Raw genomic sequence first — 72089 nt, 5'->3', positions numbered from 1 at the left:
GGACCAGTTGCCGTGATGTGGGAAAACACCACAGAGGGAAAGCTTGCCCTGAGGTTTCATCAACTGCCACTGCCCATGCATGGTCATTTTAATAATATTTCCCATTTAACTTTCCATCCACAAAACACTTCACCGCCATTAACTAATTACTCTTTTCTGCTCAGAGTCAGTAGCTGTCCAGTGTGCTGCCTTTAAATATTTAACTGTGTTCAGAAAAGGACAAAAAGAAAACCCACTAATTGTCCAGGCGAGTGCATGACATCATCAAATACCAGACAGCACTTTCCATTTTCCTCTAACCAGGATTGTGTTGCTTTGCAGAGCAAAGCCCAGGGACGACAGGAAATGCTATAGAAAGCAGAGAAAGCTGACCACATGGCCATTGTATTCCCAGCTTAAAACCACTCAGTGGTGTTCCTTTGCTTTTAAAAAGTATACCTTTCTCACCAAAGCTTGCAAGATTTTAAGTTACCTGGTCTCTGCCTCCTATACCCCACTTTTCCTGTGCTGACCACGCCATTGTTTTCTATACTGTGGTCATGTTGGTCTTTTCTGGCTCCCCACATTCTCCTTGTCCCTTCCCACATACAGGCCCTTTCCCAGGCATGTCCTTCTTCCTTGTCCTTCCCTTCTTACCACCTTCTCAGATTCCAGCTATAATACCAAGTTGTCAGAAAATACCTTCCTGATCCATCCTGGGCTAAATTAGGATACTCTATTTTACACCCTCAGAGTACTTGGTAATTCTTTTCTAGCCATTATCCTACATGTATTTAAACAAAATGATTTATATAATTCACTGTTTATTGTCCGTCTTCTTCTCTATTCTGTAGGCTCCACAAAATTCCGTGGCACTAGTACAAATGAATATTTGCTGAAAAAATGAATCAGTGAATGAATCAACAAGTTAATATCATGGATTAAGAAAGAGGGTGGGAGGAGGTGGGTAATAACCTCTAAAGCAATACCTCATGCCTCCTCTTAAGCTATGGAGTCAGCTACCCACAGAGACATTGAAAGGCTTCCCCAGAATCTTTACCAGCGATAAAGGCCATGAAAACAGTAGATGTCTTGTGCTATTATAGATTGCTGGAGATGAAGTTAACCTAAATTTTTTTTTTTTTTTTTTTTTTGAGACGGAGTCTCACTGTCGCCCAGGCTGGAGTGCAGTGGCACGATCTCAGCTCACTGCAGGCTCCACCCCCCGGGGTTCATGCCATTCTCCTGCCTCAGCCTCCCGAGGAACTGGGACTACAGGTGCCCGCCACCTCGCCTGGCTAATTTTTTGTATTTTTAGTAGAGACGGGGCTTCACTGTGTTAGCCAGGATGGTCTCGATCTCCTGACCTCGTGATCCGCCCGCCTAGGCCTCCCAAAGTGCTGGGATTACAGGCGTGAGCCACCACGCCCGGCCAAGTTAACCTAAAATTTTAAGGGAGAATGAAGAAAAGGAAAATGCAAGCTATCATTTTAAGCCACCTCTTCATGATTCCAGAGCTCCTAGCCTGAGTTAAATGGGGTGACCAATATTCTTACTTTTAGTTCCCTACTCAGCAAAAGAAAAATCTCAGATGTAGGAATATAACTTTTTGATGTGAGTTTAATAGAGTTATTTGCACTTTGAGTGAAAAAATATAATGCTTATCATATATACAATATAAAGTATATTTTTCTTGAACTGGCACTTACATAAAAAAATTATTCACTAAACTCCATAGCCTGATATTTTTGTTTCTTCCTGACGTCACTTGCCTTCTTTCAAGCCTCATTTTGCATCTTAGAAATCCTGCACTGAGTTCTGTACAAGGTCACCTGTGTCACAGAGGGCCTCGTTTTTAAAAAAAAAAAACTTCTAGGTGTTTTATCTTCCCAAGTCTCAAAAATCCAGTTTTGCTCCCACAGAGGATTTTTCTGACAAGAGTGGGTTCTGTCTCATGTTTATGCCAGCTTTTCTTTCTGAATGCCTCATATGAAGTGTAAAAATATAAATAGAAGCATGAATAATAATATTAACATACATGAATGTCTTAGCCTGTTCAGGCTACCATAACAAAATGCCATAGACTGGGTGGCTTAAAGAACAGAAATTTATTTTCTCACAGTGCCAGAGGCTGGAAGTCCAAGATCAGGGTGCCAGCATGGTCAGGTTCTGGTGAACACTCTCTTCCTGGCTTCCAGACATTCACCTTCTCACTGTGTGCTCACCCAGCGTTTCCCTGGTGTGTGTGTGTGTGTGTGTGTGTGTGTGTGTGTGCACGCACATGCAAACATAGCAAGAAATCTCTCTCTCTCCTTCTAAGGCTACCACCCCATCAGGTTAGGACTTCGCCCTTATGACTTTATTTAACCTCCTAATTAACTTCCTAAAAGCCCTATCTGCAAATACAATCACAGTGAGTTAGGACTTTAACATATGAATTTGGGGGTGGGGACAAATTTGATCCATAGCAATGGATAAGCATTTGAAGTTCAATAACAAATTCTCATTACATTCTATTTTTATTTGTTTGAGATGGAATCTTACTCTGTCACCCAGGCTGGAGTGCAGTGGCGCCATCTTGGCTCACTGCAAGCTCTGCTGCCCAGGTTCAAGCAATTCTCTTGCCTCAGCCTCCCAAGTAGCTGGGATTACAGGCGCCAGCCACCACGCCTGGCTAATTTTTGTATTTTTAGTAGAGATGGGGTTTCGCCATATTGGCCAAGCTGGTGTCGAACTCCTGTCCTCAAGTGATCTGCCTGCCTCAACCTCCCAAAGTGCTGGGATTACAGTCATGAGCCACTTTGCCTGGCCTCACTACATTCTTTATGTGGTTTTACTCCATTATATATTTCCAAAGGATTCAAATATGCTATTTTATTTGATTAGAGATTGATGTTTATGTATTTCAGATTTCAAAACACTTAGAATTAAAAGAGATAAAGTGACTTCAACGTCATAAGGCAAAGAAGTTGCAAGGCAGGGACTTGTATTAGTCCGTTTTCACACTGCTGTGAAGACATACCTAAGACTGGGTAATTTATAAAGAAAAGAAGTTTAATTGGCTCACAGTTCCACATGGCTGGGGAGGCCTCAGGAAACTTACAATCATGGCGAAAGTTGAGAGAGAAGCAAAGGCATGTCTTACATGGTGGCAGGTGAGAGAGAGTGAATGAGCAAAGGGGGACAAGCCCCTTATAAAACCATCAGATCTCATGAGAACTCACTCCATATTGAGAACAGCATGGGGGAAGCCGCCCCCATGATCCAATCACCGCCCACCAGATCCCACCCTCAGTATGTGGGGATTATGGGGATTACAATTTGAGATGAGATTTGGATGGGGACACAGGCAAACTATGTCAGAACTAGAGCTCTGATTTCCTGATTCCCTATCCAGAGCTCTTTTCAGGGAGACTCTGATTCCCAATCTTATTTGACCATTGCACCACTTTTCTCAGAATACCAATACTTTTAGGAATACCTTTAGGATAATCTATATCTGATTTCATAGCTGTGAGACTTGTGGGAAAAGGCTAAACTGGAATTCCCTCAGGAAACTGAACAAGAAACAATGGGAATCATTGGTGGTTCAGGGAGCCCTGTTGTTTATGAGAAATAGGCAAAGCTGTTTTTAAGATCTCAGGTTGTATATTAGGGTTGGCATTACTAGTAGGAAGGTGTGATTTGTGGCACTGAGAAGGCCCTTCTTTGTTCAAAACTGTCTTCGTTTTATCTAGCCATGCTGCCAGATAGTCCACCAGTAAAAAAGATTCTGTTCTATTCCAGACCTTTGTACACAAGGGTCTCTACTTTAATCTCTTCTCATTCAATAAGAACCTGTATCCTTTTCCTGAAATTCTGCTGCTTCCCTTCATTATTCCCCCTCTTAACCAAGGCTCCTGATCACCTACCACATCTGCCTTAATGGCCTTCTACAGATGGATGCACTATTTCTTTCCAACTTTAATTTTTGCCATTTCTCAGCACATCCAGGGAACATTCTGAGTTGCATACCTTTGCCCAGGGCAGAGATGTGCCTATGACTAGCACTTGGTAATTTCATTGATATCTAAATCTCCCTCTCCTCCCAGTACATCGTCCCCACCTCAGCAGCTTTTGTCACCCCCTCCCCTCCTGTGCCACATGCGTTGCTCAGTGCTCGGAAAATGAGGCCTTTTGTCATTTCAATGGGCATTGGTTGACTTGACCCAATAAATCCTTTCCTACAGTCAGAATGAGACCACAGTAGAGTCCTGGCAATCCAAGCAACACTCATCTGATAACTGGTGGCATTGAATTCAGCTTTCTCTGCATATAGGTATGAGGTTCTATAAACTGAATTTACCTATTCACCAAAAAATTACTGAGTACAGCTATGCCCCAGGCATGTTGACTTTCACTTGGGATATAAAGAAAAATAAAACACAGTCCCTGTGCTCATAGAGCCTGTGGGCCTAGTGGGAGAGACGGACGTTTAGACAGCTAATTACAATTCTTATGATTCACTATGCTGTGTGCAGAATTAGGGTTCTTCCTTTATAAATGAGTGTTGTTGATGGTGCAAGCTGGCCAGTACCTGTTTCATCCATTTACCAAATGCATAATGGGCATGTGTTTTATGCCAGGTATTTGGTTAGACCATAAGAATACAGAGATAAGTAGAATGAGGGCTCCATCTTTGCAGCTCAGTGTCTTTTTTGAGGCGTGGATGAGCCTTGGTTACATGGCACATGAATCTCTGAATGCAAAAATTTCTAATCTAGAGACTTGGGTTATGAATGTGAAAGGAACAGATTTAGTATAGTTTTCAGATCTTGCCCAAAGATTCAATGTTACTTATATATCTCACAGGAGAACATAATGGTTAAGATCACAAACTCTGCAGTCAGACTGTCTGAGTACCAAGCCTGGCCCTGATTTTGACTGCTGTGTGACCTCAGGCATGTTATATAACCTCTCTGTGCCTCAGTATCTTCATCTATAAAATGAAGACAACAATAGCACCTACTTCACAGCATTGTTGTGAGTGTCAAGTGAATTAATTTATATTAAGTGCTTAGAACAATGCCTGGCCTAAAGAAAGTTCTCAGTAAATTGTAGCTATTGTTATTAGTATCAAATTATGCTTGCACAAAGTTTCCCATTATATAATGGCTCTCCAGTGGAACAGGGGAGATGCCAAAAGCATTATTAGAGCCTTATTCAGACTTGGTATTCACTGGTATTCTTTTCCTTTCCCAATCCCAAAGTGTGTGTGAAATTGGCTGTTAAATTTTGCACTCGTTTGAATATTGGCTTCTTACAAAAGGATTGAGCTCTGAATTCTAGTTTGGTTTTCTCTGAATCTTCTATATCCTGAGACTCTTTAGTTAACCTCTACTAGCCTCAGTTTCCTAAAATGGAGATAAAACAGCTAACCTTCCTCTGAAACCCAAATAATACTAGACACGAAGGTATACCTACCTGCTTCTGAGTCCCTGTCCAGCCTCTGCTTCTTCCTGCTAGGGAGCCAGAGGTGCAGAGAAAGTCCAGTTGGCCTCATGTGGGCGATAGCCTTTCAGGTTCCATGTTGGAAGGGCCCATGCTCATTTGTCCTATCTCAGTTCCTTGAACTGGAAGTGTCCACAAGAGACTGAAAAAGGTAAAAATAAAATAAAATAAAAACTATTTGCAAATAATGTATTTCCTCCTATAAATTACATATTTTCCAGATTGCTAAATAGTTAAATTAACCATTATGACCAGTTACCAGCAGGCTGCCAATCCCTCCTCACCAAGTCAGGGTCTTAGCCTTGTTCCTGTGACTTCTTGATCTTGAGTTTCTTTTCTCTTCTTTTTTCTCCACATGTATAAGAAGGATACTTCTTATCTCCTTCTGGGTTTATCCAGTACGCAGATTTTGCTCTCCTAATTGCCTGTCTTCAGGCGTTCGCTTTCCTTTTACCTGTGTGCTTTCTTATCCCTCCTGTCATTGGCCTTCCCCAGGCTTTGTCCGTCTCCAGCATGCCCTGTGTGTTGCCTTCTTGGTTCAGCTTTGCTTTGCTGCCTTTGATTCCATTTGCCTCCTCATTTCCTTCTGGTCTGCTTTGTGATTCTAGGCTTGATCCCTATGACACAGCTTATTTTCCAACCTTCTCTGAGGTCCTTCTTGGCACAAAGACTGTCTCTTCAGTCGTGATTTGTCCCCCAAGGACAAGACATATATCACTGGCTTCACAGTTAAACCGTGCCCTGGCGACCAAGTCCTTGGGTGACTTCTGTTTGCTGTACTCCTTTGTCTTAACAGGGTGGGGTTATTTTTTGGGATGAAATAAACTAGTTTCCTAGAAATCGTTTCCCAAGTAAACCCTTACCAAAACAAAGCACATACTTTACCTGAGATGCCCATGACGGCCTTACAATGACTCCTTAAAAAAGGCTGACAGAAATCAAAGAATCCAGGCAGGCCAGAAGCAGCAAGAGCATAAAGCCCTCCATACTTATAATCCTTTCTTATCTATTCTGTATGGTTTATGAAACACATTTTGGACACAAAAACGTATATCTGAGTATAGTTGTTTTGTCCACAGAGAACCATATTTTTTTTCCAAGAGTATACCTGGGGTAAGAGGAAGAAACAGAGGTACAGAAAATATTTGAAAGGAAAAATGCAAGCATCCTCCATTTGACTCTTGCTCAAAAACGGAATTTCTCAGCTTTGGAGAAGGTACCCAGTGTTTTGACTTTACATACTTTCAAATAAGAGAAATACATACATACTCTATATTGACCTAAGCCTAGTACTAATAAAGCAAGCGAATTATAATAAAACCTAATAATGTATTGAGCATGTATTATGTACCTGGTACTTACCCCAAATCTATTTATATAGTAATCTAATTTAATATTCACAGAAATTAGAATGAGGGTTAGGGACCTTTATTATTTTTACTTTCAGTTGAGGCAACTGAGGCACAAAGAGGTAAATCAAACACACTTAAATGGACAATGGTCATGGGTGATCAGCGAAGATTCGAATCCAAACATTTGGCTTCCAGAACATGTCTTTCTAACTCCCTGGAAGGCTTGATAGTGTTCCTAGGCTTACACTTTCTGATGTAAGCTTGCATTTTACTTACAAAACTGCTGTCAATCTAGCTGTAAATTCAAATCCTCTCAATTGGCGTTGGCTAAGCAGTAAGGCTTATGGGTACTCACTCTGAAGAGATCTGACAGTGTGCCAGCAGGCAGAGCTTGTCTGCTCAGCTTTGCTTACTTAAAGTTGAAGAAGGGGCTAACTGGGCTGGCCTATGTCATTTTTATTTTGTCTTGTCATGTTGGGGTACCATACCCCACAGTGTGATGCTGTGATGCAGGAATAGACAACCAGTCCCAAGGTCCCCATGTGGAGGTTGCCCAATACACCATCTTCAAGACCTCAGTGAAGAGGAAGTGACTCCGTGATCTGGAGAGACTCCTCTTTGGGTCCTGAGATTGCCACCCATCCAAAGACAGCTGTAGACAGTGATCCTGAACTTGATGCAAATGTGAATCACAGTCTGTCAAGCCTTCTTTGAGTGTGATTGACATATTTACTGTTGACAACACAAGATGAATCTTGCCATCCTCTTAGATATGTGGTCTTTTGCCTGAAGACAACGTTCAGGCTGAGAATGGAATGTGGGATTGCCTTCCAGATGCACATCTGCCTGGGTATTTTTTTTTTAAACCCTCTTGAGAATTCCCCAGGCTTCTCTTGACTGACAGCTAGCACTGAAGTCTTGTCATCTAAACATGTAAATTTTCTGGCAACGGCATATGCATTGTTTATTGAAGGGGCTTAAGATCTTGAATGTGATGGCTCTTTATATTTGTTGGTTCCTTATACCACCATGTGCTTTTTTTGTAAGTTTGGGTTCTTTGACTGATGGGTGCTTTCTGACTGGAGCTGATGAGAAGGGCACCAACTAGAAGTCACATTCCTGAAGTTATGGTAACAAAGTCTGCTCTGGAGAATTTTTTTTTTTCCTACCTTGGCAAGGCCCAATATTCTGGCCAATCTAGAAGTTTCCAAAGTTGTATTCTTCAAGACATTTGGCTTGCAGAATGTTAAGAGGTGCAAAACAAACAACCTCCATAGTCAAATAAACCTGGAGTGTTCTTTTGACCACAATGCCTCACTCTTGGAGTTTCTTGGTATATAATAAGCATTCTGAGAAGCTCTTCAGCCAGGATGCTCGAATAACTTCAGCCACATCACCTCAAGTAATTAATTGTGGGATACTTTTGAATAGCACCTATTCATATCTGTTAATACCTATTGTGGTTATAAAGTTAATTACACAATTTGGGTCATTTTTATCTTACCTAACTAAATCATACTTGAAGGGCTGGGGAAAAAAGCAGTTGGAGCACATAGCACCAGCTCCAAACATTTTTCTACAAGCCCAACTTCTATAACCCTAAAACCAGATTTACCTGGTAACTGCTGCGTCGACCTGCTGTTAACTCAAAGACTAGTTTTATCTACCACTATCCCTCACCAATCAGAGCTTGTTAGCTCCCAAAAGCTTTCTTTACTGTGTCAATGAGTTTTGTTTCAAAACAATATGTAACGTTTCTCTTTCTAATAAAAATGCCAACCTTCTCTTTGTTCTTTGGACTTAGCCTAGACCAACCCTGTTTACGCCTTGAATTGCAATTCCGTGATTCCCAAATAAAATGTTTAATATAGAGATTTATCTCCACATATTATTTTGACTTTGACACTATTCACCTTGTGCAGAACGCATTTTGAAAAAAATTAGCATAGGGAAAAGGCCTTCATTCCCTGAAACATAATTTTTCCAAATGTGACCCAGTAATTTTAATTGTGGAAAGAGAGGAGACAGATGTGGGTTGCCTGAAAATTGCAGGCAGGGCCTTGCGAGCCAGTGAAAGAATAGTCAGTGTTTGAAAGGCCATGCATCCAGTTTGCAAGGCTCAGCTCAGAGTCGTCATGACAATTATATCTTCTCTAGTGACCCCACCACAGAGAACTTCTGCTTCCTGCCCATGCCACTAATTGGCTACGTGACTACACTACACTGAATTATACAATTGTGATGGGTAAGTATTGAAGTGACCTTGAAAAACACAAAATTGGCTGGGCGTGGTGGCTCACGCCTGTAATCGTAGCACTTTGGGAGGCCAAGACAGGTGGATTGCTTGAGGCCAGGAGTTCAAAACCAGCTTGGCCAACATGGTGAAACCCCATCTCTACTAAAAATACAAAATTAGCCAGGCCTGGTGGCGGGTGTCTGTCATCCCAGCTACTCCAGAGGCTAAGGCGGGAGAATTTCTTGAACCTGGGAGGTGGAGGTTGCAGTGAGCTGAGATGGCACCACTGCACTCCAGCCTGGGGACAAGGGCGAAATTCTGTCTCCAAAAAAAAAAAAAAAAAAAAAAGAAAGAAAGGAAGGAAGAAAGAAAGACACAAAATCCAGCCCCTATGTCTTAAGTAGTTGAGGACCAGAGTATATATTTTAAGTTACTTTTTTACATGCATCTATCACTTCACAACTATATTTTTGTCCATATGTGGAATTACTAGGTAAATGGGTATGGGTTTTATGAAGAATTTTGATAACTATTACCCAAATTACCTTTCATAAAAGTTTTATCAATTTATGCTTAACTGGCTGTGTTTGAAAGTGACTCTCAGTGGATGGAGTGTACCCTTACCTACATTATAGTTACTATTATTTTATACTCACTATATGATCATTAGTTCCTGAGAACAAGGGAGGAACAAATAGGTCCTTAACACACACTAGAAGCTTCCACTTCCCAACCCCCAGGTAACTCTGGGGCTTTCAGTGCTGTGGGGCTGTTTGCAATAACAAGATGTCGTCAGCTGGCTTGGGAATAACCCAGTGCAGCATCCAAAAGCTTCTGGCAGTTCCAGAAAACTGTTTTCCTGGCCAATTCCTGCCTTCACACTTTAACCACGTCTGCGCAAGGCAGCTTAACAATAGCCTGATATGTACACGTGCAATCACCTCACCTCGCAATTGCAGGGCATATTATCATAAGAAAAGCATAGCCAACAGCCAGATCTGTCTGATCCTTTCATGGAAGTGAGCAGCCCATTTGTCACAGTCATGCAAGTCTTACTTCTAAAATAGGACTGGGAAGAGGGTTTGAACAGACTCCAGTATCCTGCGGATCCTAGATAGTATTAGACATCCTTGTATCCCCCAGACCCTGTCATGCCAACACTAAAAAAACACAAGGATAATAGCTAACATTTATTGAGGCCATACCATATCCCCAGCCCGGGCTAAGCATGTTATACGCATCATTGAACAGCCTGAAGGATCCTGTTAAAGTATAAATCATGTCACCCTTTTCCTGAAGAGCTTCAATAGCTGCCTGTATCACTGAAAGTAACAGGCGAAAGTCCTTATTCTGAACATCAAAGGACCTACATGACCTTCATCTCTCACCAGCCCTAGCCCCAACCCCACTGTAACTTATATAGACTTATCTCTTACTCTGCTCCAGCCACACTCCTGCCCCAGGACCTTTGCATGTGTTTCTTCCTTTGCCTGGAATGTTTTGACAACAGATATTTATCATTACACACCCAAAAGTCTTTACTCACAAGTCACTTTCTCAGTGAGGTCTTCTCTGGCCAATATCAACCTGTTGCTTTCAATCTTCCTTTCCTGATTTATTTTTTCTTCATAGCACTCATCATGATCATGAAGCTTAATTTATCTAGTGTCCCATCTGTCTCCTCCATTAGAATGTAGCCCCCCTAAGAAGTTTGCCTTTTTTCATCACAGCTGTATTGTCAATACTTGGAAGAGTGCCTGGAAAATAATAGGTGCTCAATAAATACTTGTGCATAAATGAATAAACTTACCTAACTTGCATCAGACCCAGGAGGAAAGAGCTATTGTTTTCTTCATTTTTCAGATGAGGCAACTTAAGCCTGGGAGGGATTAAATAATCTTCCCAGGAAGCAAGGGAGCTAGGGTTTGAGCCCCTGCTCTTGGCCACTCTGCTCTATCCCTCTGAGAGGGCTGTGAGATAACAAATCCTCTGCGCACACCTTGTGAGGTTCAGTCTTTGTAGCCAAACATCTAAGTCCACTGTGAGCTGGCCACAACCTAACTCTCCAAAGTGCCCACCCTCAGCTATCACACCTTGGCCATATCAAAACAGACAGTGATGTTGCCACCTCTGTAACTTTGCTTATACTCTTTCCTTCCTTTTGGATTTGTTCAAATTCGTTCTATATTCCTTTTCTTTTCTTTTCCTTTCTCTCTCTCTCTCTCTTTCTTTCTTTCTTTCTTTTGGTGGAGTCTTGCTCTGTCACCCAGGCTGGAGTGCAGCGATGCGATCTCAGCTCACTGCAACCTCTGCCTCTCAGGTTCAAGCGATTCTCCTGCCTTAGCCTCCTTTATTTTATTTTCCTTTCTCTCTTCCTTTCCTTTCCTTTCCTTTCCTTTCCCTTCCCTTCCCTTCCCCTCCCCTCCCCTCCCCTCCCCTCCCCTCCCCTTCCCTTCCCTTCCCTTCCCTTCCCTTTCCTTTCCGAGTCTTGCTCTGTCGCCCAGGCTGGAGTGCAGCGATGCGATCTCAGCTCACCGCAACCTCTGCCTCTCAGGTTCAAGCGATTCTCCTGCCTTAGCCTCCCAAATAGCTGAGATTACAGGCACCCACCAACACTCTTGGCTAGTTTTTGTATTTTTAGTAGAGACAGGGTTTCATCATGTTGGCCATGCTGGTCTTGAACTCCTAACTTCGAGTGATCCACCTACCTTGGCCTCCCAAAGTGTTGGGATTACAGGCATGAGCCACTGTGCCTGGCGCCTTATTACATTTCTAAACTCAAGTCAAATGCCACATCTCCATGAAGCCCTCTTTCTTGGTCCTTACTTCCGCTGTTAATGATAGTTGCACATAAGGATCATCCTCCTTTCTAGAATTCTTAAAGTGCAGGCCATGTCTGTTTGACTTTGCTCTTTTTCACAATGCTATGTAGAGGCTCTACTAAAAAACAAACAAACAAAAAGCTGCCTAATGAACACATAGATGCCACTTAATACAATGGAGTGACTTATTTCCAACTAAAATATTTCATAATGTGGACATCTTAATAATCAGTGATAATGGGGGTTGATGCTGAACACAAAGCTACTTTTAGGAAAAGGAAGGATTAAGTTGCATGTTTGTTACATGAAAACCACTAGTCTACTCAATCAGCATAATTTAGAAAATCAATCAAACCAGGTGTTTGGTTGTTTGACATATGTAGGCAAAACAAGTAGATTGAATTTCTTCTGCTTTATATGGTGGTATTTATTTATTTATTTATTTATTTATTTATTTTGCTGTTACATAAAATGCCCTTAGACATTTCAGGTACTCTATAGACACTAATTATTTCAGAAATACACAATCACTTGACAGTTTGAGATAGGGGACGAGGAGCAAGATAAAAGGAGGACATATTTAAAGAGGATATACATCTAACAATATTTTATATACTAGCAAATAAGAATGTGGTCACAAGCCAAGTGTACATCTTTAATTCTCATGTGACAACAGAATTCAATATACTGGGTAAGAAGAAATAATTGGGAGGCCCACTCTTCCTGGTGATTCTTTTTGTAGCCTGGGGTGATTGACTCATTGTGCAAACTTTGTGATCTCATTGGTCAAATGAAGGTGCTAACATCCTCATTCAATGGCACAGGCATCTTTTTAGAATATAAGTAATTTTACATATGTATATCTATGTATAAAACACATATAAAACATTTAAAGTTTTTAGCATCAGAAATATCTTAAGAATCCAAATGTAGTATTTTCCCCTCGGAGGTATTGCTTGGCACCTCTAATTAATTAATTTAATTAAGTGATTTAATGACTCTCCTGGGTGAGGTACTTGAGACTGGGAAGCACGTGGAGAGCAGCATAGGAGCTTTAATTCCACCCTTCCTGAGTTGTTTCCACTTGTCCTTCAGTATCTTCGTTTTCCTGCCTTTCCAGCTTTGGCCTGTTGCCTCCTTGCCTCTCTGTCAAAGCCAGGATCACAGACTAAGGAGGATAGCAAATGGGGGTGGAGGAGGTACTAGTTTGGCTGGGAGGTAGGGAGCACCTAAGTTAGACTTAGGCTTCCAGGAAGCCCACCCCAGATTTTGTCTAGGTGACAGAATAAAATCAACGATATGAACTTTCATGAACTCTGTTACAATTTGCATTTTCACCGCTATTAAAATATTGTCTAATCAAGATGTGCATTTAAAAATATCTTAGCAAAATCCTGGACTTTAGACCAGAAAACCATGATGACCAGTCATTTTCCCATCCTGAAACACTTCTGAATAAAGCCAAGGGAATTAATTAAACAAATAGAATCTTATCTTAAGCATAAACACACACACACACCATTAATACATACTAAAAATTGTCTTTCCTCAGCTCTGGACATAAAGGAAGGTCTAGCGTTTGTCTCTGAAGATAGATCCACACTTAGTTCTCCAAGCTGCTGGCTTTGTAGACTGTTAACAGAGGTCTATGAATAAAAGTTTCCTTTCTTTTCTTTTCTTTTTTTTTTTTGAGACAGAGTTTCACTCTTGTTGCCCAGGCTGGAGAGCAATGGCACGACCTCGGCTCACCGCAACCTCCGCCTCCTGGGTTCAAGTGATTCTCCTGCCTCAGCCTCTCGAGTAGATGGAATTACAGGCATGTGCCACGACGCCTGGCTAATTTTGTATTTTTAGTAGAGTTGGGGTTTCTCCATTAGACAAATTGATTCTTTAAATACTGGATGAAAGACAGTTAAACAGGTTTTTTGTTTTGTTTTGTTTTCATTTAAAAAATGTTTTATTTCCGTAGGTTTTTGGGGGAACAGGTGGTGTTTTGTTACATGAATACATTCTTTAGTGGTGACTTATGAGATTTTAGTGCACTCATCACCCAAGCAGTATACACTGTACCCAATTTGTAGTCTTTTATCCTTCACCCCACTTCCGCCCTTTCCCCTGAGTTCCCAAAGTCCATTATATTATTCTTACGCCTTTGCATCCTCATAGCTTAGCTTCCACTTATGAGTGACAACATCCAGTGTTTGATTTTCCATTCCTGAGTTACTTCACTTGGAATAATAGTCTCCAATTCCATCCAGGTTCCTACAAATGTTATTATTTCATTTCTTTTTTATGGCTGAGTAATATTCCATGGTATATCTACCACAATTTCTTTCTTTCTTTTATTTTTTAGTAATTAGAGATATGTAAATTTATTTTTTTTATTTTAATTTTTGTTTTAAGTTCTGGGGTACATGTGTAGGATGTGCAACCTTGTTGCATAGAGAACTCAGAAATAAGACCGCACATCTACAATCATCTGATCTTAAACAAACCTGACAAAAACAAGCAATGAGGAAAGGATTGCCTATTTAATAAATGATGCTGGGAGAACTGTTTAGCCATATGCAGAAAATTGAAACTAGACCCTTTCCTTACACCTCATACAAAAATTAACTCAAGATGGATTAAAAACCTAAATGTAAAACCCCAAACTATAAAAACCCTAGAAGAAAATGTTTTGTTTTCTACATAACTTCTCAGAGTCTTTTGCATGCAGTGTCATGCATTGTGAATCTCAGACTGGAGAATGTCACATCTGATGAACTGATGTTTCCCAAACTTATTTTACCATGGAGCACCCTCCTTTTTTTGGGTGGGGGGGACCTGTAAGACTAGTTTTCTATGGACCACATTTTGGAAAACACTAAAGAGAGGTATACATTAATATGGATTGCAACTGTGTGAGAAACGTGCACATTAAACATGACTTTTGTATGGGAGTAAATCTATGAATAAAAGCTTAAATTTTCCCAAGATCTTTAGGAGACAGATGTACAATGTGAGTCAAGAGAAAGCCAAGTTAAGAAATCCTGATTTTTCTTACAAACTGCAAGAGAGAAGATAGGCTATCATGTACAATTTGTTAATTGGATCATAATTAATGTAGAGTTGGAAAGATTTGACCATGATAAAGAGAAGACATTTGTACTGTTTATACAAGATAGGGATGAAATTAAGCCTTTCAATTTTAATCTTTCTGGCAGAAATTGTTTAACTACCACTCACTTTCTGTTGAAATTCAACTTCATGACAGCTAAAGGACATACAACTTCAGTGTCTACTTAGATACAGTTGTTGTTGAGGCAGGTGCCATATGGTCATCTTTTTGTGTGTGTGCCTCTAGTTGCAAATGGTGACAGCGACTGGTCGGGTGACTGTCTGTTCTGAGTGGCTGCCAGCTTCCTCCATGACAGCTCAGCCAAGTGGGAGATAAGCTCTGATCTGCAGCCCATCCATTCCTAAACCAGTGATTTTATACCTTTAAATCCCCTATAAGTAACTGAACTAACTACTTAAACAGTCTTTTTTGAATATAGGTTCATTTATTGGCTTAATGGCTTAGAATGCATTCTTTGCAAATTCAGCCCTGAGGGTCCAATCAGAAGATGAAATATGTCTGGCTTGGCCACGGCAGGAATTGATTAAAGGAGGCTCTGGCGTGCTTCCTGGTACTCTGCCGAACAGGAATTAAAACATAAACAAGATGCTGTCCTTACCTTCAGTGATTTGGACTGAGAGGTTTTCCTCCCACTAAAGTGGAAGTGGCTGAGGGTAGTTCAAAAGGAGAACCTTAATTAAAAAATAAAAAAATTAAATTAAAAGCTTTTCACAAGGGTGTAACTATGAAACAAATGTGTGTTTCCAATATATCAACTTTTCAGGGAATGAAATGAAAATTTTAATGTGTGAAGACTTCCAGACCAGGTAAACTTGGGAGCTCTGGGTTCTTCTTTCTCCAATCCTCTATAGTCCGAGTAGGATCAGATTATCTAGAGAGCATCCTGGCCACAAGAACTGTGGTAGAAACAATAGGGAGTGAGATTCCCCCCGCCCCCTGCTTGAGGTTTCTATTAGGACAGGAAAAGGTGGAGTCTCTTGACTCCATCTAAAGCAGGGCTCTGGGGAATCTCACTTGTCTCTTCTATATCCTATCCTATCTCCATCTCCCTTGGGATTGTGTCCTCTGCTTCTCGATTTAATCGAACCTATAGTTGTTTGAGTAAACCCAAGTACAGGGACAGTAAGTCAAGACTCTGTGAGTCACAAGTTACAGAAATCCTACTCAAATGGATTTAAAAAGAACAATAATAACAATAAAAAACAACAACACAGAGAGGAAGAGATTGATTTTATTACTCCCTTTACCTAGTAGAATCAAGAGTATGTTTCCTTCAGGCACAGCTGTAACCAGGTGCTCAAATGTCTTCAGGAACCTATCTTTTTTCTCTCGGCTCTTTTGTCCTCTGGTTTGGCTTCATTCTCAAACAGGCGCTCCTTTCATGAGAGTAAAATAAATGGCTGTCAGTAGCTCAAGGCTTTTATTCTATTAGTTGGGCAAGCCCAGTGGAAAGGGAATTTTTTTTCTTAAGTCCCAAATTCATTGAACATTCTTCAAACAGGTGGCAGGAAACAGAGCAGAGAGCAAAGCAGGTGAAGCCTCTGCCCTTTTAAATTGGCACTTCATGGGAGTAACTTAGGTTAAGTGTCTATCACTGAATCAATTGTTGGCTTTAGAAGACTAGGGAATGCTATACTGCCAGGCCTAAGCCTGGAGGGTCTGCTGTTGCCATTCAGTGAAGCTGATATTTTGGAGGAAACTCTCCATCATCCCCAATATCTCACTACCTAAATAATGCTTTCTCTTTTTTTTGTCGTCATCACCTCTTCTCCTTGATGAGAAGGAGCAACAATTGTAATAACAATGTTGCTTGAACAACAATTGTAATAACAATGATAGCAAGTGCTCATTGAATGACTTTGCATACATTAACTCATAGAATCCACACTAAAACCCATACCCCTTGACTATCAGGTCATCAGTTTAAGAGGCTGTTTTCTAGGTAGTTAGAATTCAAGAGTTAGGTCACGTATTACTTATGCTGCCCATTTTAAGGATGAACAAACTGAGCTACAGAGAGTGTATTTCACTTCATGTAATGCCTATGTTTCTGAAATATGTTTGAAAATCTTCCTTGTTCAAATCAACTCCTCTTTTCATTTTGTAGTCTTTGATAAAACACCCAGTGAGGCCTCTGTTCTGTTCCATTCGTCTATATATCTGTTTTGGTACCAGTGTCATGCTCTTTTGGTTACTGTAGCCTTGCAGTACAGTTTGAAGTCAGGTAGTGTGATGCCTCCAACTTTGTTCTTTTTGCGTAGGATTGTCTTGGCTATATAGGCTTTTTTTTTGGTTACATATGAAATTTAAAATAGTTTTTTCTAATTCTGTGAAGAAAGTCAATGGTAGCTTGATGGGGATAGCATTGAATCTATAAATTACTTTGGGCAGTATGGCCATTTTCACAATATTGATTCGTCCTATCCATGATCATGGAATGTTTTTCCATTTGTTTGTGTCCTCTTTTTTTCCTTGAGCTGTGGTTTGTAATTCTCCTTGAAGAGGTACTTCACATCCTTTGTAAGTTGTATTTCTAGGTATTTTATTTTCTTTGAAGTAATTGTGAATGGGAGTTCACTCACGATTTGGCTCTCTTTGTCTATTATTAGTGTATAGGAATGCTTGTGATTTCTGCACATTGATTTTGTACCCTCAGACTTTGCTAAAGTTGCTTATCAGCTTAAGAAGATTTGGGGCTGAGGTGATGGGGTTATAACACCACACATCTACAACCATCTGATCTTTGACAAACCTGACAAAAACAAGCAATGGGGAAAGGATTCCCTATTTAATAAATGGTGATGAGAAAACTAGCTAGCCATATGCAGAAAACTGAAACTGGACCCCTTCCTTACTCCTTATACAAAAATTAAGTCAAAATGGATTAAAGACTTAAACATAAGACCTAAAACCATAAAAATCCTAGAAGAAAACCTAGGCAATACCATTCAGGACATAGGCATGGGCAAAGACTTCATGGCTAAAACACCAAAAGCAATGGCAACAAAAGCCAAAATTGACAAATGGGATCTAATTAAACTAAAGAGCTTTTGCACAGCAAAAGAAACTAGCATCAGTGTGAACAGGCAACCTATAGAATGTAAGAAAATTTTTGCAATCTATCCATCTGACAAAGGGCTAATATCCAGAATCTACAAAGAACTGAAACTAATTTACAAGAAAAAAACAAACAGCTCCATCAAAAAGTGGGTGAAGGATATGAACAGACACTTTTCCAAAGAAGACATTTACATGGCCAACAAACATACGAAAAAAAGCTCACCATCACTGGTCATTAGAGAAATGCAAATCAAAACCACAATGAGATACCATCTCACACAAGTTAGAATGGCAATCATTAAAAAGTCAGGAAACAACAGATGCTGGAGAGGATGTGGAGAAACAGGAATGCTTTTACACTGTTGGTGGAAGTGTAAATCAGTTCAACCATTGTGGAAGACAGTGTGGTGATTCCTCAAGGATCTAGAACCAGAAATACCATTTACCCAGCAACTCCATTACTAGGTATATACCCAAAGGAATATAAATCATTCTGTTTTAAAGACACATGCACATGTATGTTTATTGCAGCACTATTCACAATAGCAAAGACTTGGAACCAACCCAAATGCCCATCAATGATAGACTGGATAAAGAAAATGTGGCACAAATACACTGTGGAATACTTTGCAACCATAAAAAAGGTTGAGTTCATGTCCTTTGCAGGGACATAGTTGAAGCTGGAAACCATCATTCTCAGCAAACTGACACAGAAACAGAAAACCAAACACTGCATATTCTCACTCATAAGTGGGAGTTGAACAATGAGAACACATGGACACAGGGAGGGGAACATCACACACTGGGGCCTCCAGGGGGGTGGGGGGGGGTAGGGAAGGGATATCATTAGGAGAAATATCTAATGTAGATGATGGGTTGATGGGTGCAGCAAACCACCATGACACGTGTATACCTATGTAACAAAGCTGCATGATCTGCACATGTATCCCCAAACTTAAAGTATAATTTAAAAAAAAACCCTCCATGGGTATCATAGGCTCTTTCACTGTCCTGAAATTTTCTTGAATGAATGATGACTTAAAATAATTGGACATGAGTTGGAGCTTGGGAATCTTTTTATGAGATGGTGAGTTCTGTTTTGATGGATGCTTGTTAAAATGGATTATCACCTATAAGCCCTCTAACTCATTCTAATTGAGAAGTTGACACCATCTTGTATCACTACTGTGCTCGTGTTCTTAAAGAATCAGCTGCCCTCTAATTTACTCTAAAGGAAGAATATTGCTTTGCAGCATTTTTTGGTGGATTTTAAAATCATTTTCATTAGCTGGGAAATATTCTGATTTTCTTCCTAGCCTATTTGTAAGGGTAACTTACATTCCTATGTTGCTTTTACTGCAATGAGCTTGAACTGAAGATTGATCAACGTAACGCTATTTCTGAGTAGGTTTTGTGAACTCAGGTGACACCTTTGTCTTGAAGTGGCCAATTACTGAGCCTCTCTACCAGTTAACAATGGAAAAGTGAGGAGAAGTAGATTGTTAGATACCCATTGGCTTTGACCCATTCTTTGAAATAATGCTTACAGGAACTGATTTTCATATGGCTATTATACAATCTACCATTTGGATGTGCAATAAGCCAATCATCACATGTAATGTTCTAATCTAAACAAGTAATCACCTTGTAATGAGTATGTTAAAGTTATTAAGTTATTTTGTCCCTCCTAAGACTTTTAAAGGAAGTAGGCAAAAGGTTTGCAGGAAGAACTTAACATTTGTCAATTGGTTAGAAAAATGGAAGGTGTGTCCGCTCTTCCTTTAATACAGTTGATGTTTCTCAGAGCTCTGGAAACAGAAGACAAAATGTCCTTAACTATCAGGTCATCAATTTAAGAGACTGTTGTTTTCTGGGTAGTTAGAGTTCAAGATTTGTTATGTTTGACGGTCATTTGTAGCTTCCTTCTGAGTAGAATAGATTTTCAAATCACAAATCACAATCCACAAGGCAAGCATCAAACTGAATGTGAAAATCAATGACCCGTCATAGTTACAAGCATGTAGATAACCATGCCATGATTAGCAGACCATTGCAGGGAAGGACATGCCTGATGAAGAACAGGCAAGGGCAGCTTGATTTAGCCACTTCTTCTCTCTGCTTTCTGCTCCCACCACCCCAATTTGCCACTGAAATGCGCCCGTAAATTTAAGTCAAGTAATAATCTGTGACTAATCTATGTGCAGCTCTAAGCCATTTCCCCCATTTCAATTTAGCAGAGGCTTCTGCATTCAACAACTTTCCTCCCTTCACTGAGATCCCACCTGCTATCCTTGTTAACACAGAATATGCCTTACATCCTCATGCCTCAGCTTCTTGTAACCCTGAAGCTCTGTTGGCAAGAAAACGAAATGCTGTTCTTTAAGATCTTCTACTGGGAGCTGGGAGCTGCACAATAGGAAAATCCAAATTTCCTTTATTATTATTTATAATAACAGCTACCATTTCTGTGAACACGTCCTATTTGCAGGCACTGTGGTAGCATTTTTGAACCTTATTTCATATGATTCTCTGGAGGTAGCTGTGAGATTGACATCACTATTCCCATTTTACAGATAAGGAGGCAGAGCCTCAGAGAAATTACCTAACTGTCTAAAGTGATTTAAGACCAGATCTGTACTCTTAGCTACTGCACAAAAATTAGAGACTAACAACTAATTTTCAACTGGAGCCCAATAATTTTCACCTGGATTCAACAATTTTAACCTGGAGTCCAATGTCCCCATCAGAATCAAACTGGAAAATCCTTCTCAATGTGATCTTTTTGAAAAATTTGTTTTTAAAACAAGATTTTAAAAAATTAGCATAGTTTTAGATTTAAAGAAAAGTTGCAAAGAGTACAGAGTTCCCATATACTCTGAGCCCAGTTTCCCCTATTGTTAATATTTTACATTAGTATGATACACTTATCACAATTAATGAAATATTGCTATACTATTACTCACTAAATTTCCATAATTTATTTAGTTTTTGCCTAATGCTTTTTTTAATGTCCCAGGATCCCATCGAGAATATTACATTTCATTGAGTTATCATATCTCCTCAGCATCTGATATGGTTTGGATTTGTGTTCCCTCCCAAATCTCATACTGAAGTGTAATCCCCAATGCTGGAGGTGGAGCTTGGTGGGAGGTGATTATATCATGGGAGTGGTTTCTAATGGCTTAGCACCATCCCCCTAATGCTGTTCCCATGATAGAGTTCTCGTGAGATCTTGTTGTTTAAAAGTGTGTAGCACCTCGTCTCTCTCTTTCTCCTGCTTCAATCTTGTGAAGATGCCTGCTCTGGCTTTGCCTTCCACCATGAGTGAAAGCTCCCTGAGGCCTCCCCAGCCATGCTTCCTGTATAGCCTGTGGAAATGTGAGCCAATAAAAAGTCTTTTCTGTATCAATTACCCAGTCTCAGGTATTTCTTGATAGCAATGCAAGAACAAACCAATACAGCCTCCTCTAGACTGTGACAGTTTCTCAGACTTTCCTCGGTTTTGATGACCTTGACAGTTTTGAGGAGTAATAATCAGATAATTTATAGCATAATCTTCAATGTGGGTCTCTCAGATGGTGTTCTCTGGGATCTGTTTTGACTATTAAACAAATGCATGATGCTTCATCAGGAGAATATCTAGAATAAGCTTTGTATTGCCAGAGCCTAGCCATGCAGATGAGAAGAGCAATTCCTCCATGCTACTCCAGGGTCAGTATTAAATGAGTTACTTAGGAAAAGTGTACATATGTACATCAAGGACAGATATGTTCTTTTGAATGAATGAATAAAAGAACACATTTCTTTAGAAATCCTTCACCACAGAAATATCACAGACACACTCCCCCACTGATCATTATAAGAAAGTTAGAAATTTTCAGAATAATATAGTAGATGAAGCCATGATTTCAGTTAATGATAAAATTGTCATTGTGAATAGCATGTTTGTGGCCAACAAAAACAGATGTCCATATAACCATTTGGAGCCATCTAATGCCTAAAGCAATTTGTAGATAATCTCCTAAACAGATATAGTATCAAAACGTATTCATTTTCAATTAGAGGTACATCCAGACTGTATGTCTAATTGACCAGTTAATTTCCAGGCTGTCTCAGGAGCTACTAAAATGGAGCCCTTGGTACTGCACCTCAGAATGACCTAATGTTGATAAACAAAAGAACAGATTCCTCCGCCTGTGCAAGGAACAGAGAGTTCAATGTGTTGTGTTCTTTATGCAAAATCAGGTGCCCCATCAAGCTGTTGTTGACTCAGTCTGAATTGTTAATGTGATGGTGTAAGAATGTATCATCTCCATTGAAAAGACTGACAGCTAAAATTATTATTTAAAAAAGGATATCTTTCACCAAAATGTGATATTAGAGACATGAACGTGAGGCTAAATAACCAATCATATCAGAGAAAAAAACATTATCTGATTGGAAAGCTCTTTACATAAAGAGAGGAAGCTCTTTATGATGGTTGTTCTGTAAAATACACCTAAGTTTTGGACATTTGGGAGAGTGAAAATGTCTCTTTCTAGCTTCTTCCCGAGCTCCTGGTTGCCAGGAGATTCTGTCTCAACTCTAGTGTCCACATGAATGCTGCTTTCAACCTCACCACTGGGCCATGCCTATCATCCTCTACTTTGATAACTACAAAAAAAAAATCACTAATTTCTTTCCACAAGAGGAAAGAATACTCATTAGAATAAATAGGCAAGATTCATTATACCAGGAAGGTGCTACTTGTAAGCAGCAGTCAAGGTGATCTTCCTAAACATCCTGTGGATAGTCATGGGCTGCTTTGTGCATTTCTCTGCCACGCTGTCTAGCTGAACTTGGCTCCAGGTATATCCATAATCCTGGAATAGAGCCAGAGAAGGAATCAGAAGAAGTGAGTGTTTCTGATGGTTGAGCAACGTGAAGTCTTTATTCTCAGCTAGGGCTTTCACTTTTCTTTATGGGACTTGAATTTTGAAGACCCTCATCATCTGGAAGCTTGCACTACATCAGAAGTTGGAAGCAGACTGTTATTGATTGCAGCTGCATCCTTGTTTGGCAGAGGAAGATGGGTGTAGAAAGCAAATGTAGTCCCATTTGGCAAGGACACATTCCAGGTGAACAACAGTTAGGAAAGATGCCTAGAGGCAAGGTTACCAGCCATGGAGACAGAACTGACAGTCCTAGGATAGATAATAAGTGTCTTGTCTTTTAAAAAAGAACCTCCCTCTCTCATACATAATGGAAACTAACAACTTCCTTGTGCACCCAGCTACCCTTTACTTATTGGGACCTAGGGCAAATGTGTGCATTCGCGTGTGTGTGTGTGTATGTATGTGTGTGTGTGTGTGTGTGGTGTGTTATGTATTGCAAGCCCTCCATAAGCTTCCCAGGGCTTCTCCACATCTAAAGAGGGCCTATAGAATGGTTTGGGATATTAAACCTGGAGGTATTTACCAGTCACACAACCCCTAAAAGTTCCTGATGTTATGATCTGTCTTTTTGCTGAGGCACAAATTTAAATTTTTTCCTGCAAGGTTTGAGCTATTTATATATGGAGTGAACTTTATTGCTAACTCAGCAAGCACATTGCAGTGAAGTTTTGTTACGGAAGAAAAACAACTCTTAAGAGAATAATGATTTTATTTATTTGTTAAAAAATATCCTGGAATGGATGCCATTTCAGGATGCTGGATTGAGAATGACAATGTAAAGATAAATTATTGGATGCATTTGACCACATGGAGAATAGTGTCAGCACAGAGGTGGCAGTGGTGATGGTGGAATAGTGTAGATCTGCCAGAGGTGTAGGAAAGAGTCAGTGATTGGACACAAAAAAATTAATCAAATGAAAAAAAACAAGACACTGTAAACTCTAGGAAAAACAAAAATTTCTATAAGAAAGGATGTTTTGCTCAGCAGAGTATAATATTCCTATAGTCATAAAATATAAACAAACAGTACTATTTAACCAGAAGTGTGAATAGTAATACTCTTAAAGGATACTTATACGGATGACAGTATGTGTGTCAGTGTATGTGAGGAGGAAAGCTAACCTTTATCTAACAAAGTATAAGTGGTCAATGCTATTAAACCAACACATAAAAAATATAAGAATAAATACATTATAAAGTTATGGAGGTACATTCTGAAAGAAACAACTAAGAGAGCCAAAAGTTGTTGATAGTGGGAAATATAACCACTGTTTTCTACCATAAACCTTTTACTGCTATTTGATTTTTCAACAACTTTGTGCATTACTTTGATAAAAATCAAAGTAGGTTTAAAAAATAAGGAGCATGGATAAATTTGTTTAAAAAGATATTGAATAGATCTGTGCAACTGATGACTGGTTCTTATCCAGAAAATAGAAGTCTGGGACAAATTAAAAAGTGAACCATGCTGTATTAAAATAAAAAGCATCTGAAGATGTTGCCTAAATATTCAATTATACTTATACTTATTGAATTTTGGGGGGAGAAGAGAATATGTTATTATCTTTTTGTATTTGGAAATTCTTGAAGATCTTTGATTACATTCCTATGAACATCAAAGATTTATTAAACTAAATACTAACAAAGCAACTAAATTTTGAAGCTATTTCTGACATCGGAAGAAGTCCATACTTCACTGAGATGTTTTGGAGATTGCTTTGGATAGAAGCTTCCTCTGGTCCATTTAAGTGTTTGTAGATATCAACTTCTGGTGAAAAATATCGGGAAGATCAAGAGACAAGGTACCAAAGCCAAAGGGCTAGGTGTCGCTGCCATGTCTTGAGGATTTCTTTTTTTTGTTTTATTTTTAATTGACACATAATAATTGTACATATTTCTGGGGTACAGTGTGATGTTTTGATACATGCATAAAATGATCAAATTAGGGTAATTATCTTCTTGATAATTTCTAAGATGATCAGATAAAGAAGTTCAGGCACTGCAGCGTGAATTAACAGAAAGACTTCTTTCATCAAATATTGCCATCTATGCTACTTTTCCTTTTTTTGAGACAGGGCCTTACTCTGTTGCTCACTCTGGAGTGCAGTGGTGCAATCTCAGCTCACGGCAACCTCTACCTCCTAGATTCAAGTGATTCTCATGCCTCACCCTCCTGAGTAGCTGGGATTACAGGCATGAACCATCACACCTGGCTAATTTTGGTATGTTTAGTAGAGATGGGGTTTCACCATGTTGCCCAGGCTGGTCTCGACCTCCTGGCCTCAAGTGATCCGTCCGCCTCAGCCTCCCAAATTGCTGGGATTATAGGCGTGAGCCACTGTGCCCAGCCTATAAGTATAAGTGGTTAATGCTATTAAATCAATACATTAAAAATATAAGAATAAATACATTATAAAATTATGGAGGTATATTCTCAAAGAAGCAACTAAGAAAGCCAAAAGTTGTTGACAGTGGGAAATATAACTGCTGTTTTCTACTATAAACATTTTACTGCTATTCGTATTAAAATAAAAAGCATCTGAAGATATTGCCAAAATATTCAATTATACTTATTGAATTTTGGGGGGAGAAGAGAATATGTTATCATTATCTTTTTTACATTTGGAAAAGGTAAAAAATGTAAAACGTAAAATGCTACTTTTGAGGAGCATAACCACTATGTTGTTAAGCAAGGTGCATATTTACAACTGCTTAGCGGAATGACTAAATCCACAAACTCTTTCAGCATGAGTTGGAAACTGCTAAAATTAAAAAAACTTCCAAACTACCTAAACATTTAACATTTTTTAAAGAAAGAAAAAAATCAATTTCCTTGAACAAAGTTAAAGGTGAATTTGTGTCACTTTTGAAAAATGTTGACTCTTTTGTTGCAAAAATAATGTAACTGCAACTGTTGCCTTTACTGGCAAGAAAGCAGCAACACACATTCAATCTTGAAGGAGTAAAGATAAAGGGCAGGTCATCCTGCATCCTCGTTAGGCAAAGCTTGCTGACAGTGTCTTCATGGCTCTTTAAATAGATGGTGACATGCCATGGCCCCTTCTCTATCACTTGAAACTGTAATTCACCCCCAAGTTATAAAATGACAGAGCTGGTCAAAGAGCAAGGCTGATGGCAGCTCCCGTTTGGTGCATTTTATCATCTTTGCTGACTTCCAGAAAGCCACCTCCTCCACCTTCAGTAGTTCTACTTTCTCCGAATGACCACTCAAGGTAGCCTCTGCAAGGTGAGATCAGCTGCATCACACTCTCCAGAGTGTTAACAGAAAAGAAGGACAAGGAAATCGAAGCAGCAGTCTCTTTTGTTGACATTTCCAAACAGGGACATTTCAGTCTCCAAGGCATCTCACTGGGGAGAGAAGATACCAGTGCAACAGGACAGAGGTTGACAATGTTCTCCAGTTTCCAGATTTATACAGGACTGGTGAGGAACAGCTGCTGCCAGTGCTGAAATGACACATGAGCCCTGAGCACCAGCTGGACAGCATCTTCTTGCAGGGAACCTAGGGAAAGGCCTTTCTGCCTCTCCTTCATTGTCAACTTAGGCAATGAAGTTTACTCCCCCTTGTTTACTCCAGAGGCCCTGGCGAATGCCTTAGGCTGCTGTGAAACTTCAGAAGAGACGAGCTCAAATAATTTAGGATGCTGATTCCTTCTTTATTGACTGATGGGTATTTTTGTTTGTTTGTTTGTTTGTTTTTGAGATGGAGTCTTGCTCTGTCACCTGGGCTGGAGTGCAGTGGCACAATCTCGGTTCACTGCAACCTCTGCCCCCTGGGTTCAAGTGATTCTCCCACCTCAGCCTCCTGAGTAGCTGGGATTATAGGTGCCCGCCTCTATGCCCAGCTAATTTTTTGTATTTTTAGTAGAGACGGGGTTTCACCATGTTGGTCGGGCTCGTCTTGAACTCCTGACCTCGTGATTCACCTGCCTCGGCCTCCCAGAGTGCTGGGATTACAGGCGTAAGCCACCACGCCTAGCTGACTGATAGGTATTAATACTAGTAACTACTTCATGGTATTGTTATAAAGATTAAATTATTAATTAATCATAACAATTAATTATATTAAGTTATTAATTAAATGTAAGATGATTAGAAGAATCTGTGGCACAACAAATGTTAGCTATCATTATTAGCAATAGTTGTGGCAGGTTGTAAGAAATGAACTCATAGTTCTCCCAAGGAGGCAGCTGGGTGACTGGACTACTTTGTATTATCTGGTTGATATAAAGCATCACAGATCCTCTGAATAAGGATTTCTGTGCTGGAGGAAATGGATCAATGTGCACAGAGCCCTGCAAATGAAGCCTGGAGAGGTTATGGAAACCAAAACTATTAGAAGTTGGATATTGGCTACAGAATCATTGGATGTTGGAGAATAAATGTTATTCATTATCCATTCATTAATATTTTTGAGTCTTTGGTTCAAGCTTTTCTTTTATAGTTGAGAAATCTGAGTGGCCAGGAGGTTAAATCGACTTCTCAAAAGACATGCAGTTAGTGGGAGTCACCAAGAAAGCCTTTGTCCATTATAACACACCGTCTCCTACTATGAAAGGAGGATCTCCGAAATGGAAGACATACTCTTCCTGAGGTTGTACCCAGTTTTGAGCCTTTCCAGGTATACCAATAGGACAAGTCTGAAGTACTTGAGAAGGGGAGCAGGTGGCTCTGGGCACATGGATCAGGGTATCCATGTCATATCACAAATGATAACTAGTCATAGTAGTGATGATGCAGTGAAGTGGTAATGAGCTAGGGCTCTGGTTCAAATCCATGTTTATCTAACTCTTGAATTTTTTTTTGAGACAGTCTCATTCCATCAACCAGGCTGGAGTGCAGTGATGCGATCTCAGCTCACTGCAATCTCTGACTCCCAGGTTCAAGAGGTTCTTGTGCCTCCACCTCCTGAGTAGCTGAAATTACACGTGCGCACCACCACTCCCAGCTAATTTTTGTAATTTTATCAGAGATGGGGTTTTGCCATATTGGCCAGGCTATTTTCAAACTCTGGACCTCAAGTGATCCTCCTGCCTCAGCCTCCCAAAGTTCTGGGATTACAGGCCTGAGCCACCACGCCTGGCCTGATTTTTTAAAAATGTGTAAAACCTGGTTAATTATGGTATCTACCTTATAGAATTCTGAGGATTAAGACAGTTAGAGTGTAGAAGGTGCTTGACCCAGATCTAGGTAACTATTCAATAAGTGTTATCTCCTAAGAGGGATTCCTTCCAGTGTCTGAGAAACATGGATAATAATTGTCAGAGCCATGATTTGAAGACAAGATTCTCGGGAACCAACTAAAGCCTTCTGACATGTATACTTAATTCAGGCAACTGCAGGGCAAAGCAGAACTGAGATGGAAAGAAAGGGAAACGTTTGTAGCCTTGTGTCTCAGATACTGCTCAAAGGTTCACGTTAGACTCCAAACTTAAGAAAGTAAATTTAATTCTATACTTGGCACTATGGTTGGAATGAGACACAAAATATGTTGCCGAGTCTCTTGGTCCCCATATGGACAGGTCCCCTTAATTGCCAGAATTCTCTTGCTCTGTGTACATGGGAGCCCAAGGGAGAAGCTAAGAGTGAGACTTGGCCCAGGCACCTAGGGAAGTGGAAAGCAAGAGCTGGACCCTTACTTTTAACGATGATGCCTCAGGCAGTCACTTAGCATGTGAGAGCCAAGGTCTGCTTGGCTAATGTCTTCCTTGGGTAGGATGAGTGGGAACAACCTCTCTGGAAAGAGGGCAGCTGAAGAATAGAAGAGAAACCAAGGCCAGTAATAATCAGCTGCAGAACTAGGGCACTGAACAGGTAAACAGAACTCCCACGAGCTATCAAGGCAATTTATATCTTAGGAACAAAGTTAGATCCAGAAACTTGTAATATGTGATCTGGAGATCTGGTACGTTTCCCACCAGTGCATAGCCCCCTCTCTCACCATAGCGCAGCCTTTGTTCATTCAACAGGTGGGAGGGATAGCATTAGGAGATATACCTAATGCTAAATGACGAGTTAATGGGTGCAGCACACCAACATGGCACATGTATACATATGTAACAAACCTGCACGTTGTGCACATGTACCCTAAAACTTAAAGTATAATAATAAAAACAAACAAACAAACAAACAAAGAAAACAAATGCTACTACCGGCCAAGTGCTGTTCTAGGTGCTGAGGATGTGATAGTGTTGATGTTGTTGTGGCTGCTGCTGCTGTTGTTTTCTGTTTTGTTTTTGTTTAAAATGTGAACATAGCTTATAGATCTTACATTTTAATGGTGAAGACAGACAACAAACAAGTAAAGAAATATATAACAAAGTGCTGAGCTGTGATGTGAAAAAAATAAGCAGGGTAAAAAATAGAAAATGTTTGGGGTTAGCTATTATAAACTGAGCTGGCAGAGAAGGCTTTCTGATGGATGACATCTGAGCAGAGAATAATAAGAATGAACAGGCAGCTATTTGGGGAAAGAGAATTTCAGGCAGAGGCAGAGAGAGAGAATGGCAAGTTCAAAAGGCCTGAGGCACATACGTGTTTCTGGTCACAAAAGGGATGGAGCAAGAAAATGGGGTGGAGTCAGGGTAGAGGGTACAAGAGGAAAGTGTAGGGGAGGAAGTCAGAAGAGTAGCAGGAAGTGGAGTATATGGGGTCTTGATGGCAGAGAAGCATGATTTGCATTCTGAAATGGGAAGTGTCAGTTCTCATTCATGTTTTAATAGGATTATTTCATCTAAGACAAAAGCCAAAATGTTTGGCTCCTAAGTGTTGTCCAAAGAAGAGTCTGTCAGTTTTGAAAAGGAAAAACTAAAGTGGAGGGTACTTGCAAGGAAGGAGAGGTTGTATTAACATTCCTTCAAATTTCAGATGAACATAATTCCTGCACTTGTAGAGTCTGCTTTAAAGCACAGTGGGATAACCATCTATCAATCCCTCTCTTCTATGGGATGGAGGAAAAGAGCAGGAGGTTGTGATGTAGAAAATTCAAAAATAAGGATGGATTCATTTAAAGAACATCTGAGAAAACCATTTGGAAGCAATGATTATAGAAATTAATTTGTGTTATGGCCAGGCAATGGAAAAAGGAGGCAAGAGCCCAGGGGTTGGCATGTAAAAGCCATCTTAGTATTTGAAACTTTCCAGAAATGGTCTCCAAAGTGAATAACCCACATGTGAGTAACAGGTGACTGAAACACAATAGCAAGACAGCATTTAAGATGGAAGAAACTCCACAACTCACAAAGCGATTTTAAAAAGAACCCAAATGCCCATCAGTGATGGACTGGATAAAGAAAATGTGGCACATATATACCATGGAATACTATGCAGCCATAAAAAAGAATGAGATCATGTCCTTTGCAGGGACATGGATGAGCTGGAAACCATCATTCTCAGCAAACTAACACAGAAACAAAAAACCAAACACCACATGTTCTCAGTCATAAGTGGGAGCTGAACAATGAGAACACATTGACACAGGGAGGGGAACATCACACACTGAGGCCTATTGGGGGGTGGGGGGAAAGGGGAGGTAGAGCATTAGGACAAATATCTAATGTATGTGGAGCTTAAAACCTAGATGATGTGTTGATTGGTGCAGCAAACCACAGTGGCACATGTATACCAATGTAACAAACCTACATGTTCAGCACATGTATCCCAGAACTTAAAGTAAAATTTAAAAAAATTAGCTTAAGCCTCCTCAAAGAGACAAGAGTCTAGAAAACTATCAATATAATGATCTTAGGAAGACAAACATAGCAGTGCTTCAGTCTTTCCTTCCCCATGACTTCACCTGTTATAAAAGCATATCCTCTGGATTGTTGATATAAAACACTTGTCTTTAACACCTCAGAATCCTCTCCCATACTATGTCCTTAATATGGGAATCCCTGGCTTTGTGACATCCTTGGCCCTTTGAATCATGGAATCACCAATATGTGTAATCCCCAAACATGGGCGCTACCATAATAATTCCCAACCCTGAAAGCTGGGCACTGAGCCCAGCTTTGGTCAGCAGTCTATAGAGCTCAGACTCTGCAGTCAGATTCCCCAGGCATTGAATCCTGGCTTCCTATTTGCTCATTGGGCTTAAATGTCCCCAGATTTCCACATTTGTAAAATAAGGGGAAATAATATAGTACTCATGAGGCCTTAATGTAACACACACACACACACACAGTAGTGCAGGATAAAAGACTTCCTCAGTCAATGTCAGTTATTAATATTACTAGTAATATTGGTACATAGTTCTCTTATTTTTCTTTCTTTTCTTCCTTCTTTTCCTTCTTTCTCTTAAGATTTCTTTTTTCTTGTTTCTTTTTTTCTCATGATCATTACTTTTAATGGCAAAAACCACAATTACCTTTGCACCAACCTAATATTATCATAATATTCTGGGAATAGGCTGTAGACCCATGTGATTTTGGTAAATAATGTGGCATGGTGGTGAGTAGGATCCAGGCTGTCAATGTCAGTACTTTATGAGACTGAACACCCCTTCTTACAACTCCTGTCTTAGAAGGCAGGTAGGTGGAGAAAGGGGCAATAGGGAGGGTCTTGTGAACAAAGGAGAAAAGAGGGGGAAGATGGAAAGAGACATGGATAAAAAGGAGCCCCAGAGAATCCTCAGGGTGACATGCCCACAGTGTAAAGAGTATGAACAGGAAGTTATCTCCTTGAGCGCTTTACCATCTTAGGATGGGGAGAACGTATCTTCAATCATAACCACTACTGTGGTTGATAACACCAAACATAACTCTGTGTTTTCGGAAGGCCTGCTTTTGTATGAATAAAATTCTTGTAGGGCACTGGAAAGGATAGGAAGATATAAAAATGCAGTGGAAAAGGAGACCTGGAGAGAAACAGAAGCCTTTAGGGAAAAGAGATGAGCACATATTGATGCAATGTTAGCAAATGGGCTGTCTGCGAAGCAGATTAAAAAGAGCGTAACTCACTTGAGGAAAGTCAGAAGAGGCTCTCCCTGTGGGGAGCAGCCACGTCATCTTCCCCATGACAACTTACCATCTGGCTGGCTGGCAGTTTTTCTTCAAGTGCTAGATGGTATTGAGAAGGAAGAAAATCCTTATTTTTTGTTTTTCAGGTGATACCAGGAACTGCAGAGAGAGGTTTTCATCTGGAACTCAGAAAGGAAAAAGTTGACCCGGAACTGAAGGAATGAGCTAATTGGATGGGGAGGCTTAGGGGCATGGACAACCAGCTTGGAGTCTGAGTCGTTAACCCACTGAGCCATCAGTCTCAGGACAAAAGCGAGTGCCTTCACCTCATTCCCTTAAAGCCTGTAGTCTGACCCACAATAGAAAGAGAGTTTCTGTTCTGCAGCATCTCGCTATGTGTACTCAGGCAATTTATATATCCCCTCAAGGACTTAGTTTCCTAATCTGCAAAATGGGTGACAGAAGAATGATCAGGTTATTGGTGTCCACTGGAAGTCACTCAAGTACAAACAGATGAACGGACTGGGAGCGTGGAAGAGAGCTGTGTTTTTGCTTTCCCTGCATCCACCCACTTTTTCATCCAGAACATTTCTGTTTCCTATGTGGATTATGTGTCTGCATCCCAGGGTGATATTAGGTCTGAACAAAGGACTTCAAAGCTAAGATGAAAAACCCACTGGCTTTGGCAATCTCTAGGGTTGCTTCTACTTATTTTCTGTTTCTGCTTGTCATGAAGTCACAAGAGAGAATGTTGTGCTGAAGACATGATGGGAAAGGGGCCCAGATAGAAGTTAATCTAAAAAACGAGTGTGCCAAGAATAGAAGAGTTTTGGGTGAGGGGACCCTCAGGTCTTGCTTAGAAGGTGGTAGTGGAAAATTCCACACCTCACTGGAAGGGGCTGTTTCTTCCTGCCTCCTTCACTTTGATCTCTCTCAAATGTAAAACCGATCCTTCCCACCCCAGAATTGGGCCAAATCTGGTTTGAAGCATCCATTTCTTGTGAAGAGTCTGTCCTGTGGTGTGTAATTTAATTTAAATATATTATCAAAGACAGTATAATAAAAATAGGTGCTGCTGGTTGCCCTAATTGGGATACATGTTACAGGAAATCGTTCACAGAGTTTAATCAAAGAGCCACACTGCAAGGAAAGTTACTACAAGCATCTACCTGTCTTTATCTACAATTGACCTCAGAAGTTTAGACATTAGCGTGTTTTTATAAATGGGTTTACACTGATAAAATTGCTGGTATTCAAAATATGTGGCTTGGCTAGAACTATGACAAATGTTATAGAAACCCTTCTGCACTTGTTTAAGGCAAAATAATCCAGGGAACTCAGTAGTCCATATTCTTCGCAGTGGTACCAAAGCTTGATTCTGAAACTGTCCTTTGTCTAGCAACTGATTCTGAGATTGCTGGATTCATCTTCAAAGGTTAACAGGGGCTCATGCCTGTAATCCCAGCACTTTGGGAGGCTGACGTGGGCGGATCACCTGAGGTCAGGAGTTTGAAACCAGCCTGGCCAACATGGTGAAACCCCATTTCTACTAAAAATACAAAAATTAGCTGGGTGTGGTGGCAGGTGCCTGTAATCCCAGATACTTTGGAGGCTGAGGCAAGAGAATCGCTTGAACTTGGGAGATGGCTCTTGCAGTGAGCTGAGATTGTGCCACTGAACTCCAGCCTGGGTGATAGAGTGAGACTCGGTCTCAAAAAAAAAAAAAAAGAGGGAAAAGAAACAGATTAACAGAATCCCTGCTTCCAGAACACTGTTACTTTTGCTTTATGCAAAGACATGGTCAGGATAATTAAGAGGGCAAAGATTTGAGATTTATCCAGTTTATAAGGCAGATTGTATGCCTTTTTAAAATTCTATTGCTAATAAACACTTTTATGAATGGCAAGCTTTGTTTTGCTTCCTGCTTCTGATAGAACCTGGGAACAAAGTTTTAGAGGCAGAAACTTACACCTTTTCTACTCAATGGATGGTGCATGCAACCATCAGCAGGGCCACTCTAGACCTACTGAATTAATAAATGTATACTAACAGGATCCCAGGCAATTCATAGCCAAGTTAAAGTTTGAGGAGTTCTGTTACAGACTTCAACTACTAACTCTAGACAGTTATTGATATCTATCTAATAATCCAATAATCATCAAACACAAGATTGGCTTACACTAATTTGCAACAGATAGCAAGAAGAAGAGCTTCCCAGGATTTTATGTTGTGAGCCATCTGAAGGGAACTTGGAAGCAGGGTAAAACAAAACCAAGAAAGAAAATAAAGCTTAGCAGGGGCTGCAAACTCAGATAACTACATAGACAAGGCCAGTTAGGAAAACAAAGTGAGAATGACGGAAACTATCGCAACTGGAGAATTCATGCCTCTTCCATAAACAACTACCATTACTCAGCTCTGGATTGGTGCCACACAGAACGTGGGCCTGAACTTATGATTTTGTTTCAGAAGCTCAGAATATACATTTTAATGAAAAATTCCCTTTTATTCAATGAGGCCCAATAGACTAAGTCTAATTCTATTATCTAAAAACAACTGAACAAACTCAGTCACCAAGTTCTTCAAAGGGCCCACAGCAAGTCACTTCTTTCTGTATTTCTATTTGTATATTCCTTTCATGGGCTATTATTAGAGAACATGTAATTTTCCAAATTCATTAGAATAATAATGATATGCTTGGGAGACCTGAGCCAAGACTCTGAGCCTGCATTGCTGATTTCAATTGGAGATGATATCCTTGGACAGCCAGCAACCTGCAGCTTGCCAATGGGGCTTCAATTTTTTGACAGGAAATCTGAGAGCTTGAAGACCACAGTATTTCATGGCTATCTGAACAGGTAGCTACTATAAGCTTTGCAAGTTGGCAATACACAATTGAGTTCAGAGTTAGTGTGTTTGATTAGTAGAGTGTTATTTCTCTGGGGAGACACAGGGCATTGGGTGGTGGAAGCTCTTAGAACCCCCAGGTAAATGTAATGAGCTGCTTCCCTGTCAATATGCCCGACACTTGAATTTTTTTCAATGCATTGTCTAGAGACTACCAGCATTAGAATTTCTTTATCTTGTAAGATGCAGAATCGCAGGTCTGAATACAAATCTACTAAATAAAAATCCTGGGAGTAAATTTATAAAAGAGCATTTTAACAGACACCCCAGATGGTTGTTATGTATATTAAAATTGTTGAGCTATAGCATTTCCATGAGACGATGTTTGGTAGTAGCCAATTGATCCCCGTTTCTACCAAGGATAGAAAGAAAAGAAATGTACTTTCTCTGTTGCAAGAATTGGAGTGTGGAGGAAGTGACAGTAGTATTAGGATGCTCCTATGATGTTATTATGCCAGGGAGCCAACACCCCTGGTTTATGTTAGGTATGTCTGGGCTATAAGCCAGTTCTTTAGGGGAAAAGAATGTTCTGACTTGTATTTTCCTATTTCAGTGGTGTAAATACTCCTGCCGTGGTTTTCTTGTTACCAACATGGTGTTTCTGAACACAAAGTTGGGAAGGGATGGGCAGAATGGGCTCTCAAGAGCCTGTGCCAGTTTGTTCCAGCTCATCACAGAGGAGGCCCTCTCAAAGCAGACCCAGAAATAGATCTAAGTTCAGGGAACAACGGCAATGTTACAAAACAGGAATAATTTTAACCAACTGGAAATTTATATCAAATCCCAGTGTCATGTTTCAGATGGCTAGGTTGAACTAGGCAGAAACTTCCTTTACTTAAATGAAGTTAGTTTATAGATCTGGGATGGATTTCTTGAAACTGAGTGTCTGAATCTCCTGTGGATCTTGTTAAAATGCAACTTCTGGTTCAGTAGGCTCTGAGGGGTGATCTGAGATTTTGTGTTTCTAAGAAGCTTCCAGGTGAGGCTGATGATGCTGGACCATGGTCCATATTTGGAGAACCTCAGCCTAGACTCAAAGCGACTCACTGTGCCTTTTCCCTGGAATCCTAACCAAAGCCTCAAAAGTTACCACTCTAAGGGGCTAAAAAGCTGTATCCTACCTAATCAGCTTGGGAGGAAATGGAAACAGAGAGCTCTAAACACTAAAAAAACTGTCCTGGCATTTGGCTTTATTAGTTTAACAGTGTTCTTCCCCAAGGATGTAGTAACTGGAATAGGAGGAAAGACTTTGGCATACAGACCAAAATAAAGGGCAATTCCCTATCTGTGTGAGTGACTTAAAAAGGAGATCATGAAAAAAGCTGACTGTGAAATCTGCTTTACTAGAGATGATTATAGACATGATAAAATGATTTACCAGAGATGATTATAGACATGATAAATCAATTGCCCATCACAGACATGATAAATCAATTGCCCGTAGCTGCCACATGGGACATGGGAGCTCTAGGAATGTCCACTGAAATTAGGGGTTCTGCCTGATGTACCACTTTAGAGCTCCTAAAACATTTCTGAAGAGTTTTGAAGAGTTGAGAGCCAAGAAATCCAAATGTGTTACTGACATAATAAATCTCTCCTCTATTTGTCTGAACAATACAGAGTTTGTGAGTGTTTATGGGTAATGCTAAGCATTGTGCTAGATGTTTCATTTACATTTCCTCTAAATTCCTCACCAATTATGAGGAGTGGGTATTATTGTCCCCATTCTCAAATGAGAAATTGAGTCTCAGTGAGATAACAAAATGTGCCTAACACCAAGGTGCAAGTGACAGAGCCAGGATTCCAACCCAAGTCTGCTTCTGATTTTGTGTGTGTGTGTGTGCTTCTTCTTGTATATAAAACTTTTGAGACTATGTATTATGGCTCTCTCTTCTTTATTTCACCATTGACTACCCAGGGATAGGTGTGTGTGTGTACATGCATGTGTGTGCATGTGTTTATATATACAAAAAATGTATACTCAACTTTGTTTATCAGGCTCTCAGAGAATAACTTTGCAAATGGAAATAAAAGTTTTAAATCCTTATTACATACCTATTTATATTATTTATATGTTCATATAGGTGAATGTGATGTAAATAATTCCAATATTATTTTATAATTTTTTTTTTTTTTTGAGATGAAGTCTCACTCTGTCGCCAGTTTGGAGTGCAGTGGCATGATCTTGGCTCACTACAACCTCCGCCTCCCGCATTCAAGTGATTCTTCTGCCTCAGCCTCCCGAGTAGGTGGGACTATAGTCGCCCACCACCACGCCCAGCCAATTTTTGTATTTTTAGTAGAGATGGGGTTTCACCATGTTGGCCAGGCTGGTCTTGATCTCTTGACCTCATGATCCACCAGCCTCAGCCTCCCAAAGTGCTGGGATTACAGGCATGAGCCACTGTGCCTGGCCATTTTATAATTTTTGCATATAATTTTCAATATTATATGCAACTGTTAGAATCTATTAATGATGCACAAGAAAATGTATATGTGGTATGGTATGAGAATGCATCTGGACCACTCAGAGAGAAATCAACAAACCAACAGAAGAATGGAGTTGAAGATGTTTTGTACATTGCAATTGGCACAGGACTGAAGGACATTTAAAGACTTGACAAATGTTTTGACTCAGTGGCAAGTCTGAGTCAAGTTAGGTATAAGAAGCCCTCCTCAAACTCCAGGAGTTTGAGTTCAGTCCACGCAAAATCTGGATGACTTTCTATTCCCCAAAGGGAAGTCAGCTCAGTTCCCTAGAGACCTCAAACTCAAGGACACTCAGGGAAGGGTGTCAGATTCCCCATGCTTTAAAGGGAGCATCTCAGCTCTATCATCACCAACAGTCTCCCTGATAACCTTTCAGCAGCCCTTTCAAGGTCATGGCACTGATATTAAAAGTCATGGGCTGTAACTACCTGAGAAAGGATTTCCCTACCTCTTTTGCTTGGCGTGGGGTAAAAAGTATGTGGGTTTTTGTTTTGTCTTACTTAAAAATATTTATTCAATTTTAATTGACAAAAATTGTACATATTTCTGGTGTGCAACATGTTTTGAGATATACACACATTTTGAAATTATTAAATCAAGTTAACATATCCATCACTTCACATATGGAGAAGATTTAAGATCTACTCTCAGCAATTTTCAAGTGTACATTCCATTATTATTAACTACAGTCACCATGCTGTACAATAGATATCTAGAAGTTATTTGTCTTGTCTAACTGAAGCTTTATACCCTTTCACCAACATCTCCCCACATTCCTCTCCTCATCCCCAACGCCTGGTAACCACTATTCTATTCTCTGCTTTTATGAGTTGAATTGTTTTAGGTTCCACATATAAGTGAGATCATGCAGTATTTATCTTTCTGCAACTGCCTTATTTCACTTAGCATAATGTCCTCCAGGTTCATCCATGTTATCACAAATGACAGGATTTTCTTCATTTTTTATGGCTGAATAGTATTCCCATTGTGTTTATGAAGCATATTTTTTCATTCATATATCCACTGATGGACACCTAGGTTGATTCCGTATATGGGCTATTGTGAATAATGCTGCAGTGAATATAGGGGTGCCAATATCTTCTCAACAAGCTAATTGCATTTCCTGTGCATATAGACCCAGAAGTGGGATTTCTAACAGATCTATTTTTAAATTTTTGACAAACTTCTGCATTGTTTTGAAAAATGGCCGTATTCATCGACAATCCCATTCGTAGTGTGCAAGGGTTGGTTACCTTTTCTCCACGTTCTCACCAACACGTGTTATGTTTTGTCTTTTTGATAATGGCTATTCTAACAATTGAGGTAATATCTCACTGAAATTTTGATTTGCAATTCCCTGATGATTAGTAATGTTAATCGCCTTTTCATATACCTGTTTGGCCATTTGTATATCTTCTTTTGAGAAATTATTTAGGTCATTTGCACATTTTTAAATCAGGTTATTTGTTTTTTTGCTATGAAGTTGTTTGTGTTGGTTCACGCTTTGTGAAAAGAGACTCAGTTCTAGCTATATCAACTTCTAACTTTGATAATATGCCAGATACTGTTGGTGTTGTTTCAGTTACCACTTCTCTCCCCTCCCTCCCTTTCTCTCCTCTTCCTCCCTTTCTTCCTCTATTCCTTCCTTCCTTCCTGACAAAACCATCCTCCAGTAATGGTGAAAATGCTATATACTCACTTTCCCATCATCCCTTACAGCTACAGATGGCCATGTGCCCATTTTGCCAAATTAGATTTAAGGAGAAATCTGTTAGGGGGCCCTGGGTAAATTTTCTGTTACGATGGAAAGGATGTTGCAGGAAGAGAAGCGTTTGCACCCTTTCATTTGGCCTGTGGTCTTAGCTATGTAAACAAGTAATGTCTGGAGCTGCTGCAGCCATCATATAACCATAAAACTAGAAGCTTGCAAACTAAAAGCCAACACACCAAGAAAGGATGCGTGGAAGGATGGGTAGAGCCAGGGTCCTTGGTGTTATCATTAATCGCTGATTCAGCCCTGAGACTAAGACTTTCAAACTCTTTGTTATGGGGGATAACTTGAAATGAATTTTGTTTAAGCCATTGTTAGGTATGGTTACCTGTGGTTTAAAGCACCCTCAGTGATACCCAAGTTATGTAATCTCTCTGAGCCTAAAGTTCCTCATCTAAAAAGTGAGGCTAACATCACCCAGGAGAGTTACTAGTATTAGAGAATTTGGTCCACATAGTGTCACCTGATGTAATGTGTGTACTCAATGCAGGTATTCAGTACATTTTAGCTAAATGTGAAGAAAATTCATAGTATTAAGCAGTTCTTTTGGCCGATATGAATATTGGTACAGCTACTTGATGAACCTTCTGATGGAGAGCATGAATAGACAGTACAATGATTTTTTTTTGCTTTACACTGCTTTATATTATTACTTTTTATATAAATGTCATGTGTACAGCAATATTCATACCTACATTTAAGTATTTTTTTTCAACCATACTTTTCAGTGCTTTGTTAGGGAACTATTTTTCCCTTCTCTGAGAAAGCAGGTTTATCACAATAGAGTTTAAAGGCTCAGAAAATAGTCTGTTTACTTACATTATCTATCCATTTAAAAGATCTCTCTTCATGTGTCTAGGCTAGTTTAAGCCTCATGATATCAGATTTTCCTGGTAACATTTCCCAAGTTTTTACTAGCTTCAGCAGGCCACAGACTTACCAGACCTTGGACAGGATGTTCATTGCTCTAATATGAAAATATTGCGAAACCCATTTTCCTCCCAGATAAGGGAAATGAGCTTGCTGGCAAAGCTGCTTTCTTCTGTCCCTTCAGAAGTGGCTGCTCTCACAGACTCTTGGGTAGTTGCTGAATTCAGCTTTATTTTTCTGCTTCTTAGAAAGCAATCAACTTGTCTATGAAAATCATCTTCCATTGTCAGGCCAACAATGGCCCTTATAGTCTTCTCTCTGTCTTAAGTGGAATTGAAAAGGCATTGGTCTCTTCCAATTCCAAAGGGGAAGAAAGAGCCGAGGCTCTGCTCCTGAAGTGCCTGAGTAAAGTACTCCTGTGCCTTTCTTCCTTTTCCGCAAAGTGTACAAAATTGCCCTCCCTCACTGGATAGTTTTCAAGAGGGGCAGAATTGACAACTTCTTATATAATATTTTCCTCTTATTTATTTTTTGCAGTACACTACACTTCAAGATGCAGAGATATACTTCTACGGTAAAAGTGGCTGTGGCAGCTGGTTTGGCATCAGCTGGTGCTGAATTGACAATCTACTGGGGAAGGGAGCTGGCACACACATCCACACTGGTCATACAGGTTAAGGTCATATGATCGTGGCATCTCGCTGAATTCAGATCCAAAATATTAGTCAAAATACAGCTTTCATAATTCTTATTAACTCCTGGAGGCAGAGATTCAATACTTTTAGAACATTCTGGAACATACCTAGTCAAGCAAGCCACTCCTTCAAGAGTGAAACACAGTACCTATGAGCATAGATTTTACAATAAGAGTGATCTGAATTTGAATCTTGCTTCCGTCACTTACTAGTTACATGTCCTGAAGGCAAATTATTTAACCTCAATTTCCTCATTTGTAAAACAATGGTTTTAATAAAACCTGCCTGTATACCCAAATCCCCAAGTGTAAAAGAATCTGCATGTACCCAAGTACTGAAGTGGGCCCTGCAGATACATGGGTTTCATATCCCATAAATGCTCTATTTTTAATCTGTGTTTTGTTGAGAGAAATCCACATGTAAGTGGACCTGTATAGTTCAAATCTGCATTGTTCAAGGGTCAGTGTTTATTTTTATAAATACTTCATATTTTCCTATGGATCACTCATTCATACAACAAATATTTATTGAGTGCCTGTTATGTGCCAGGTATTGTTCTTGTGCCAGGGAATATTCTCTTCTTGCTAATGTTCAAAATGCTTCATCCACCTTGAAGGGCTCGTGGCTTACAACCCCCATCCCAGTCAGCTGTAGATCTCTATGCAGGTGCTATTTAATCAGCACTTTCCCTTAGAAAGCACTGCCCCACCAAAGGAAGGCAGTCCACCCCGTAGCAGGAAGTCAAACCTCTTCTCACCCAGGTTTTGTGCTCTGTTACCGAACCTGGTTTGTGAGAGGATTTCAATTCCCTGCGAGAGTCCTTGGAGCACAGGTCTTCCTGAATTTACAGCTAACGAGCCTCACGTAGTGAAAGGCTAAAGCATTACTTTGATTTGCTAGCTGCCTTTGGATCCATTGATGGTGAAAAGCCTTGAGTTTGCCTGGTGGCTTCTGAGCAAGTATGTACCTAGAGACAAGGAAAATAGATCAAAGTGCAAAGGACATCTAGGGGTGGGAAATATAAAGGGAGATGATGTTAGCGCCATTCTCAGATATGCTCTTTTTCTTTTCCACGACCTGTTCAGAAAGACCTTTACAACCCTGAAGAAGCAGAAAATAAGATAAAGGGTTCTGTGAGAAAAGACTCCGAGAAAAAAGCAAGATGCTGTTTGTATGTTCCAGGAAGCTATGATTCTTAAGTGGTCTTGGTCATCTAGCCTTAGTAGAAGGGCACATGTGGTGGTAGTGGTGGTGTGGACAGGAGTACTTAACATTTACCAAGTGCTTGCTATGAATCAGGTCCATGCTAAGTCTGCGCAAATATGATTATCTTTTTTGTTGTTGTTTTTTAGTGCAAGGGTTTTGCTGATTGCTGGGAGGAGTTCAAGGTCTGAAGAGTCTAACTCTTCCAGAGACATTGAGATTTCAATACCACACATCTGTCAGTGTTATAACCATGTTTTTGACTTGTGTAGTAAGTTTATTGGTTAAAAACAAGGACTCTTTATTTTTTGTGGAGACGGAGGTCTCACTTATATTGCCCAGGCTGGTCCTGAACTCACGGGCTCAAACAATCCTCCCACCTCGGCCTCCTTGGGATTACAGATGTGAGCTGCTGCACCTGAATAACTGGGGGGCTGAAGTGGGAGGTTTGCTTGAATCTGGGAGGTTGAGGCTGTAGTGAGCCATGATTGTGCCACTGCACTCCAATCTGGGTGACTGAGCAAGACCTTGTCTCAAAAAAAGAAAAAAAAAAAGGCACCAGTACTCTTGGAGCCAGACTGACTGAGATTTGAAGCCAGTTCAGCTACTTTCTAGCTGTGTAGCCTTGGGCAAGTGGTTTAACCTCTCTGGATTTATGTTTTCTGGTCTGTAAAATGGAAGGAATACTATAGTTTTTGTTTTAGGGAGTTGTGTGGATTAAATGAGTTACTACATTTAGAACAGGGTATGGCAGGAAAAAAAAAAAAATCTACCATCTTTGTTGATTCTCTATAACTTCTCCAGGGAAAAACATGTGCCTTGCTTTCAGTCTTCACCCTTTTTTCCAACATGAGCTTGAGGTTCCTGATCTGTAAAAAGGGAATAATTTAATGTCTATCTCATATGATTGTTTTCATGATTTAGTGATATACTGTATATTACTACCTCTTCATAACAGGCTGTCAATCAGTGAGTTTGGACTACTCTTGATATCATAGTATAGAAGCTTAGTCTAAGATTTTGCTTTATATTTAATTTTATGGGTACCACAATGAAAGCATTCATATATAAATTTAATCATTAACATATAATTATTTTGACTTCAAAAGTATTATTTCTTGCATCAAATGTTGTTTTTAAAAAAGAAGTAACTGCTTGAGGCAATGTACAAAGTAAAAAGATTATTTCCTAATCTGTGGAACTTGCAAACTACAATGAATTCTGATTCAAGCAAGCTCAACCACTATAACTGGATATCTGTGAGTGTCATTGCACTGTGCTGGGTGGGGAAAGAGGGAGAATTAATCCCATTCCCAGGAGCTTTTCATTTACTTGGGCAGACAAAGCTTCACACACATGAAACTAAAACATTAGAGCAGAGGGCAGATGTGATGAATCTATGAGCCCTCAGAGTTCAGGGATGACAGAAATCAGTGTGGAAAGATCTCGGGGGCAGCAGTGGGCTTTGAGATGAATCTTGAAGGATGGTTCAGGATTTAGCCAGAAAGAACAAAGAGGGCACGGTAGGGTATGCAAGCTGAAGAAGAGGTCATGCCAAGGCTACCTTTGTCCACACATGTGATTGAGGTGAGAGGTGAAGCATCCTGAAAGGCAGTTATTGCACTTGGTGTGTCCAAGGGAGATACACATTTATAAAACATATTTGAAATAAAGACTGACAGAAATTGGAGATGGATAAGACAAAAATGATAGAAGAAGACAGATAGGATCAAAATAGCTCTGGGCAGGGCAGGGAGTTAGGGCTTTGCTAAAAGAGAAAATGGCAGTGGTGATGCCATTTTCTAACTGAGTTGTTGAAATTCTACTGCTTTGATGAAAGCAGTTGGAGAAAATGCTGGCTTATGGGGAGGGGGAAATAAATGATTATGAATTTATTTTTTAAATCTTTAGTTTTTATCCAAGTAGGGATGATATCTGACATCTACAGCTCCCCTTCCCTTTTCGTGGAGGCACAGTGCTAGCTCCTTATCTCATTTCATCCTTGCAAATGATGGAGTTGTTTGCTAGGTAAGGCATTGGTAGATTTTTAAAGTATTTGGCTCTTGTAAATATAAATGTTCCTCAGAGCTGTTTAAAAATAAAACTCGTGTGAGAACATACTATTTGTCCCTTTTATAGAAGAGAAAATCAAGTCATAAGCAACTAGAAAATTCTGCTCAAAGGAACAGCTGGTAAGCGGCAGAGCTGGGATTCAGGCAGTTTTTCTCCAGGGTCCACATTCTCACCCTCTATTCAGGACTCAGCCATAGGAGAGGGTGAGAATGCTCTAAGATGGTATTACTCTCCACCATCTGAAAGAAAAAGACCCTTCTCCCACCGACTCCTCTCCCTCTCCCCCACAAATACAGAAACAGTTGTAAACAAGCAAGAAAGGACACAAGACTGGTGCAAAACACTTGTTACAAAATCCTTTAGAGGTTAAGGAAAAAAATAATTCCCCAAACAGAGGCCAGTAGCTTTAGGAAATACCCCAAACTCTTTGACCTTACTAGGTCAATGGCTACAACATTGGAAGGATTAGTAAGAACTAGCCACATGTAGGAATAGCCATCAAGATGAGCATTGTAGGAGAAAAACATGCTACTATTTAATTCAAATTCTGCCTCTGAGACTGTTTGATGCTTTAGTTATTTCTCACCTGGACTATTGTTGGTACCTTGGCAAGCCCTTTCTATTCATTTGTCATGCTTTACTATCTATTCAAAACACAGAAACACATTTATTTTTTCCCCACCAGCTGTAACTCTCAAACCACTCTTTACTGAGGCAATTATGCCAGTTTTCTGTTTCATCAGAGAATTCAATTTAAAATTTTAGTGCCAGTGGTTAAAATACTTACTTCATACATAACTTAAAGTTTGTATGCCTTTAATTCACATTTATGTTTCTGTTCACACTTTGCATCCTTTAATTGATTTATTTGTTCGCTATGCCATCTGTAGATTTTAAGTACTGAGCTTTTGCAAATGACTATTTTCCCCCTTCTCAAAGCTGTTTTGAAAATTATTTCCCTCACCTTATTGCAATTAAAGCTGTGCTACATTCTCATCTTCCGGAGTTGAACATTTTTATAGTGTTACCTTCTTGTATCTTTATCCTAAGTTAGATTGTACAGGTCTGGGCATATGTATTAACTTTTAAACCATGTAGATACTCTCTTTGTGTGGTAGCCCATGGGAAGGAGCCCTGTAATGAGCTCTGTGGTCTGCTTTATAGGCACCATGAAAATCTAAGTATCAATGGAGTAAAAGCAGTTCATTGTTTTGGGGTGTTGGTTGATGGATGTCCAATTTCTGAATGTGGAGAGGACCTCTGATCATCCTAGGATTTCCATGTATGAATAGCTCTCTTCTAGCTTATATTCCATAGCCTTTGGGCAAAGGTTTCCAGCATGGTAAGGAAACTGTTTAGAACACGATTTTTCAAAATGTCAGTGACAGATCACCTTGAAAACTATATTACATTCCATAACCTTTGGGCAAAGGTTTCCAGCATGGTAGGCCCAGCTCGAAGCCTAGTGCCTGGAGCCTGTAGGTGATCAGTAAATAGCTGTTTAATGAGTAAATTACAAATACAGGTTAGTTCTATTAGCAGTCTAAAACAAGATGTGGCTGGCCATGTTTAGCATGGAACAGAGAACAAAGAGAAATGTAGTCTTCCTTTTGACTTCACTCTACCTCTGCAATGTCTTCAAAGTGTTATGACCTACAAGGCTGGAGAGCATGCAATGATCCCCTTGTTTGTCTTCACTTATAAGAGTTGCCAGCTGTATGGCATTATCTCTACTGTGTTTTCATTAGTGGTGTGATTGTGGATGACAAGGGTGAGGGTCCTTTGACTCTGATACCCAAGACTGTAAGATTAGTTCTGTATAGGTTTTAGACTTCTGCCCTCTTGAAGAAGTTCTTTGCTCCAGGTATTTAACTATTACTTGAAAACACAATCCTTCAAGATTCTTTCCATGACTATAAATTTATACAGAGCTATGGTTTCTACCTTGGCTTCAGATTGGAGTCAACCGGGAAGCTCAAAACACATTGATGTCTGGATCTCACCTTAGAATTCTGATTTAATTGGTCTGGGGTGTGGTTTTGGCCTAGGGAATTGTAACATTTTTCCAGTTGATTCTAATGTGCTGCCCAGGTTGAGAACTGCTGATATAGAATATTATTGTTAAATACTCAAAAGGCCAGAACTCTAAATATAATGTGTTTTATTTTATATCTGCCATTTTTTGAAATACTCAACAATTCTCACTACACTGTTTAGAACAAGATTTTTCAAAATGTCAGTGACAGATCACCTGGAAAACTTGTTAAATATGTAGATTTTTAGATCCTCACCTTAGAAATTCTGTCTCAGTACATTTGTGGTAAATATCAAAACCGTTCTTTTTAAACACACACCCAAATGATTCTCGTAGACATTAAATCTGGAAGTACTGCCTCAAAAAGACATCTAAAAGCATTAAAACAGCTTTAGGCAATTATAACAAAGAGCATGCCACTTGGTAGTCTTGTGGTTTGGTGTCATGGAAGAATAATAAAGATCTCAAAACAGAGAAAATAGAGTTTTACCCTTTCTTTGTAAATTTTCTAGCAGTGTTTGGAATGCAAATTACATACCAGCAACAGTAAGAATTTTTCAAAAAGAAAGTATTAATTATTTGCATCAGTGCACAATTTCTATTTAATGTAAAAATATAAACTTAAAAAATATTAATTTAAACGACTCTAATAACTTTAATTCTTTAGTTTAAAAAGGCATGAAGTAATTCAAGACTGCTTTTGTGTTTAAACACACCTAGAATATCTTCAAATTTAGGCTTAAAATTAGTCTTTGATGAATGAGTGTTTCAAAGCATTAGACAAAAATTTAAAGCATCTAGTTTTGTTGAACAAATTTAAGAACATTGAGGATAACAGACTCTTTGAGGCTTTAGGACAAGTACACATTTTAGTTTAAAGCTGAAATATCTTCTATCTAGTTTAAACTTCAGTGGGAATTTAGGGAAAGAAAACGAATTACTCAAGCTGAAACTACATCAAAATGTCAAGTTAACACATTTTGGCTTGTAACAGTGCCAAGGGATCTAATGCCTGAATAATCAGGGCTGTAGATTTCTAAATCATTTTAAAGATAATGTCCTTACCAGGATGCTGGATCTTTCATTTTGTTTTTTCTTAGCTGTTTCCTCTCTATGCTTTTACCCAGGCTAACCAAGACCTGACAAGATCACATGGCAATTAATTGAAACAGCTGGCAAGAAACAGCTGCAAATAAAAATGTTAGTACAGAAGTTCACAAATTCAGAAAAAAATATGAAGACTAGTAATTCCCATGATAGTCAATGATGCATTTGATTTTCTGTAAACTTTTCTTGGGCTTCTGAAAGATTGGATAACTAGTATTATATCTGAGATAGTATTATAACCAAGAAAGAACAACAGTGGACTGTGGTTGCCATTGTTTGTGGATTCTTTTTTTTGCAAATTTTCCTGGTTGAATCCTTCTTTTTCTAATATTTGTTCCTTGCACAGTACACTCTTCCATAACTCCCATACCCGATTCCTGGCCACAGGAATGAGCTTATAACCTGGATTAGTCTAATCATACTACCCATTTATACTATCATTGGTCCATGGGTTGGTTATATAACCCAAACTTTTTAAAGTTCATTCTAGGCTTTCTCAATTTAGAGTTGGAGAAGCAACCTAGCTCTGGGCTCAGGATACAGCAAGGTGAAAGGACAGCGGAAGGCCATTTTCCCCACCACTTGGAAAAAACCGATCTGCAATGAGAGAGAATGGAGAAAACAGAGACAGACTAAAATTAGGGGTAGACACAGAATCCTGAGGGCACTGAAACTTGATTCCAATACCTGAAGCCCTGTTTCCTGCCATTTTCTTTTATTCTGTGAGCTCTTCTCTAGCATCTCTTCTCACTACAGGAACTAAGAAATCCCTTTTGGCTTAAGTCATTTAGAATTGGGTTCTAATATTTGCGACCAAAATTCTAACATAGGATATGAGATTATCTGGTCTCACCCATCATTTTACAGAGGAGAAAACAGAGATTTACTTGCCCAAGGGAACACATTACAACTTAATTCACCCTTCTTTACTCCTCAATCTATTAGTATGCTCTCCTTCAAGAAAAAGTTGAAACTTTGAGAATTTGTGACGTTCATGTATTTAATAACCCCTGCCACGTTCATAATTGGTCCCAAGTAGCCTTGTGAATTACTGGGTAAACCCATGTCAGTTCTGAGTTGTGAATCTAACCTTTCAGAACTTGCTACAGCTCCGTAGCAGAGTGTAGCTGCCTTGATTATTGTTCTACAGTAGAAATATTATTTATAGAACTAAGGCCAAAAGAATACAATTTCCACATTCCCTCCAAGAGTTGAGTTTATGGCACCTTGAATAATCGAAGTAGTTGAGTGTGATAATTAAAACAAAAACATTAGGTCAGAACATTTTAGAACTGTCTTAGAAGGCATCAATACAAAAATAAATTGACAAGAGTACCCAACAATAGTGCACTAAATTCATAACAGTGCAAAGAATATACAGTGAAAACCTATAAAAATCCTGCATGTCCAAATAAACTATAATACACTTAGATACTAAGAAGTACCATAGTAGGTTAGACTATTAGTCCTATTTATTCTCCTTGTCACAGCTTCATACACCTTTTCATTCTGCCCTTTAAGAGCTTCCCACTGTAGGCAGAGTCAGCGCTCCATCTAACACTGGGCTTGCTCAGAACTGCCTTGACAAATGTCAAGTTGGAGGGTCTAAAGATGCTAGCATGGTTTGTCTTGTCTTCTTGTACTCTGTCTAGGTGGGAATCTGCATAACTTAAAATGAAAAATATTTTCCTATTTTCTGAATAGCCAGTATTTGCACATGCTGTAAAATTCAAAAGGTACAAAATGATATACAATGAAAAGTCAGCACCTTCTTATTTCTGATCCTCAGCTACCCACTTTCCCTCGCCAGAGGATGCCTATTACAGTTTCTTGTGTCACCTTCCAGAGAAACATTTACAAGAAAAGCCCAAACAATATTTTTCATAGAGTCAGAACTGAGGCCAGATAGGAAGAGCCTTCTGAATCAAGCTGGAAAAGTCCTTTCTGAGAAGACTCCAACTCTTATTTGAGAATATATTATTTGTAAGTTGAGAGATCAGCTCCCACAGGGAGACCTAAACAGGATTGACTATAGGCAAAAAAAGAAAAAACAAATCACCTGTCATATAGAACTATCTCATTTAAAATCCCCACAAATGTACTGTTTCCAAAACACACTTATGATTACTTTAGGGTATACCTAAAAAATTACGTAAGTGATTGCTTCCTAGCTTAAAGCACATAGCAGATAAGCACACAGTTGTGATTTCAATTTGTGCTGTTCTTAGATCATTAGTTTCTCTCCTTTTAGAGACAGATCATTTAAGACCAAACACTTGAAGAATATGTTGAAGTAATTTTCATCTATTCATAGAAATATACATTTTAATTGGCTTGGCAATAACATTGAATTTAAAAACTTGAGCTGATATGGTAATATATCTTTAATTTTGATTTGTGTACAGATTGACTGTATTTGATACTTTTATCTGCAGAAATATTTAAATATTTAATTTTCTTCTAAAAGGGTAATTGGAATGAGTAAATCCATTAATCAAATTTTAAAATTTATTTAAAGAACTTTATTTTGCTTTAAAAAAACAATTATTCAATTCATGAAGATTAACCAAAATACAAACCCCATCAAAGTTTATTACAATAATCTTTCATAAAATTAATAGCATTTAAAAAAGTTAATATTTTAATGTAAAAATCACAATGTAAAAATACAAACTTTAGTTTTAGTGACTAAAATAAAAGCAGATAAATAATCTTCTTCACAGGGAAAAAATACTTAAGGGAAAAAACAATGGTATAACATGTGTAAAGCAGGAAATTTAAATATCAGCTTAGTTCCTCATTGCCAACATGGCATTTATATCCCAGATGAGATTTCGTAATTGATCCATAATTTGCTTCAGCTGTTGATTCTTCTGTTTGAGTTTCTGTAGAAACAAAAGAATTTATCAAAAATGTTTCAGGAAATATAGACCATGAAGTTAGAAGATTAAAATATCATAAGTTAGGACTGTAATGATCCAGACAGAAATTAAGGTAAATAACCCTATAAGGCAGATGGTCTCAACCCTCTTCTGGCCTTAAATATTCGCTGACAGGGATCCTGAATTCTAAAAATCCAGCCGGCAGAGGTCTATGGCTCCAGCCCCGCCCCAGGCCCTGCTTACTCTTCCACTTCTACCATAAATAAATAAATAAATAAATAAATCAGCTAAACATTTATTTGTTATAAAACATAAGCATATAGGTTTTCTAAGGGGCAGCATAACCTAACGGTGAAGAGCCCATACTCTAGAGCCAGATCTCTGGACGTCATTCAGATCCTTCACTATGAATTTTTTTTTTCCCCAGGCTGCAGTGCAGTGGCGCAATCTTGGCTCACTGCAACCTCAGCCTCCTAGGTTTCAGCGATTCTCCTGCTTCAGCTTCCTGAGTAGCTGGAATTATAGGCTCCCGCCACCACACCCATCTAGTTTTTTTGTATTTTTAGTAGAGAGGAGGTTTTGCCATGTTGGCCAGGCTGGTCTCCTGACTTCAAGTGATCTGCCTGTCTTGGCCTCGCAAAGTGCTGGGATTACAGGCATGAGCCATCACACCTGGCCAGATCCTTCACTATGAAACTTACAACACTGACCTAATTATTTAACCTCCCTGTACTTTAGTTTCCACATCAGAAAAATGGAAATAATAATTGAAACTACCTCATAAGAGTTGTTATGAAGATTAAATGGTCTGATTCATGTCAAGTATTAGAATTGTGCCTGACACAAAAGTAAACATTCAACAAATGTTACTGTTAGGCACAAAATGTAAACTGTTGATATAGAAAATAAAATATAATAAAAATACAATGTCTCATGCAATCGGTCTTTCAAAAGTGCAGCAGAAATCACTGTTTGCCTATAGCATGAATTGCAATCTCCTTCTAATTCTAAAAACTGAAGACAAATGGCAGAGTACCCAATGCAATCTTCTCTACTAAGATTTGCTGAATGCCTGAAATGTGCAAGGCATGTGTCTCTGTATCTCTGTACTTGGATTCTACTTGACTAAGATTTGTAGACTTCTTTTTAACCATTCTTTCTTCAAATCCTATGTGGTAAATGTCTGCTAAGATAAAACAAGATAGAAATAGAGAACTTCTGGTCAGAGTGTTTACTAGTTAAAATAACAATAATTATTATTATTCAATAACCCCTTGGAAACATTACACTTGGAGATAATATATTTAATTAATTTTAAGACACTATATTAAACTACCTCCAAATAAATTAGTGTATGCTTATTAAAAAGAGGTCTAACAATCTTACTTTTGATTTCATTAAAAAGCAAACTAAAATGAAGTTGCTTGTATTGCTTCTATTCAGAGTTAGAGAAGTAACGAGAAATAGGTGGCTAAAAGGAAAGACCAAGAAGCTCTTATTAGAAAAGAGAAAATCAATTTACATAGACTTTAATAATCTTTCATAACTAACTAAATTTAATTCACATTTGAAAAGAGAACTAGCACAATGCAGTCAGAGAAAAACATGACCATACAGTACACAGGGCTTGACTCTAACGCTCACTTTAACACAGTCTTCGGGAAACAGAAACTGCTGGTATTTTTAGTTAGTCTCCCTTGCACAAGTTTTCAGATGGCCCATCTTCTATATTCTGTTATCATAAGTAAGTGATAGTCTGTTATTTAAGTGGTTGTATATATCTAACAAAATTGATTCAAATTGCTGGGAAAGATGAAGAATAACCAAGCCTATAAAGTCTTTTTCATCACAGAGACCAAGACACCAACACTTCTGCCAGCAATCAAGAGTAGCAGCAAAACAGAGGAATATAAAAGTGCTATATTGGGAGGCTGGCAATCTCAGTCCCAGTTCCAACTTTGCCTCTAACTTGGTATTTGATCTTAGACAAATTCCTCCTTGGTTTTCTCATTTATGTAATCGGATTATAAAATCTAAGGTCTCTGCCAGTTGTACTTTCTGTATACCCATACATAAGATGACAATTGGTCATCTGGGTGGTTAAAAACAGACTTTATAATCAGTATCAACTCAGGGCTTGCAGCTGACTATCACAATGGTCTCACCATTGAAATAAATGCATAACCTACCGATAAGACTACTTTCAAGAATCCTCATTTGGAAATACACATTCTAGTACTCTTTTTTATTTAAGCCTCATAATTGTTTTTTAAAAAAGTAAGAACTAAAATGTGTAAGGTATTTTCAAGATAATATTCAACACTAGGGAACAGAAAATTTTTAAATAATTAATATATTATAAGGCTCTTGGGATAGCGTTTCTCAAAGATGCCACAAAGTTTTAAATTAAAAAAATTAGCATACAAATAAAATATCCAGAGTCAAAACGTGTCATGAAAATGATCAACAGCAAAGCTGACACTTACGCTTATTAGAGGCTAAACTGTAAATAAATTTTCATGACATGATATAGGATTTAATATACACAGTCTTGCCACTGATTGATTTTAACAGAGGTTGACAGCTGTTATTTTCAAAATCCATCACCTGTGCCCAATTTTGTACATTAACAGGTGAATGTGTAAGTAGACTAAATACTTAAAAAATGTTTATGCTAACTGATACCATGTAATTTAATATTCACACAAAAGCTGTGACACTTGACAAAAAATGCTTTACTTTCTAAATGCATGGACTCAATTATGTCAACCTTGTAAATACTACCTACTATCTTTTTCAATTTCATTTTACCATCAAGAAAACAGCATTAAGCAAAATAAAACTCATTCTGATGTCCCCAAAGCAAGCTTGTCCAACTGTGGCCCACAGGCCACATGTGGCCCCAGTTGGCTGTGAGTGCAGCCCAATACAAATTTGTAAGCTTTCTTAAAACATTATGAGTTTTTTTGGTGATTTTTTATTTTTTGGCTTATCAGCTATCATTAATGTTAGTATAGTTTATATGTGGCCCAAAACAATTCTTCTTACAATGTGGCCCAGGGAAGCCAAAAGATTGGACACCCCCGCACCTAAAGCATATGGTCTCAAACAAGTATTCATCCTTTACTTGGGTATTTGGCTTAAGGATTCCAGGATATATTAAGAGAAAATGAAAAGTATTTAAATAAGCCACGAATTTGACTATTAAAACCAGCCATATTGTCTTATGATGATTTACATCAAATACTGACTACAAATCATGTGCCTCAAAGTTTCATAGCACCAGGATAGTTATTGGTGGTTTTTGTATTGTTAGAAACCAGACAGACCATAAGGACTAAATAGTAAACACACCATCAATATGTTCTTCTGCACAATTTCAAGTACACAATGATATGATAATATCTTGAAAATGACTGAGGGTCAACTGAGGGGTATATAAATCTACTTATTTTAGGTAGCTTATTTAGAAAGAAAGAAAATATTCATTGTAATAAAATTCTGACTATTTTAAATTGAATGCAAATAATATAATTTTATTATAAATTACACGGATCTATAAAGCAACTTATTTAATACAACCAAATGCCAATGTATTAAAAATATGGCACAATACTTTTGTTTCTGTAAATATTCATCAAAACATGAAATGGGTACATGAAACGGGTGCTGCTTTGTTTCCACTGGAGTCTTATGTTCTCCAAGAAGAAACTTGTCCGCTCATGTGAAATGAGTATATAGCCGACAACACATCCAGCTGCTTCATGGAAGAAATTCTGGTACTAAGGACAATGCCCGGCAGACAGCAGGCACACAAATATTTAAATATTTTCATGTTTGAAGAAAAAATAACAAAAGCCAAATCAAAAAGCTTCTCCCAAAACCTACAAGAATGGAAAAAAAATAAGCAAACAAAAATTATTGCCAATCATTTCAAAACTTATTTTTGTTTAAATAATTCCTCAGTATAAAAAAAAGACATTTAATAATGGCCATTATTAAAAACTATGCATTTTATACTCCATACCATAATAGGGAAGAAGTATTTTCAATGTTTTAGTGTTACCAGCTAAGATTCTGTGAACTTTAAAACTCTATCACCTACTAACTGCATAAACTAAAAAAAAAAGCAAACCTATATTTACATAAGAATGTGGATTAACATAATTGACAGAGACAAAAACTTAAGTTTATGAATGTAGCTATTTATAAATAGTGGTCAAATCAAATCAATGAACTGTTTATTTTTAATAGCATCTATGTGATTAAATAATCAGATCAGGACATTATCATCTATAGCCAGTTTTCACTATGAGAAACACCCTCAGGTGTGCGTGCCATTACAGGAAAAAAAAAAAAAAAGATGTATCGGCTGGGTGCAGTAGCTCACGCCTGTAATCCCAGCACTTTGGGAGGCTGAGGCAGGTGATCACGACGTCGGGTGTTTGAGACCAGCCTGACCAACACGGTGAAACCTCATCTCTACTAAAAACACAAAAAAATTAGCCAGGCATGGTGGTGCACGCCTGTAACCCCAGCTACTCAGGAGACTGAGGCAGGAGAATCGCTTGAACCCAGGAGGCAGAGGTTGCAGTGAGCCAAGATCGTGCCACTGCACTCCAGCCTGGGTAACAGAGAGAGATTTTGTCTCAAAAAAAAAAAAAAAAAAAGTTATCAATGGATCATGAGCTCAGTATTTTAAAAATTAAAACTTTTAATCATATATTTTAATCTTATATTCTAGAATGGAGACACAGAGCTTAAAGAAGTTGAGGAAAAGAATAAAACAAAATTGTCTGAGGGAAACAATTATGTAGGTGGGTCCAGGAGAGAGAGGCTGTAGAGAGCTAAATCCTCATGTGGAGAAAGTCCTTTTATACATCATATCCTTGTATCAATTATATCCTTTACTTAAAATCCACAAAACTCTATGTCAGTAGCTAGGGTTAACTGTAGGTAAGATTATTCTAGTAACAGAATATGCTATATTTAATTCACATTTATAATTTTTTTAAGGAATGAATTAAAAAGCCCTTTTGGTAAAAAACAAACAAAGAAAACAAACAAGTTGTTTGCCTTTTAGCAGTCAATTTTATTCTCTTCTTCCTTATTTGGGATTTAAATTTAAGTTAATCAAATGTTATCCCTCTCCCATCTTTTCCCTGTGCCCACCACCTAATCTTTCAGTGCTTTCTCAAAATATTAGGTAGAAGAATTCATACAAAGAGAGTTATGAGGTCATCAAAAGAGTTCTTCCCCATGATACTCAAGAAGGTACTTTACCTCTAAATTGTCTTTTAAAAAGCAATTCCCACAGAAATAGAGTTTAGCTTTAAACCTGGTTTATTTAAAACACCTAAACTGATTCTTTTCTCTTTGTAATAACCCATCAGTTTGATATCACGTTAACTAAAACATGTTTTATCCTGAAGTTAAAAGCACTTAGAACAGATCCAAGTCATTTAATCAAAGGAAGAGATCTCAATGTCAGAAGTAAAAATGGGGAAAAAAATTTAAAATATTTTCATTCCATAAACATACACAAACTTTCAGAAACACTGTGTATCTATTGAGTGTGTGGCAGGAGAGGAATAAAAAAAGCTATAAACTGATGCAGAGAAAAGTGATCAGAAAGGACACAACAGCAGATGCAAGGTAAATTTTCAGATGAAAAGTAAACAGGGAGTGATCAGTGACTCAGAGAAGGCCTGGGCATGCAAGAGGGATGCCACTGAGAATAGGGCTGATCCACCATGGAGAACGACAGACAGAGACCATCTCAGAGGCACCAGGTGAGCCCTGGGGATGAAAACTGGAGGAATGATTAAAAGATTGACTATCCAGTCGTTTAAAGAAAAAGTCTGCCAAACCTTATACTAGATTATGGAACGCCTTCAAATTTCTGAGGAAACATAACTTACAACATAGGATTTTATAGCCAGCCAAACTATCAACTGGACAAATATGTAAGGACTCAAAATTTAAGTGTCTGCATTCCTTCTAAAGAAGTCACTGATGTATGCACATTACCAACAAGGAAGAAAACCAAGAAAGGGGAAGACATGAGCTGAAGAAATAGCGAAACCAACAGAAGAGGTGAAGGAAAGCCCCACAGCTAAAAAGCAGGCCTAGCCAGCATTCCATCCAGACCTATAAGACCATAGAAAACTTGGGAGGGTGGGATGAGAACCATGATTCTGACTCTGTGGAAAATTGGAAAATAGTACTGAGATGTTGTCATAGATGCATAAAAAACTAACTAAAATTTTAGAAAATTAAAGAGGTAAGAATTAACTCTAGAAAAACAAAAAATTATTCAATCAAGGAAATATGACCCTAGTATACTATGTGGCTTAGCAATAAACAATACTTATGAAGCCATAATTATATGATACAGATTATTTACTGAACCCCAAATATGATATAAGTGCACTGAAAGGTTTGAGGGAAACAACTACGTAGGTGGGTCCAGGAGAGAGAGGCTGTAGGGAGCTAAATCCTCATGGGTAGAAAGAAGTCCTTTTATACATCATATCCTTGTTTCAATTATATCCTTTACTTAAAACCCACAAAACTCTATGTCAGTAGCTAGTAAGATTTTTTTTTGGGTTACATGCTGCCAAAGAATTACCATATTTTGATTATAAAAGAGAAAGTCAAAGACACATTATTTCTAAGTTAACAAATTGGGAAAAAAGAGAAACTTAATGAAAATTGAAGAGAAATGTAAATATAAAAAAAGTATCTTTCTGAATTTATACAGCTTTATTTTTTACAAAATATTATAAAATCCTCTATGGTACAGAACAAACTATGTTTACATTAGTTACACATGTGGTACTCTGAAACCAAAGTTATTATTATAATGGTGTTTTATTTATATACATATTTCATTATATTTTATAAAAAAATCCTTATTAGAGAAACGTAAGCAGAACACATTTATTGAGGTAATACATATTTTATCAACAGAAACATATAACACGTCTTAATAAGTGAATGTCTCATATATTTAGACTACCAAACACCAGTTATTTTTCAAGATCTAAACTAAAAGTTCCCAATCTCCTCCTCACCTTCTACCAATTTTTTACTGTGAGTTTTTTATTATGATTGTCATGTATTACAATCAGATTTTTTGGAAATAGTTTTCTAAATGTGTATTTCACCTTTTAAAAAAGGTACAAAATTTTATTTTATAAAATCTATCCATCTTTTTCCTTTCTTCCGAGTTTTCAAATACTTAAAAAAGTATCCAATATTTTGTTTTGCAGGTCTTATTTTCAACTCTGAAATTCATTTTGATATATGGCGTAATGTAAAAGCTAGCTTAATTTCGCCCCCAAAGTTTCTATTTCTAAAGACTAATTTTCCACACAAGCCCTCTTCTGTCATATTAAATTCTCACGTACAATAAGAAGGCTGTTTTTCTGGCTAGATTATTTTACTAATCTGCCTATTCTTGTGCCAGTATTATACACCTAATTACCATTTTTATAATATGCTTCATACTACAGTTTAATTTTTGAAGCTAAGAATTCTGCTTTATTAGTCATATTTATCAACATTTTCTTTGATATTTTTGTATACTTTCAAGAAAAAAATTCCATTTGGGTTTTATTTGGATTTGTTTATTGATTGGTATTGCACTAAAATCCTATTATTTTTGCATGCTTTCTTATTAGGATTTGGATTGTTACTGTATTAAAACTGTGAGGTAATCAAGACTGGTATTTTTATAATATGTATTGCTCATCCAAGAACTTTGTATGTTCTTTTAATCATTCAAAGCTTCCTTTATGTATCTTAATAAGTTTATTCACACACATTGTTGACATAATTCCTATCTACTTAATATTAATTGTTACAAGAGTCAATAGAATCTTATAATCTAATAGGTTTACAGCATTGTAAGAGCATGGTATCAGTCTTGTCTTAGACCCTTTTACGGAACTCTTATAGACTAGTTGTTCATCAGTTGAGTTTCTTTGATCATTCTAACAAGCTCATACATAATAACTCCTGTTTCCCAACTGTCATTTGTCCACTGTCTTTTTGTACTGGCTATAACTTCTAAAATAATATTAAACATAGTGTTACAAAGTATCTTATTTCATGCTTGTTTTTAATAAGGATACTTCTATATTTCACCTTATGAAAAATGTTGGGTATTTATCTAAAAGAAAAAGATTAAAAAAAAAAACGCTGTCTTGCTAATAGTTTTAAGTGTCCTTTGAATCAGCAACAGTATTGAATTTTATCAGATGTCTCTTAGACATGTGAGAAAATCTTTTTTCAAGGTAGTTTACTGACATCATGTATTATACATACAAACTGAACTATAAAATCTTCATAAACCTCAGAAGACTCTCTTTGGCGGTGGTGGATTATTAATACACTGATGAGTTCTATTAATTAGAATTAAGAATTTCAGGAAGGGGCAATCTATATTTGTCAGTGAAAGAGTCAAGCTGATAGTTTTATTCACTGTGCTATCTCTGGTAGGTTTTGCTAAGCTGAGGCCACATTTCCACCACAGAACAAACTGACACCTTTCCCTATTTCTCTCTGTTTCACGAGAACTATCTGAACATTATCTTCCGAACTTTTGAAAGTATTCAGCGATAAATACATTCCAGTTACAAGCTTTTTGTGGGGTTGGAGTAGATAATAATGCTGGGATAGTTCTCTAAATTTTTTGTTCAGGTGTTGAGACATTCACATTTCATATTTGTAAATTTTTATCATTTGCTGCTCCAAATATGCTATAAGCTAGAAAGGTAGAATTCTGCCTAGAAAAGAAAAAAGTAAATGGATTGTGACTAAGTGTCTAAGGAGCTCTTCTAAGAGCTTTATCGAATGAATTTTGCAATTTCTCTTCTGACTATTCAGACAGCATTTCTGCTTACCTTTCATTTCTTGGCTGTATTCTAAATAGGTGAAGTTTGCCACAGAAATGACTTCATGTAATTTGATAATTCAAATTATGTTTTGGAGTTACATCAGACTCCCTAGTAATTTTTATCAATAACTCTAAAACACAAAATGTAAAAACTAACAACTCACTTTATTTACTTCAGCAACTTCTCGCCTCTCTTCACTAGCAAAACGAGGTGGGCCAGCCCGATCATCATTCTTTGAGCCATCTTCTTCCACATATGGAATAAGTTGCTGGGAATTATTAACAAAAATTAAAAGGCAAAAATATAATTCAAGTTTTCTAATCACTGTTATAGAGAATATATCGGATTAAGTTCAATTTTTATACTTTTATTTGTATAAAAATAAATTTCAATTCAGGTGATGGCCTGAAATAAGAGCTTTAATAGTTGACCATTTCAATGCATTCTACGCATTACCCTTTCAGGCTTCTTTTGCAAAACAGCCTTTATAACATTGGTTGTCATGTACAACTAAACAATACTTCCAGCAGGAAGATGGGAGAAGTAACAAAAAATAAAATAAAACAAAATAAAATGTAAAAAAACCCTACTCATTCAATCAGCAAATATTTAATTATAAAACACATAAAAGTAATGCCAAACAAGACATGATTCCTGCCCCTAAGAGATTTGTTGCCTATTGAGATAGATAAAACAGGCTTTCCTTCATCTGTAATAAAAAGAAAAGAACTTCACGGATCTGTATTATATAATTGTCATTAACTTGCAATCTAAAACTTCAGAGTCTATGCAAACTTCTAGATGTCTTGTTTTTTCAGTTGTGAGAACTTTTTCTTTGTAGGAGAAACAAATTTATATAGCAATGAAACTTCTAGCAGAATCATAATTAAGTATGCATGGTTAGTGATGGAATTTATCTCATAAGTGTGACAGACTTCAGGAATCACCTAGCCTCTACCATCGTGTATTACCAATGCAAGAATAGGCTAAAGGTAAATGACTGGTAAAACTAGGATTCACCTGATAAAACTTCTTCAAATTCTTGGGATATATATAAACTCACCCATGTCTACATTCTCCTTTTCTTTCTTTCCTCTCTCTCAATGCAGAGCTGTCCTTCCTCCTGAAGACGATTAGTCTCCATCCCTGTGCCCTGATTACTCTGCCCTCCTGTCTTCATTATTTATACACCTTTCTCTCAACCTCTCCCTACAGCTTTCTTCCTTTATTATTCAAACATGTTCCTGTCGCTTCTATTTGGGGGGAAGCTCCTCTTCCTCCTGCAAACCTTCGATTCCATCTCCTTCCATCTACTGCTTTCCTCTCATTTTTTTCAAAGCTTCTTGAAAGACTGATATCCACTTGTCAGCTCCGGCTTCTTATTTCCTGTTTAATCTTCACCCTACTACGATCAGACTTCACGCTGCTACCATTTCACTGAAGCTCTACTCAAATATACCAACAATTTTCATCTAGCAAAATCTACTGGACAGTTTTCATTCCTTATTTTCCCTGACTTCTCTGCAGCATCTGACGATGTAGGCCACATTTCTGATCTTTCTCCCACATCTCTGACCCCTTCTTTTTAGGCATTTTTGCAGTTTAATTTTTCTCTGGTCATCTCTTACCAGCTTCCTTTGGTGGCAGAGATATAATTTGTCAATAGGAAAGGGTCACTTATAGAAATATATGCCTAATTAACTAAATAGGTATGACCCAAGATTAAATTTAGAGAATATATTTTTATAATATAGTGATTCCACTGGGCTAAATATAAAATCCAAATTAATAATAATAAAAATAATATTTTAGCTGTAAAGTACTTCATGAAAACCACCTTAAAAGTATATGATACTATTAAAATTCCTACTAAAAATATCCCTGACTTAATTAAAAGGAGACACTGACAGCAATAAAAATTGCCACAGAAAACCATTTCTTCCTAACAACAACAAAAATTACTATAAGCCTGTCAAAGTCTACAAGAAATTGTTAATGTAAAGATATAGTAGTATTTTATGCATATATATCACATTTTCATCTTCTCTGGTCAAAAGTAAAACCAATAAAATTCAAAACCTGGAAATATTGCTAAAACAGCAGAGAGAGGAAAAAGAGTAACAACTGTCTTGACACTAGTTCACACCTTATATTCATCCTCCCTCTATCACAAAAAATTACCTCGACTGGAATGGGATCCATCCCGCCGCAGTTTTCATTGCATTTGTCATATACCAATCTCAGCTTTCTGAAGAGAACTGAAAGTTGGCGAAGATTATCCTGTAGCTTTGTTAACCGGTCTTGATATGTTCCAGTGTGGTAAGTGACACCATTTGGCAGCTTATCAGGAAAAACAAAGAATAAAAATATAAAGTAATGAAAAAAAAAATCAAGATTTTCTATAAGTAAAGCCAACAAACAGAAACAATTTTTAGGCAATGCATAGACGTAAGCTGTCCCTCACAACTGATCAAGTTTAATTTTAAGAATTTAAGAGTAATGCATGCCCATTTATTAACAACTTGGCATACCGTTTCACTGCTATAAAACAGACCTAGAAAAACTTTGTGATAAACCCTCTGACTTGAAATACTTTTTCCCCTTTAAATTTTGAAGTGTAACTTTAAAAAAAAGTACAATTTTAATATTACTATTATATAAATGCAGCATTCTGCTGACCTCAACCAAGAAGTTAAAAACGAAGTACAGTTTAAAAAAAAAAAAGTGGATCTTATGATATTTTAGTGGAAGAAAATGAAGAATATATGGCTGGTATTGCAAAAATATTCTCAAAATACCTTAACTCTGATAAGATAATTAAGATGCTTAAGGCATACATTAAAATATAAACATGTCATTTAAAGTTTTACTTAAAAAAATCAATAGCAGGAGATATGGGTGCCATCTATACCTGAACACCATTAATAAATTATTACAAGTAACTGCTATGATCATAACTCTGCCTTAGATATGGATATATTTTTAATTCAGGAATTTTATTAAAAGAAGAAAAGTATATATTGAAATAATAGAATGACAGGTAAACAAAAATCGACTATTTATTTAGAATTTATAACTAAATATGTACTTGTGCAATGCTGAAACTCATGAACAAAATCTTTCCCTGTACAGCTGTACAATATTTTATTCCCACAATTTGATCTGTGTCATCACCCTAATACTTGAATCAATACTATTTACACAGTACCACGTTTTCTAGTATTCAGGCATTTTTATTTGTAGGAATTCACACGTACAATAGCTAGGCGATCAGTCCAGTCTTTCTAAGCCTCAGTTTGCATTTTTTTTCTTTTTTAAACACATGAGGTAGGAATGCCAAAAAAAAAAAAAAAAAAAAAGAAAGAAAAAAAGAAAAGCATGATACAATGTTTGGAGTGAAAAGTAAACAGGACATACAATGATTAAAACCATAAACATGAAAAAAGACTGGAAAGCCCTATACATAGTTGATAAAAGATGTGTAAGATAAATAGGATTGAATAATTTATTTTCTTCTTTTCTCATACTTCTAAATTTCCTGTAATGTTATGGTTTATGAGTTAAGGAGATGGATCTCCTGAAATTATTTGAAGTGTGATATTATTAGGATTTTCAGAAATTCTCAAGCATTAAAACAGTCTACAATGCCTCAAAGCAATGTGATAAAATATCAAAGGCTCAACTAGTCAAAACATTTTGAAGGAGAAAGGCATTAAGGGTTCATTTCTCAGTACAATGTAAGATTTCTCCTCCTGAACTCTCAGTTTATGAAATTCCACAGACACTAACTAGAAATTCAGAGAAAAGTTTAAGTGGATCCTTGCTTTCTTGTTTAGGTGACAAAAAGGAGCATGATGATTATGTCTTGCCTAGAACACCACTCTTTACCTTCATTATGGCATTATGGGGTTTAATACTTTGCCCATATTTTCTACTTCATAAAGACTGGAACTTAGGTTCATATCACCATATTTAGCATAGTGCACACACACAGAAGGCTTTACAGTACACTGTGAATTATTTTACTTAAGCGAGTTATTTTACCCATAAATCTATACTTAAAATTTATTAAGATGTATTATGTAAAAGAACTCTTGATAAATACTGTCATAAAAAAAACAAAAATCCTTTTGAAATGCAAAGAATCACACTTCCCAAATTTGCTGACTTAGAAAGATATTAGATGTTAAATCTAAGATCCAAACTTACTAATTTAACTTACTAAATCATTAAAAAAAAAAAAAACCATACACGTTTCATGTGTCAGCACTGTTCTAGAAGCTGGCATAGAGGAGTAAACATCAGAGAGACAAGGTTTCCATAGTACAGAGTATAAGCGGTAAAAATGCCTAAGATCCCTTGGTATATACCATGGTGTAGCTGTTCAGCTGAAAAGCTCATCAATAACCATCTCACTCATGAGTATGGATGAAAACCCATAAATACATGATCGTATCCATAGACACCAAGAAGGCATTCAACTAAATTCAACACCCATTTAAAAAGTCAATATAAAACTCAATAAAAAATCCTCAATATGTGATAACATACATTTATTTCAGTTAAAAAGTCAGCACCATAATTAATGTGGAATCATTAGAAGCATTCCAACTAAGATCAGAAACAGAAAAGGATGTCTACTAAGACCCTAATTCTGTAAGTGAACACTGTTCTGGAAGCATTAGCCAATGCAATTAGAGAAGAAAGAGAAAAAAAATGTTGAAACATTAAAAAGGAAGCATCATAATCTATTTACAAATAATATGATAAAGAGCTACTAAAAATAAAAGAATTCAATAAGGAAGTAGGTCCAAAGAGAAAGCAATAGCTTTGTTTTCATCTATAACACAAACAAAAACATGGGAAAAGAAGACCCCATTTACAATGGCAACAGAAAAGATAAAATATCTAGAAAAAAACTTTTAAAATCTCAAGATAAAAATGAAAACTTAAGATACCTTATAGGAAAACAGAAAAAGAATACTGCATGTTCTTGGTTAGTAAGAGTCAACATCATAACGATGTCAAGTCTTTCTAGGCTGAATGAACCTAATAAAAATGCTAACAGGCTTTTTCTTAGAATAAGCTGATTCTAAAATACATGTAGAAAAATAAACAAGAACAAATAGCCAGGGAAATTCTGAAAAATAAATGTAACACATTATAGATCCTGACAAATTATAAGAATGTTTTGCATTAATACATAAAAGATAGGCAGCTACGTGGAATAGAATAGAACATCCAGAAACAAATTCACTTATATAAAAGCTACCTGAAATCACTGGAAGAAGCAAGTGAATTATTCAGTGAACCTTTTGAAAAAGTTAAGGCTAGGCCCAGACCTCACATTTTATAGGATAAATTCCATAAGGATCACAGTTTTAAATGTAAAGACTGAAATCTTAAAAATTATAGACGCTTCCTAATTTGAGTGGGGAAGACCTTTCTTACTAGGCATAAGGCCTAGAAGTCCTAAAAGGCTAATACAGTCAACAACTTAAAAAAAAATGCATGGCAAAACTACCATTAGCAGAGCCAAAAGGTAAAAGACTGGGAAAAAAAAATGACTGCAAGTTGTATCACACAGAGCAGGTTTCTCTAGTATGTAAATAGCTAAATCCTACAATTAAGGTAGGTAAAAAAGACGAAAAAAAAAGACAAATGGGTGAATAATACATGAACAAGCATTTAGCAGGAAAAAAAATATAAATGATTCAAATATTTTAAGGGATGTTTAAACTCAGTCAAACTAGGAGAAATGTAAAGTAGAATTTTCACCTATCAAGTGATCAAAGATCCAAAAAAGATATAACTCACTGTGCTGGTCTTAGGCCGTAGCATAAATTAATACAATCTCTGTGGAGGACAATTCATCAAAATGTATCTAATTACAAAAGCACATAGCTATTTCTAAAAACCTATCCTACAGGTATACGTGCAAATTTGTGTAGGAGGTTATTTGCTGCAGCCTAACAGGAAAAGATGAAAAACAGCCAAATGCCCTCACTAGAGAACTGGTTTAATAAATTACAGTATTTCCATGCAGTGTAAACTATACACTATAAAAAGGAAAACGGAGTATTTTCTGTATGAGTATGAATAAATTCCAAAATATATCAACTGAAAAAAGCAAGGTACAAAATGGTTATGTATAATATACTATTATCTGTGCAAAAAAGGGGAAAATAAAACAATATACATAAACATTTGCTCAATATGCAGAGAATATCTGGAAAGATACACAAAAATAGTAGGAATCAGTCACAATCACTGCCTGTGGAGAGGAGTTAGGTACATAGTATAAGAGATAGGAATGGGAGGGAAAATGTTTACTGCACTGTCCTTTTTTATTCCTAAATTATGAATGTACTATATATTTAAAAAATTAAAGATTCAAATAATAAACAGAACAAAAGCAATGGTATCTTCCACAAGGACTCTTAATGTGAGATTTAAGGATACTAGGGGAGTATCCCTAAATCTTCCTTTAACCCCTGAAATTTTCAAAATGCATGTGTATGTGTATTTTTCTCAGAAGAGAGCTCACAGTTTTCATCAGACTCTCAAGTGGCTAACGGACATCTAGTGTATACCAGGAACCACTTCTTTAAAACAAATGCTTAGAAAAATTCTTAGCAGTTTGTATTCATAGCACTTTACTTTCATAGATCAATAATACAGAGGATTATTTTAAAATGTGAATATCAAAACTGTATTAACAAATCACTAGGTTATATGTAGTTAAGAATATCCTATTTCTATCACCTCTTCTAGTTTTTTGGAAATGAGGGAGCCCATTGTTATCTTTTCAGCCAATTATGATAGGCCCCAAAGGGTCTTAGATGAGTGATCACAGATTTCACAAAATGAAAAGCACACATATAATTATCATAGTCCCTCAAAAGCTGGCTTTGGGTCCCAGACCCTACAGCAGCCGAAATGTTGAAGCTTAAGAAGAAATGTATTGCCATTTATGAACTCCTTTTTTTTGAGACAGAGTCTTGCTCTGTCGCCCAGCGTGGAGTGCAGTGGTGCGATTTCGGCTCACTGCAACCTCCGCCTCCCGGGTTCAAGCGATTCTCCTGCCCCAGCCTCCTGAGTAGCTGGGATTACAGCCGCCCACCACCACGCCTGGCTAATTTTTGTATTTTTAGTAGAGAGAGGGTTTCACCATGTTGGCCAGGCTGGTCTCGAATTCCTGACCTCGTGATCCGCCCACCTCGGCCTCTCAAAGTGCTGGGATTACAGGCGTGAGCCAACGCGCCCAGCCTATGAACTCCTTTTTAAGAAGGGAGTCATGGTGGCCAAGAAGGAGTCCACATGCCTAAGCACCCGGAGCTGGCAGACAAGAATGTGTCCAACCTTCATGTCATGAAGGCCATGCAGTCTCTCAAGTCCTGAGGCTACGTGAAGTAACAGTTTGCCTGGAGACATTTCTACTGGTACCTTACCAATGAGGGTATCCCTTATCTCCGTGATTACCTTCATCTGACCCCGGAGATTGTTCCTGCCACCCTACGCCGCAGCCATCCAGAGACTGGCAGGCCTCGGCCTAAAGGTCTGGAGGGTGAGCGACCTGCAAGACTCACAAGAGGGCAAGCCGACACAGATACCTACAGACAGAGTGCTGTGCCCCCTGGTGCCAACAAGAAAGCCGAGGCTGGGGCTGGGTCAACAACCGAATTCCAGTTTAGAGGCGGATTTGGTCATGGACATTGTCAGCCACCTCAACAAAATTGGAGAGGATTATTTTGCATTGAATAAACTTACAGACAAAAAAACTTAAAAAAAAAAGTACTGAATGGGCAAAAACTGGAAGCATTCCCTTTGAAAACTGGCACAAGACAGGGATGCCCTCTCTCACCACTCCTATTCAACATAGTGTTGGAAGTTCTGGCCAGGGCAATTAGGCAGGAGAAGGAAATAAAGGCTATTCAATTAGGAAAAGAGGAAGTCAAATTGTCCCTGTTTGCAGACGACATGATTGTATATCTAGAAAACCCCATTGTCTCAGCCCAAAATCTCCTTAAGCTGATAAGCAACTTCAGCAAAGTCTCAGGATACAAAATCAATGTGCAAAAATCACAAGCATTCTTATACACCAATAACAGACAAACAGAGAGCCAAATCATGAGTGAACTCCCATTCACAATTGCTTCAAAGAGAATAAAATACCTAGGAATCCAAATTACAAAGGATGTGAAGGACCTCTTCAAGGAGAACTACAAACCACTGCTCAAGGAAATAAAAGAGGATACAAACAAATGGAAGAACATTCCATGCTCATGGGTAGGAAGAATCAATATCGTGAAGATGGCCATACTGCCCAAGGTAATTTACAGATTCAATGCCATCCCCATCAAGCTACCAATGACTTTCTTCACAGAATTGGAAAAAACTACTTTAAAGTTCATATGGAACCAAAAAAGAGCCCACATCGCCAAGTCAATCCTAAGCCAAAAGAACAAAGCTGGAGGCATCACACTACCTGACTTCAAACTATACTACAAGGCTACAGTAACCAAAACAGCATGGTACTGGTACCAAAACAGAGATATAGATCAATGGAACAGAACAGAGCCCTCAGAAATAATGCCGCATATCTACAACTATCTGATCTTTGACAAACCTGACAAAAACAAGAAATGGGGAAAGGATTCCCTATTTAATAAATGGTGCTGGGAAAACTGGCTAGCCACATGTAGAAAGCTGAAACTGGATCCCTTCTTTACACCTTATACAAAAATCAATTCAAGATGGATTAAAGACTTAAACGTTAGACTTAAAACCATAAAAACCCTAGAAGAAAACCTAGGCATTACCATTCAGGACATAGGCATGGGCAAGGACTTCATGTCTAAAACACCAAAAGCAATGGCAACAAAAGCCAAAATTGACAAATGGGATCTAATTAAACTCAAGAGCTTCTGCACAGCAAAAGAAACTACCTTCAGGGTGAACAGGTAACCTACAAAATGGGAGAAAATTTTCGCAACCTACTCATCTGACAAAGGGCTAATATCCAGAATCTACAATGAACTCCAACAAATTTACAAGAAAAAAACAAACAACCCCATCAAAAAGTGGGCGAAGGACATGAACAGACACTTCTCAAAAGAAGACATTTATGCAGCCAAAAAACACATGAGAAAATGCTCACCATCACTGGCCATCAGAGAAATGCAAATCAAAACCACAATGAGATACCATCTCACACCAGTTAGAATGGCAATCATTAAAAAGTCAGGAAACAACAGGTGCTGGAGAGGATGTGGAAAAATAGGAACACTTTTACACTGTTGGTGGGACTGTAAACTAGTTCAACCCTTGTGGAAGTCAGTGTGGCGATTCCTCGGGGATCTAGAACTAGAAATTCCATTTGACCCAGCCATCCCATTACTGGGTATATACCCAAAGGACTATAAATCATGCTGCTATAAAGACACATGCACATGTATGTTTATTTCGGCATTATTCACAATAGCAAAGACTTGGAACCAACCCAAATGTCCAACAATGATAGACTGGATTAAGAAAATGTGGCACATATACACCATGGAATACTATGCAGCCATAAAAAAGGATGAGTTCATGTCCTTTGTAGGGACATGGATGAAATTGGAAATCATCATTCTCAGTAAACTATCGCAAGAACAAAAAACCAAACACCGCATATTCTCACTCATAGGTGGGAATTGAACAATGAGAACACATGGACACAGGAAGGGGAACATCACACTCTGGGGACTGTCGTGGGATGGGGGCAGGAGGGAGGGATAGCACTGGGAGATATACCTAATGCTAGATGACGAGTTAGTGGGTGCAGCGCACCAGCATGGCACATGTATACATATGTAACTAACCTGCACATTGCGCACATGTACTCTAAAACCTAAAGTATAATAATAATAAATAAATAAATAAAAGAAAAAAGAAAAAAAAGAAAATTTTTTATTGTGTAAAAAAAAAGTTGGCTTTGAATGCAGGTCCACATGTAATCTAGTTATTGATAAAATACTTTTTTTGAAAAAGTTTAGTTCTTTCTGTGTAGAACATGAACCTGTATCATATCTTTTAACAATGTACATTGACAGCAAGTTAGTGTTAAAAAGAGGTTAGTAGGAAGAGCTATTAGTCGTGTGTGATGTTGCGTAATTTATTTTTTCTCTCTTTAAGCCTCAGTTTCCTTTACTGTAAAACGGGGATAAAAATACTCCTTAAAACTGCTCCTATAACAGTGTACCTGACCAAGGAAAGTACTTCGTAAGTGTTAGGTATTATTCGGCGCTTTGCATATAACAGGACAAAAATTTTTTTAAAGTATGCTAAATTCTGAGACATTATTTAATCCGCACCTTATTCATTCTAGATATGAATCTATTCATTTTTAAAAATTATTGCCAAAGAATGTCATAATTTCTCCTGGATCTCCTTTGTACTATATTTCACATGGTCTTAAAAATTTCCACAAAACTGAATTACTCTTATAATCAGGAGGAAAAAAAAAATTTTGACCAGTTAAAAAAAAAAAAGCAATAAAACACTTTTTTGGACACCCACAGAAGTAAGAGCTGTAAGAGTTTTGAAAACTTGGTTTCAAATTTACCCTACCACTGACTAGGTTTGGGCAAGTCACTTCTCTGAAGTACAGAATCTTCATCTGTAAAACAAGAATAATATCTACTACATGTAGTGGGTAGTATAAGCAAGCATTAAAAATGGGTCAGCAAAATGGTGCTGGAACTACTGGATATCCAAATGCAAAACAATGAACTTGGATCCCTATCTGCCACTATGTATATATATTTAAAAACTCACAAAACTAAATATAGGTTGTAGACCTAAATGTAAAACTTGAAACTACAAAACTTCTAGAATAAAACAGAAACCCTTTGTCACCTTGGGTTAGGCAAAGATTTCTTAGGTATGACACCAAAACCAAAATCTATGAAAGAACAAATCAGTAAGCTGGATTCCATCAAAATTAAAAATGTCTGTTCTTCAAAAGACAATATTACGATAATAAAAAGGCAGGATAGACTGGGAGAAGTATTTGGAAAGCATCAAGACATAACAGGTGTTGATGAGGATGAGGAGAAACCGGAACCCTCAAACAGCAATGTTTACATTCCCACTAGCAATAATCGGGACGTAAAATGGCTCAGGCCACTTTGGAAAAGTTTCTTAAAGTATTAAACAGACATGTACTGCATGATCCAGCAGTTCCACTCCTGAATCTGTCCAAGAGAAATGACACATATGTTCACACAAAAATTTGTCAGCAAAAGTTCATAGCAGCATTATTTATAACAGCCAAAAAGTGGAAACAACCCAAATGTCCATCAACAGAAGAAAAGGTAGGCAAATGGTGATATATTGATACAATGGAACATTACTCAGCAATAAAAAGGAAATTATTGATGCATGCTTAGTGAAGGATCTCAGACAAAAAAAAAAAGCCCACATACTATAGACTCCATTTATATAAAACTCTAGCAAATGCAAATTAATTTATGGTTACAGAAAGCAGATCAGGTGGGAAGCAAAGATGTCAGAGGGGTATGAAGAAACTTTCTGGGATGATGTATACACTATTTTGATTGTGGTGATAATTTCACAAGTATACAGAGTACAGTACACATATATCAAAACTTTAGGTGAGTGTAGTTTACTGTATATTAACTCTGCCAAAAAAAGGACTGTTTTTTAAAAAAATAATGTAAATTCTTGGAAACTCTGGACCTCGCCAGAAGAAATGCTGGAAAAAACATTTAAAGCAACCTAAAGAGGGAAGTGGAGTGCGACCCATCTCTGCCTTGAAAGGTGCAAGAGTTTACAGGGTAACTAAAGAGCTCGATTGAATCTAAAAAAAATTGGCTTCAATTCTGCAGAAATCTGGTCTGGAAAACATCACCTCTACAGCTCCGACTTTTGGGGACACTCTTGAGTGTGAATGGGGGTAGCCCTACACCTAAGGTTTGCCCAGGGCAGCCCCGTTGACATCCACGGGCCCCACGTAAAGAGGAAACCAGCGCCCCTTTCCCTCCCAGCTGCATCCTCCCGGCCCCGCGCGCCCGCCTTCCTACCTGCATGTTCCTCAAGAGCTGGAAGATCTCCATGGTGCGGTACACGATGTCCTGCACTGTCTCCTGCCCGATGCGGCACAGCGACGCCGTGTTGACCTCCCGGGCGGCCTGCTGAGCCTGGGGCCCGGCGAAGGGCCCGGGCGCCATCCCCGACGCGGCTAACGGAGGGGTGGACATGGCGCGGCTGCAGCTTCAGGCCGGAAGGGGCCAAAGAGCAGGTGTCAGGAGTCTGCCCGGAATTGGGAGGCTGTAGGGCCTCAGCGTTGGAACCAGCTTGAGAGACCCCCCGCGGCCCGATTTCAAAACAGTGGCCGCGACTTCCGCCCACCGTGACGTAACACGTCAGAAAACGTCATGGACACCGCCCACTCGGCGAACTGTCTCCGAGCGGAGCCGGGCGGGATTGGATTGGATCCCTGGGCGGGAAAGGACGGACGGGTTAAGTAGCCAATCACCAACTGCGCTCCAGCCAGAGGGGAGATGCTCTTGGGGAGCCGCGGGTGAGTTTCCAGAGTTCGTTTCTCAGTCTTGGCGCAGCGTTAGAACCTTCTGTGTTTAGTTCCTTGCCGGAGCATTTTCTCTTAACTAGCCTGAGGTTTGTAGTATTACAGCTAAGAGACAGGTTAAAGTACTTGTTGAGTCGCATACAGGTGTAACTGGCAACCTGCGAATCGAATTTAGAAAACAAGATTCCTAAGCTTGTACTCTTCTCTGTGACATAATACGGACTCCCCGATTACTCTTGGTCCCTGCTCAGATGTTTTATTCTTTGAGTTTTCCCAATCTCTGTAAGCAAAAAAAAAATGATCAACACACACACGTCTTTCTGACTCTGGCTCTTATTACTGTCTGATTTTTTTTTTCTTTTTTTTGAGACGGAGTCTCGCTCTGTCACCCAGGCTGGAGTGCAGTGCCGCGATCTCGGCTCACTGCAAGCTCCACTTCCCGGGTTCACGCCATTCTCCAGCCTCAGACTCCCGAGTAGCTGGGACTACAGGCGCCCGCCACCACGCCCGGCAAATTTTTTGTATTTTTAGTAGAGACGGGGTTTCACCGTGTTAGCCAGTATGGTCTCGATCTCCTGACCTCTGGATC

At 38.3% G+C, this 72089-nt stretch overlaps 1 protein-coding gene and 1 pseudogene across 2 annotated transcripts; one reads left to right on the top strand and one right to left on the bottom strand.

Annotated features, from left to right (window-relative positions):
- Positions 1–49622: 49622 nt before the first annotated feature.
- On the bottom strand, positions 49623–71345 carry MED30 (mediator complex subunit 30). Of its 2 annotated transcripts, none has more exons than XM_054499253.2 (4): positions 70995–71345; positions 61090–61248; positions 59072–59176; positions 49623–50008 (listed from the first exon to the last, which is right to left on the bottom strand). In XM_054499253.2, the coding sequence occupies exons 1-4, from the start codon at positions 71169–71171 to the stop codon at positions 49913–49915; spliced, it is 537 nt and encodes a 178-aa protein (XP_054355228.1). In that variant the 5' UTR covers positions 71172–71345; the 3' UTR covers positions 49623–49912. The 2 variants fall into 2 exon arrangements, with proteins under 2 accessions (XP_054355228.1, XP_063525108.1); XM_063669038.1 differs by lacking the exon at positions 49623–50008 and adding an exon at positions 53501–53889 and having other exon boundaries at positions 70995–71335.
- On the top strand, positions 65848–66672 carry LOC129042883 (small ribosomal subunit protein eS10-like; annotated as a pseudogene).
- Positions 71346–72089: the final 744 nt, after the last annotated feature.

This window comes from Pongo pygmaeus, chromosome 7 (assembly GCF_028885625.2).
Source record: "Pongo pygmaeus isolate AG05252 chromosome 7, NHGRI_mPonPyg2-v2.0_pri, whole genome shotgun sequence".
In the NCBI taxonomy this organism is placed as follows: Eukaryota; Metazoa; Chordata; class Mammalia; order Primates; family Hominidae; genus Pongo; species Pongo pygmaeus.
The sequence above is the reverse complement of the archived record's forward strand: the minus strand, read 5'-3'. Positions and strand labels throughout refer to the sequence as shown.

Bases quoted from the DNA above. Each gene is read 5' to 3' on its own strand.
- MED30 (XM_054499253.2), bottom strand. From the start codon at position 71,171: ATGTCCACCCCTCCGTTAGCCGCGTCGGGGATGGCGCCCGGGCCCTTC. The intron at 59,177-61,089 runs GTAATTTTTTGT...AATAATTCCCAG, and splicing joins TGGATCCCATTCCAGTCGAG to CAACTTATTCCATATGTGGA. The intron at 50,009-59,071 runs GTGAGTTGTTAG...TTGTTTCTACAG, and splicing joins AAGTTGCTGAAGTAAATAAA to AAACTCAAACAGAAGAATCA.